Source organism: Arachis ipaensis, chromosome B9 (assembly GCF_059453495.1).
Source record: "Arachis ipaensis isolate K30076 ecotype BB chromosome B9, ASM5945349v1, whole genome shotgun sequence".
NCBI classification, from domain to species: Eukaryota; Viridiplantae; Streptophyta; class Magnoliopsida; order Fabales; family Fabaceae; genus Arachis; species Arachis ipaensis.
In genome coordinates, this window is record NC_142444.1 from 62,069,364 (window position 1) to 62,141,452 (window position 72,089).

The following is a 72,089-nucleotide window of genomic DNA, read 5'->3' on the forward strand; positions in this document are numbered from 1 at the left end:
CAAGGCGCGCACGCGCAAAAGTGGTTTCGCTGAGAGATGCGCACGCGTACATGCCACATCCGCGCGGATGAAGAATTTGCCAATCGATGCGCACGCGCACATAGCGCGCACGTGCCGATACTCTCACATGGCCCACTTAAAGGTAAAACGCTGGGGCTATTTCTGAGCTGCCCATGCCCAAATCCAACTTGTTTCTGAGTGTATTTCATGCAGAATTGAAGTCCAAGCAAAGCGGGGAGCAATTGTTTGGTAGCTTAGCATCATGTAGGTTAGTTTCTAGAGAGAGAAGCTCCCTCTTCTCTCTAGAATTAGGTTAGGATTAGGTTAGATTATCATAGCTCCATGGTCAATTACATGCTTTCATCTTGTTTCTTTTATGATTTCTTACTTCTACTCCTTCATTCTCATGATTTGTAGTGTTAATTTTCCCTTTTGCTCTCTTTTTGTGATGATAAACTCTTGATGGAATTGGATCTTTTCTTCAATGCAATTTAATGTTGATGTTTCTTTTTATTGATGGATTGAGTTGTGAATTTACTTTCCTTGCTATTGGTAGTAGGTAGATTTATCATTCTTGCACATTTACCATGCTTTCCATTTGTACCCACAAAGTATTTGATAAAATACTTGGTTGGGCTTTAGAGTAGATCTTGAGCATTCTTAGCTTGGAAAGAGTAATTAGGCAATCTTGAGTCATGAAAATCTAACTTATGTTGGTGATCTAGAGTTGTTAGCTAATATTGTTTCCATTGACTCTAATCTTTTGCTAATTTAATTAGTAAGTTGATTAGGACTTTTGGATTGAGATTAGCTAGTCTTATTAGACTTTCTCTCATGGAAGATAATATGATACCTTCTTCCAATGTTGGAGATGACGTAATGAGATAAATTCTTGTTTATAATTGTGACATGATTAATTATTCTTGTTTGACATTCTCCCTATGTGAAGATGACATAATACCTTCTTCTGTTTGTTGGAGTTGACTAAATAAGGCGAATTAATCATTGTATGACTAGGATAGAAAGCCTATGATCTCAATTCTTGCCATGAATGTCTCTCTTTATTATTTACTTTCTCTTATTTACTTGTCCTCTTTAATTACTTGCTTAATTTACTTTTCTTTTCATTTATTTTAGTGCCCTTCTTATCAACCCAAAACCCCCTTTTACCCCTTCATAGCCAATAATCATTCACTTCATTGCAATTCCTCGTGAGACGACCCGGAGTCCAAATACTTTGGTTAATTCTTATTTGGGGTTTGTACATGTGACAACCTAAATTTTTGTATGAAAGGACTATTGTTTGGTTTAGAAACTATACTTTACAACGAGAATTCATTAGTGGAATTCTAGACCACATAAAAGTTCGTTCATCAATTGGATCCAAATTGGGCCCAGGCCCAATATATATAAGTGTGTTAATGAATCCAAATAAGCTCATAACACACTTGAAACCAAATCCTAGCAGCTGAAAATAAGAGTGAAGGGAAGAGAGAAAATACTATTCATAATTACATTCAATTGATCATATCTTAAGCTATGGAGCTCCGATTCACGTGCTGTTAGTTGCTATGCAAAGCTCTCACCGAGTACGTTCATTTCATCTAAGTAAGATTTTCTAAAAGTTTTTCCCAGTTTTCATCTCTATGAAATTTGAAATTTTAGGTTTGATTTTTGAGTGATTTTTGTAATTTTAGGTGTTTAGGTACACTCTAACATTTAGTTGCTATTGGATTTTGTCCCAATCAATGTTGAGTAAGGTGAGCATATTCAAATATCTTGTGGTTTTGTGGATTTGATGAACTCTAGATTGATTTGTGATAAATTATGTATGTCTAGCTTAAATTGTAATTATTAGAGCATTGGTTCTTGAGTTGTTGGATTGTTGGTGAGTTGAGGCTTGTTGGAGTCCAAATTTGGTGTTTTGCACGAATTAGAAATCGGATAAGGTATGGTTTCGGTTTCTTCTATATAATATGTAATATTTCTGAACACTTAGGCTAGTATACCTTAGGATAGGATTGAATTAGTTGTTGATAATTGTGATGTATGATGATTTTGATGATTGTGATGATTTCGTTAAATGACGATGTTGATTTATGATGTGGGGTTGGATAATGATGATTATGAGGATTGGTAATGAATTATGAGGCTTGTTGATGTTGACAAATATTGAAGATGGTGAAATGATGTTTTGTGATGTTAATTATTGAAATTTTAGTTTTATAAGTGGAATTTGGTGTATGGAATGGATGATATTATATATTTCTAAGTTGTGGAATGATGAGAAGGTATATCAATATAATTTAGGTATATTGGGTCTGTTTTGGATGTGGAATAATTGGTTTTGAATTGAGAGTTTGGTAAATTTGAGGTTTAAAAGTTTTTGGTAAAAACAGATTTTTGGCCAAATTTGGCGGAACATATCTTAAGCCTCGATTTTTGAAATTGATTGGATTTTGTATCAAATTAAAGATAATTCAAAGAGCTTTAAAATGGTGTAGATTTCATGGAAATCAAAATTTTGTAGAAAAAGATGTAATCGTTGAAAATTGGTGTCAAATATCTGAATCCTATGATGTTGCAGAAAATTGTAAGTTCTGGTTTGTGTGCCCACATACACACTTGTGCCTATGTACTGAGCAGAACGGGAGTTATGACTCGTGCGTATGCACAACATCATGCGTACGCACAAGCTAGGAAGAACATTCTGTTGAGTGCGTCCGCACGTATTCATGCGTACACACAAGGTGGAGAATTTTACTTTGTGTGCATACACACACCTTTATGCATACGCACAAGTTGAGAAAACTCTTCTGGTGCGTGCGTACTTACAACCCTATGGTACGCACAAGCCCTGCTCTTCAAATAAAAACTTTGTTTTCAATCGTTTTACCTTCCCGGTAAGCTTGCAAACTTTTGTAACGCTTGCTTAAGGTCCCTTAGCTTGTTTTTGGTTTTTGAAACGTAGAGAAGACTCTAAGTGGGTTTAACTATATATTTTATGGTAAAAAATTTAGAAGACAGAGACTTAGGTTTCTGAAGTTTGTAAGTGGACTGTTGGAGTACTATATTGATGATGAATGTGATGAGCTGTTGAAATAAGAAAATTGATATGGTTTGTGACGAGTCTGGAACTCGAAGATAAATGAGAAAATATTGAATACTAGAAGTGATCACTGAGGGAATATGGATATATAAGTTGTTTTATACTGATATTGTTGAGACGCCATGCGCTTGGCAAGGATGGTAGGTTAATCCCGCCTGTCGAGGATGCGGCGGTGGCGTAAGGGCGGTGGTTAGTCCCGTTTATGTTGAGATGTGAGGTCTGTGGCTGAGTATCCCGCTTGCATCCTTTCAGAATCACAAGAGTGTGCCGAACACAATATCTCTGGACCGTGTGCTGGGCCCAATATCCCAGGGGGTTCCCATTTATATTTGTGACCAAAAGGTGACATTCTCATGGGGATGTATTGGGTTGGCAGTTAAATCGACAATGTGATATCACAGCCAATAGGACAGGCATTCATCATGTGCATTTTTGAAGTGGTTGCTTGCTTTGTTTACTTGCATACTATGCCTAATTGTATAACATACTTAATTACTTCTTGATTTACTTACTATACTTGATTATTTCTTGTGTATTACTTGTATGCAATTACTTGTGCTTTCTACTGGGATTGAGGAGGTTCGATAGGCGGTGGCGATGGAATCACATAGCGGTTAAGCTGGCGAAGCCTGTGGGATAGCGATGAAAATGTTTGATTAGAAATCCTCTAAGTTAGATAACTTGTTTAAGTATTTATTTATTGTTTTATAAGCTTGAATATTATGATTGATGTGAAGTTCTAGGATTGCCTCTGACATCCCAGAATCTTATATCTTATATTACTGGGCACCATTACCATTCTGAGAACCTCCGGTTCTCATACCATATTCTGTTATTATTTTTTAGATGCAGGTCGTAACTCACCTCAGTGAGTTGCGTGGTGGTGACAACAGAGAATCTTTATCGTCTTTTGGATTTCTTTTGAATATTTTGTTTTAGTACTCTTGCTTTTGTATCTATAATTGCCTTAGAGGCTAACTTTGAGAGAGATATTGTATATGATATTTTAACTTTCCGAATTCCTATGTCTGTATATAACTAGTCGGCCTAAACTCCGCAGGCTGTGGCTAGTATTTTATGACTATTATACTTATATATCTACCTATGCGTTTTTATCTTGTATCTATATCTCGTGCCTTTAGGCTTGTAGCTTCTTGTGAATGTTTCACGCTTTTGAAACTCTATTTTTGAGCTTATTTCTTCATCGGGCTTCTAGAATTACTATCTCTTTCTATATAGATATATATATATATAGAAAGAGACAGTAATGATGATAGAGTGGTTAGTGAGTGAGAGAAGATGTTTTATTAAAGGGAAAATCGTAATGTAATTAATATTTCACATGGAAAAGATAATTTTAAAATGACTTCTAACGTTGAGGATGATATTAATAAGAAAAAAGTTAGAGGCGATTTTAATTTTGACCAAAGACGTTACGGATAAAAAATGTACTTAACCCTAATCTAATCTAATGGGATATATAGATCTGGTCTTTTACACAACACACATACACACACCACTACTACCACGAGTTCTATAACTTCCTGAACTTGTTCTGGATTTGTACACGAACCACTACTACTATGAGTTTTATAACTTCCTGAACTTGTTCAGGATTTAAACCCTTGTGCAGCTCTTTGTGAGATAGCAGATTTTGCAACTGGTTCCAAGCCTTGGCTATAATCGGCCATTTAACTCAATCCATGTATCAGAGGTAAAATGGAACAAAAAAATAAAATTACAACAATTCTAAGCAAAATACAAATCTGATCAGAATAATAATGGTACCAAAAAAATATTTAGGCTACGTTTATTTTTGTAGGAAGGATAGAACATAACATTAAGACAAAGACAATAGAACGAAGACACTAAAAATTATCCTGTGTGTTGTATTTGGATACAATGTACAAAACACTAATGTAATATCCTATATTATGTTTGGATAGACATGGATAAGACTAAAATATTATGCAAAATGACTAAAATAACCATGTGATCCCAAATTTTATGCATTAAGTACAAACTAATTTAACATAAAAGTATGCACTATGCACTACCATAAACCAAATTCTGCATCAAACTTTTTGCACTAATTTGCATAAAAGATTCTGCACTAATTAAGCATAACACAAATATAATTTATAATTTTTTCAACATATTAAAATCCAAAATAATTTTTTCATTTATTCATTCACAGTATCATGGTAAAATTTAAGATTCTATCAATCAAAGAAAAGAATGTAGGTCTTCTTATATAATTTTCAGATTGAAAAATCATAAAACAATAAAAATGAAAACAAATGAAGACAAAGAGGAACAAAATTCTATTTAAAGGAAAAATAAAAATAAAAATAAAAATAAAAATAAAGAAACAAGAGGAGATGTAGAATAATACCTACTTTTTCCTACCTTTTTTTCCAACCGTTTCTCCCAATATTTCATTTGAAATTAAATGGCTGCTGTACCCACACACCAACCAACCCACTACATATTAAATAACAATATTTTTTATTTATTTTATTTCAAATAAATTAATATTTTTAAAAATAAAACAAAAAATCATTAATTTAATTAACTTAGCATAATCTATTTTATTTTATTTTAATTTACAACTTCAAATTTTTATAATTTCTGTAACACCCTACCACACAGAGCTTTACGCTTAAGCAGTAAAATAGAGGTGGTGTGACATTACGACCTCTAAAACACAATATATCTAATGATAAAAAGAGAAGGATATAGTATATTAGGAGCCTTGAAAAAAGGTAAAGCAAAAATCGCAAAATAAAAAGCGCAATGCTCAGAAAACGAGATAACTTGCCTACGAAGAAAACTAAAGATCATAGGTATAAATAAATAGAAAGTGAGAATAGAGGGCCGAAGAGTACAAAGTAACAAACTCCTAACTCAGCCTGCGAAGCTAAGGATGGCTGGAGAATATTTACATATATATATATACATATCCCAAAACCCAAATACATAGCCAAAATCCTAACTCTCCATAAACCTCTAAGAGAATCAAAATAAACAAGTTATTCGGAGAGGAAGCTAAGCACATATAAACATAACTATGCATAAAAATGAAACCCGAAACCACTCCGCTTCAGAAGTCCAAACGCCTAGCGAGGTGCCTTTCGACCTGCATCTGAAAAACAACAATATAGTATGGGGTGAGAATCGGAGGTTCTCAGCATGGTAAAGGTGCCATGCAAATAAGACATAAGGTCCTGGGAATGCCAGAGATAATCCTAGAACACCGACATTCATATTATAATGTTTAAAGTACTAAACAGATACCATAAAAAGGGTAGTTATCTAGGGGATTCTAAACCCAGCTTAAACTTAATCTTAACACTAAACCTGTGCACCTTTCCTCCGTTCCTCCATCTCCGGTGAGTTTGCAAAGACAGACAAATAAACAATTGCAAGCATAGGTAGGAGACAAGTAGTGCAAGTAGCAAATATAACAATTAACATAATATATTCAATTAGGCATTTCCAAGTAATTCATAGAAAACAAAAAAAAAAAATGCACATGATGTATGCCTGTCCTATGGCTAATGAGGCTCATATGTTGGTTATCAAGCCAACCCGACATGTCTGGTTTGCTAAACCCTTGGAATGTCTCTTGTCGCGCATCCCCATGAGTCTATGCATGGCTTTTTCTGTTTTTATTTATAATTCATATATTCATATATATAACTTTAGTCAATGGGGGCTACCATTCCCAGGATATTATACGTGCCCAGTCACCCTTACGACGTAGGATAAACAGAGTATCGAGTTTTGACCTGAAACACGTGGTGGCAAGCCACGGTACTTTATCCAGGCAAACTCGTATCTCAGATCATTTGAGTGCATAAGCTAAATAATATTCATAATCATTTAAAAACATTGCATATTCCTACCATCAAAGTTATACCACCAATTGCACTCCAAGTATACATATATCCAATGCTTAATTCTTCACTTTTTTTAGCTTTACTTTATTCCTAAGTTATCTTCATTTCCTAGCTTCAACTAATTACTAGGCTTTCTACTATGTTTTACGACTAAGAATGAAAATAGAGGTTTAGAAGTTTGAAATTTGCCTTAAAAACAAAAAATTCAGATTTGCTGAAACAGGGGCCACGCGTATGCGTGGGTGTTCTTAAAAAAGTGCTCGAGTACGCAAGCTACCTGTTCACGTATGCGAGAATCCCAACTTGGAAAAGTTGGTCGCGTCGCGTGCAGGTGGTCGCATACGCAAACCCTTAAAAATCATTGTTTGCATATGCAAACACACTGCTTGCGTATGCAAGTAGCCAAACCCGAAGAGTTTCGTCACGTCACGTGGAGTGATCGCGTACGCAAGCTGTGCTGAATCAGCAAAATGCTGAATGCTGCAGAATTTTCAATTTTGCCCTCCGAGCTTCCGACGCGCATAATGTTTTTGTTTTAAAATATTTTTCATCCGTTCTTCAAATGGCATAAACTTCACGGACCCAATTTTCATATGAAACAAGTTTGAAATTATTTGAGGGTCTGGAAGCCAAGTTATGGCTCACCGAATTTTGGCCAAACCCAATTTTCACAAAAGATCCAAACCTCAATATTCACTTCCTACACCTATGATCAGTAGAAAAACATGTCATAACATATCAAGATAATACTACTATCCACTCGTCAATCCACAATACATCATACTTCAATTGTTACCCAATTCACACCCTAAGCTTCTTGCTTCCATTAACACAATCATCAACATTCTACCATACATATATATACAATCAATATTATCAACTTGCCAACAATATATAAACAGCAAAGGAGTATTATATTCCCACTATAACCATAAACACCCACACATGCTTAACTTAGATCATCAATCAGTATCATAAATACTAAGCACCCAACATGCATAATCATTCCAACTTACGGTTCTCTAGCCTAAGTTTTCGCAGGACATTATATATTAAATACGAGAAACCTAAGCCATACTTGGCCGATTTCCACGTATTTCCCAAGGCTCCCACTTAAGTGGAGAGCAATCCCTCAATACCAAAATCCAACTCTAGCACCAACCATGTTCCAATCAAGCTTCCAATATCTCCAATAGCTAGGGTTAGTGATCTTCACCGTACCCACGGACCGAGAGAGGCAAGTCCAACAAGTTTCGCAAGCTAGATTGAACCTAGAGAACTAAAACCAACCAATTCTCAACTTGAATACTTTTAAATTTTGAAATTTGAGGGGTGGAGAGACTGCGGTGATAGAATGAATTACGTATGAAATTATTCCGATGGATTCGTAGAGCTCGACGCGATGAACACGTGGCCACAAACGGTGTGCAATCGAAACTCGGAGCAAGAAGTTGTGGTGGTTTGAATTTTTTATGAAGGGTTTGGAAGTTTTACATGTTTTTCCCCTTCCCCAAATGGTTGTAGCATGAAAATGGAAAGGAAGGAGGAAGGGAAAGCTGTGTCCTTTAAAGTCTAATGGGCTGAATTGGGCCTTGGGCTCGTTTTGAGCCCGGTTCGGCCCAATCTTGGGCCAAATTCTTTGAAATTAGTGTCAAAATTCTCATTTTAAATATCTCTATCCTAATTTAATATAATGTTCACATTTTTAATTTTCTTTTTTAAAATTTAATTTATTGACTAATTATTTACTAATTTAACGGGGTTTACATCCTACCTACCTAATTAAGAATTTTGCCCTCAAAATTCAGATTTAGTTACCTGAAAAGAGGTGTGGTTAGTCTTTCCGCACATCTAACTCGAGCTCCCAATTATGTTCTTCAATACCATCCCGACACCAAGCTACTTTCACTAATGATACTTCCTTCCCGCGCAAATGCTTGATGCTGGTGTCATCGATCCTAACTGGGATTATTGGAAGCATCAGATTTTCCCTTACTTGAACCGATTCTGGCTCCAGAACATGACTTGCATCGGAAGTGTATTTACGAGCTGCGACATATGAAACACGTCATGCATGTTCAAAAGATGCGACTGTAAAAGCTATCCTTTAAGCCACCGGTTCAATTCTCTTTAAAATCTCAAATGGTCCGATGTAACGGGAATTCAGCTTGTTCATTTTAATGTCTCTTCCCACTCTGGTGGTTGAAGTAACTTTCAGAAAGACATGCTCACCTTCTTCAAATTCTAAAGGCTTCTGCCTTTGATCAGCATAGCTCTTTTGACAGCTTTGAGTGACAAGCATTCGGTTTTGGATCTTTTTTATTTGTTCAGTGGTCTCAGCTATCATTTTAGGTCCTAACAAGCTCATTTCTTCTACTTCATACCAGCAAAGCAAATACTGACACCTTTTCCCATACAGAGCTTCATACGAAGCTATCCTGATGCTCGTATGGTAGCTATTGTTATAAGCAAACTCCACTAGAGGCATATATCGATCCCAGCTCATCGGTTGATCCAAAACACAAGCTCCCAACATATCCTCTAAAGTCTGGATTGTTCTTTCTGACAGACCATCTGTTTAGGGTGATAAGCAGTGCTTAAGCTCAACTGAGTCCCAAATGCTCGCTGAAAGGCTCCCCAGAACCTTAATGTGAATCGAGGATCTCTATTGGATATGATAATGGAAGGCACGTTGTGTAACCTTATAATCTCCATAATGTACATCCGAGCTAACTGCTCCATCGTGCAACTCATTCGAATGGGGAGAAAGTGAGCAACTTGGTCAGTCAATCCATAATCACCCAAACGGCGTCATAACCCATTCTTGTCCTAGCTAAGCCTGACACAAAGTCCATTGTAATACTTTTCCACTTCCATTACAGAATTTTGAGAGGCTAAAGGGTTTCTGATGGTCTCTGGTGCTCAATTTTCACTTTCTAACAAGTTAAACATTTGGAAACATGCAATGCCATGTCATTCTTCATTCTTGGCCACCAGAACATTGTCTTCAGATCTTGATACATCTTAGTGCTTCCCGAATGGATTAAAAACCCGCTCTTATGAGCTTCCTTCAAGACATCCTGCCGTAAGCTTCTGACGTCCGGCACAATAATTTGATCCTTGAACATCCATAGTCCATCCTTATCCTCTGACACTCTCCACCGCTTTCCCTGCTCAATTGCTGGTAAAACCTTATATAATTGTTTATCATCTTTATGTGCTTTCAGGAGTTCAGCTTTAAAATCGCTAAAAATCAGCAGCTGTCTCACAAAGTCCCGGATTCTTTTCTAACTCCCAGTTTCAAACCTTGGAATACTTTCGATAACTCTTCTTCTCGCAGCATCATCCAAGCAGCATATAGAGACTTCCAACTCAAGGCGTCCGCCACAACATTTGCTTTTCCAAGATGATAGTTCAACTCGAAGTCATAGTCTTTCAAAAGCTCTATCTACCTCCTCTGACGCATATTAAACTCTTTTTGCTCAAAGAGGTACTTCAAGCTCTTGTGGTCTGACAAAACTTGAAACTTAACGCCTTAGAGATAATGTCTCCAGATCTTCAGATCAAACACAACAGCAGCAAGTTCTAAGTCGTGAGTTGGATAATTTATCTCATGCGGCCTTAACTACCGTGAGGCATATGCCACGACCTTACGATGCTGCATCAGCACACATCCCAGACCCTTCAAGGATGCATCACAGTACACCTCAAACGATTCACTCGACTCTGGCGGCACCAACACAGGTGCAGTGGTCAACCTCTGCTTCAATGCTTGAAAACTCTCCCCGCACTCAGGAGTCTAGACAAAAGGCACATCCTTTCTAGTCAGCTTATTTAAAAGTAAGGCAAGCTGTGAGAACCCTTTAATGAACCTCCGATAATAACCTGCCAAACCTAAGAAACTCCTGATCTCTGTCACAGAAGTTGGTCGCTCCCAATTCATCACTGCCTCCACCTTAACAGGATCCACAGCTATTCCTTGCTTGCTCACCACGTGGCCAAGAAACTTCACCTCGCTCTTCCAGAACTCGCATTTAGATAATTTGGCGTATAACTTTCAATCCTTTAGGATTTGTAGCACAGTTCGTAAGTGATCCGCATGTTCTGCTTCACTCTTGGAGTAAATAAGAATGTCATCAATGAAGATGACAATAAACTTATCCAGGTACGGACGGAAAATTCTATTCATGTAGTCCATGAATATTGACGGAGCATTGGTCAACCCAAAATACATCACTGTGTACTCATAGTGACCATAACGTGTCCTGAAAGCAGTTTTCGGTATGTCCTCACCTCTAACCTATATCTGGTGATACCCAAATCGCAAATCAATCTTATAAAGTATACCAGCTCCTTGTAGTTGGTCCATTAGATCATCGATCCTTGGTAACGGATACTTATTCTTCACAGTAATCTTATTCAGTTGCCGATAATCGACACACAGGTGCATACTTCTGTCCTTCTTCTTTACCAGTAACACTGGCGCTCCCCACGGAGAAACGCTCAGTCGAAAAAAGTGTTTACCCAACAGATCTTCCAGCTTAGCCTTCAGCTCGGCCGTTTCTAACGATGACAAGCTACAAGGAGCATCATAAACCCCAAGTTTGTGCTTTATCTTGTGCTTAATTTAGGAGATTTTATCAACTTATCTCACATTTATTCAATGAAATAACATAATTTTGTAATTCTCCCTAAATTTGTGCTTAAGTGTGAAAACATGCTTTTTAGGCTTTAAAATAGCTAAATTTAATTCACTTTAATTCTATTCGATGCCTTGATATGTTTGTTGAGTAATTTCAGATTCATAAGGCAAGTATTGGATAGAAAAGGTCAAGAGAAAAGCATGCAAGGTGGAGAATTCACCAAGAAATGAGCATTTGCAGAATTCATGGCCACGCGCACGCGTCATCCACGCGTACGTATGAGTAAGAGATCTGCAAGCCACGTGCATGCGTCACCCACGCATACACGTGAGGAGGGAATCTGCCAGCGACGCGCACGCGTGACGCTGATCACGTGACCTCATTAAAGTGAATTTGCTGGGGGTGATTTCTGAGCTTTCCAGGCCCAAATCCAACTCATTTCTGAAGCTATTTGATGCAGAATTCAAGATGGGTCAAGGGGGGAGCAATTAGATGAGATTAAGACCATGCTTTAGGTAGTTTCTAGAGAGAGAAGCTCCCTCTTCTCTCTAGAATTAGGTTAGGATTAAGTTAATTTCTCTTAGATCTAGGTTTAATTTCTTGTTTCCATCTTATTTTCTTTACAATTTCTTGTTCTATTGTCTTGATTTTCCTATTTTTTCTTGTTAATTTCTTATTTTGGTTACTTTTATGTTCATGCACTCTTGTTAATTTTCATTCTCTTTAATGCAAATTTGAGGTATTTCATGTTTAATGTGCTTTCCTTAGTTGTTATTGTTAATTTCTTGCATTGGGTAGTTGTAGATTTTATTATTCTTGTAATTTAACATGCTTTCTTTTTATGCCTTCCAAGTGTTGGACAAAATGCTTGGTTGGATTTTAGAATAGCTTTTTGAGCATTCTTGGATTGGAAAGAGAAATTAGGCAATATTGAGTCATTAATACCCAATTTAGATTGGTGATCTTGAGTTGTTAGTTAATATTATTTCCATTGACTCTAATCTCTCGCTAATTCAATTAGTAAGTTGATTAGGACTTTTGGATTGAGATTAACTAGTCTTATTTGACTTTCTCTCATGTGAAGATAACATTATACCTTCTTCCAATGTTGGAGATGACTAAATAGGATTACCTCTTGATAATTATTGTAATATGATTAGTGACTAGGATAGAAAGCCTAGATTCTCAATCCTTGTCATGAATGCCACTTTTTAGCATTTGTTATATTTAGTTGTTTGATTTACTTTCTTATCATTTAATTTCTAGTCTTATTATATGCAAACAACTCATTGGACCTCATAACCAATAATACGCATACCTCACTGCAATTCCTTTGAGAGACGACCCGAGGTTTAAATACTCTCGATTTTTATTGGTTTGCACTCGTGACAAACAAAATTAAACTCTGATTGAGCATTACTTGTCTGTTTGGAACTATAGTTGCAACAAAATTATTTTTTTAACCAAGAAGAAAATTCTAAGCCGATGGTTTTTCTCTTTTCAGAGCACTTGAGATATGACCTGCTTCAGGAACCAACTCAATTGTGAATTCAACCTCTCGGTTAGGTAGAAATTCATCAATATCATCAGGAAATACCTCCGAAAACTCACAAATAACCGAAATTTGCTCCAGACTCTGGTCATCACCCGACACACTAGCAGTCAATAGCATAATACCCTGACAGTCACACCTATAACAATTCACTGTCATGGAGTTCAACTAATAGCTATTCACCACAACCAGCCCATCTGATCCTTCTGGCATAAAGTAAATCGATTTCTCAGAACAGTCAAGCAAGACATGATTCATGGACAACCAATCCAGTCCCAAAATGAGATCAAGACCATCCATCGGCAGATAGATCAAATCATGCACGAATTCATGCTGTTGTACTCGAAACGGAACTTGTGGACATCCTAACCTAGTTACCATAGCCTCATGGGTAGCATTATACACCTTTAAATCATACCCCAAGACCACTATTTTCAACCCTAATTCGTCAGCCTTCTCAAATGCAATGAATGAATGTGTTGCTCCCGAATCAAATAAGGCATTTAAAACTCTACCAGTTATTTCACAGTTACCTCTGATCAAAGCCTCTGATTCCTCAGCACCTACTGTAGAAGTAGTGTACACTCTCCTTGGCTACTGCACTCTACCAGTCTCTTATTTCTTCTTTTCTGGACGATTCCCAGCCAAATGCCCTGGTTGTCCACAAAAGTAACACACCCCTGTTCCAAATCTGCACGGGACTCCCTGATAAACCACTATTTTACGGTTTATTTTGTATTGAATTGAGTGGATTTGATCAATTATTCATACACTTATTCATATAAATTGCATGGTTTTACAAATCCTTCCTCATTTTGTGCTATGAATCAAAACATGCTTCTTTGGCCTTAAATTTGCTAACTTTTAATCATCTTTTATTACCATCGATGCCGTGATATGTTTGTTAAGTATTTTTAGGTTTTCTAGGACAGGAATGGCTTAGAGGATGGTAAAGAAGAATACAAAAGTGGAAGAAACACAAGAAATTAAGGATTTCAGATTCTGGTATCGACGCACACGCATGGATGACCGTACACGTGACTAGTTCAACAAACAAATGACGCGCACGCGTGGCTGACGCGTACCCGTGACAAGTGTCACATGCTGCATTAAACAGAATTTGCTGGGGGTGATTTCTAGGCTGCTTTTGACCCAGTATTAAGACCAAAAATACAGATTAAAGATTGCAGAGTGGAGCTGGAAGGGGGAATCATTCAAACACTGACATTCATTCACACAATTTTAGGTTTTAAATGTAGATTTCTAGAGAGGGAGGCTCTCTCTTCTCTCTAGATTTTAGGGTTTTTAGTCTTGTTCCTTATCAAATTCAGATTTCTACCTTACTCTAATTTAGTTTTCTTTTACTTTTATTTGTTCTAGTATTTTGGTTTATCTACTTCTCATGTTTATGGTTGTTTTCTTTAATTTGTTGTTATTGTTTCCTCTTGCAATTGTTAGTCTTAGATTTTACTATGTCTTGTTAGTTTTCTATGTTTTTATTATGTACCTTCCAAGTGTTTGATAAAATGTTTGGTTGGATTTTAATTTAGATTTTTATGCTATTGACTTAGATTGATTAATTAGAGACTCTTGAGTTGTCAAAGTCTCTTGTTGAATGGTAATTGAAGATTGCCGATTAGCTTGAACTTTATTAAATCTAGTTTCTCACTATGAGTTGACTAGGACTTATGAACTCAAGTTGATTGTATGCACTTGACCTTCCTCCATTGGTTAGAGGTTAATTAAGTGAAGGCAATTCATATTTACCATCACAATTGACAATGATAATGAGGATAGGACTTCTAATTCTCAGTCCTTGCTAAGAGCTTTCTTAGTTATTAGTTTATTTTTCTCGCAATCTATGTTTTCTTGTACCTTATTTCAAAAACCCCAAAAATAGACTTTTCCATAGCCAATAATAACCATACCTCCCTGTAATTCCTTGAGAGACGACCCAAGGTTTAAATACTTCGGTTAATTTTATTGGGTTTGCTTAAGTGACAAACAATTTAAACATTGATTGAGGTTTAATTGTCGGTTTAGAACTATACTTGCAACGCGATATTTTTGTGAAAATCTTTACCGACATTTTTTCTCCGTCAAGGTTTTGGCGCCGATGCCGGGGATCGAACCCGGGTCACCCGCGTGACAGGCGGGAATACTCACCACTACACTCTCCAATGGATGACACCCTTGGTGTTCTTCTTCAAGGGCAAAGAGAGATGCAGCAGACGATGCTAGAGTTCATAGCTACCTTGACCGAGGTAGTAGATAATTTAGCTTCATTGCACTCCAACACTTAAAGTACCCCCATGGCCGCATGTGGAGAATCTAATGAAGAACTCGACGTAAAGGAGAGATTCAGAACTCCAGTGGAAAGTGAGTAATGTGACTTTATATTGGAACAATTGGAGGAAGCCGTAATTGTTGAAGAGGAAGAAGTGGTTGAAGACTTAGGAGATGCTGAACCTCCATGGGAATCTAGAGTTGTAGAGTATTCTTCCAAGAAGCTTGAAATTAATGTTAAGGAGGCTAGTCCACAACCTCCAAGGCATGTTCCCTATGAAAAATTAGATGGGATAGATCAAGAAGCAAGTTCCCTTGGTGATGATGATCATGAATCAAGCCATCCTAGTCATGAATTTACATCCACAAGTGAACCCCTTGAGTTTGAAGAACCTTCTCCCGATGAAATTGAAAGAAACATTGAGGTAGATCTCTCTCAACCTCATATTAATGATTTGAGTGACAGAGAAGATTTGGATGAATTCGGCGAGGAAGAGCCTGAAGGTGAAGAATCCTTTCAAAAGGTGGAAGTCCTTCGGCAAGGTTGGACGGGAGTTGAATTTGCTTTGTCAAGATCGTTGGAGACTTCTCTACCTAGGCTACCATCTACTCTTTTATTTGAGTGGGTAAAACTTATCTCTATTAGCGTTATTGTCCCGCTTGAGTATGGTATGCTTGAAACAGATGGTCAACTTAGGAGGCTTTGTGGAATTAAGCGTAAGAGAAGGATGTTTAGTGGTTGGAGTTGCAAATCAAGACTCGTCAAGGTTACGATTTCAAGAGCTAGATACAAGGGTTGGAGTAGTGATCAATTGGTTGGATCTAAGAGAAGAGTTTGGTACTTCATTGAGAATTTGGATTGATTGCCACCCGGTTGGAACAATGATGATCCATTTAAACACGGGTGTAGAAACAAGATTTGGGATCCCGGCATACAAGAGGATCAACTTTGGGAGCTCAAAGCGTGTGAAGAACTTCATCAAGGCTTGGTGAATTTACTTGGATATGTTGGAGCTTATTGGAAGTCCAAGCGTTGGTGGAAGTTTCAAGATGAGTTCAAGCAAAAGCCACCATGACAAGGAGCTCACCAAATGTCCAACTTAAGGACTTTAACTAAAAGTGCTAGGTAGGAGACACCCCACCATGGTAAATTCTTCCTATTTTCTCTTTTATTTATATTGGAAATAAATTGAATTTTTATTTTTAGTTAGGATTATTTAATTTAAGTTGTGGTTTTACTTGTTTAATACTATTTTTGGCATTACTGTGGTAGCTTGTTTGCTTATTTTATATATATATATATATATAGGGCTGTCACGCATACACGTGACCAACGCGTATGCGTAGATGACAATTTTGCTCTCGATACAAAAACCCGAGAGTTGTGCTAGAACTATGCGGGTGGGGTGCTAGGTGCACAACCCAACCCACGCGTGCACCTCACAGACAGTACGCGTCACTTAAACTTTTGGCCATCCACGCGTAGGCGTGGACGACGCGTGCGCGTCGATGCAAAAATTTTGATGGTATAGTACTAAAACCCGAGACTTACGCGGGAACTGTGCGCGTGTTGTGCGAGGAGCACATTTCACACCCACGCGTACGCGTGACTGATGCGTACGCGTGACTGACGCGTACGCGTCACCTCCTCATCCTGCAACCCACGCGTGCGCGTGGGTGACGCTTATGCGTCGCTTCTTCTTTTCCTCTCTTCTTCTTTCTTCTCTCCTTTCTTATTCTTTCCTCTCTCCTTTCTTCTTCTTTCTTCTTCCTCTCTTACACATTTCTTCTCTCACTTTTCAAAATTTCTCTTCTCATTTTTCTTATCTTTCTTTTCTTTTACTTATTACATTTGCATACTTGCATTCATTGCAATTTAAATTTGTTGTTTATTTCCCTTTTCTTTTCTATAATTGTTGTTTTAACATTGGTGTTCAATTTTCTTACTCATCTGTCGAATATTTCTTCTATTATTTTGGTGCTTAGTGACTTGTTTTATATTGTTGGGTGATATTATTTATAGGTTAATGCTAATCTTTTATGACACTTGTATTCCTTTTGTATTGATATAAACTTATATTGTCTTTCATGACCCACACACACACTCTCTCTCATTGTTGCAATTCTTGCACTATTGATATGCCATTTTTCTATATTGTTTTCTCACTTGCATGTTGTAGCTACCATGTAGTAGAGAATCTCATTAATATTTGGCATTAGCTCACCCATATTTTATTTGTTTGCATATCTTTGTTTGTGGGTTCTTCTTCTTCCTTTTTCTCTTCTTTCAGGATGGCCACCAAGAAGGAAAACTGAGAACTTCTAAATGGGCAACAAACAAGTTCCGCCGTACAATCTTTGGAGAAAGCGCCTCAGTTGTAGCAGCCCGTCCAATTGCACATCTTTTCATGCACCGAGGACGGTGCAATCTTTAAGTGTGGGGAGGTCGAGACCGACTTCCATAGGTAACTGCTTCATGTTTCAACACCAATGTTTAATTTTCTTTATTAGTTAGTTGTTGCATTGCATAATATATTACATGTGTAGTTAGTTGCTTGCATTTATGTACTACTTGGTTGAAGTGATGAATTCTTTCCCAAGAAACTATTTTATAGCATTCCACTAATTTGAATAAAAATTTTTGTTGAACTTGCTTGAAAAAATTTATTTTGGAACATGGTTTAGAGCTCGTACACACAAAACCAGTGAGATTTTGAACCTATTTGATTGGTTGCATCCTATTAACCAATGTTTTATTTTGGTGTGTGTTGTTCTCTCTAAAATTGTGATCTTTGTCTTGCTTGATTCTATATTTCCATTGTTTGATGTATGCATGCACTTACGTGATTGAGGCCTTTGTTTTACTATAGCTCACATACCCATATGGCCTTACCCTTTTATTATCTTTTGCATACCAACGTTGAGCCTATTTTATCCCATTTGTTCTTTATTTTAGCACATCATTAACGCTAACCAGAAAATAATAAATATCCCTAATTTAAATCCTTGTTTAGCTTAGACTAGTGAGATTGTGCATGAATTAAGTGTGGGGAAATTGGGTATAGTAACATTTGGTTTGGGAATTGAGTATGTTAGACTTTCTTGTGAAAATGTGAAAAGAATGTTGAGGACATGTTCATGCATTCAATACCTTAATCATATGCATTGAGAAAAACAAAAGAAAAAGAAAAACCAAAAGTAAAAGAAAAATAAAAAGAAGAAAAAAAAAAGGGAAAAAATAAAATAAATCAAAAGGACAAAATACCCCAAGTAAATGGTGGTAGCAATGCATATGAGTTGTACTCAAATTCGGATGCATGAATAGGTGTTAAACATAGTTAATGGGTAGTTAGATTTTGTATTTTGATTACATGGATTGTCTTAGGTTAGGTGGGAACTTTAGGTTAATCAAGGGTTCAAATTTTTGTCCACATGACCAAATACAATCCTACTTTGACCCTAATCCCATTACAAGCCTTAAAAGACCTCTTGATATTTGTATTCGTGCATTAAATTTTTGTTGATTGGTAGAAGAAGAGCAAGTCTTAGAAAGCAAGATTAGTAGAGAATTGAGAGAATCGAACCTTAAACACTTGAGTGATTAGAGTGTATACACTTTTCGGTGAGGGTTCGATGCTCGATTCTTTGTTCTCGCCTTTCACGAGCTTTCTTCTTGCACGTCTACTTGTCTTTAATTTTGGAATTTGAATTAGTAGAATTCGGTTCATATTTGTTTTTGGAAGGTTGATTTACTTTTAACCAAGTATGTAAAAGCATTTTGCATTTAGTTGCATTCATATAGATAGGTTGCATTTCATAAATTCAACCATTCCTCTTCACCTCCTTTATAGCTTCTCTTGAGCTTAGCATGAGGACATGCTAATGTTTAAGTATGGAGATTGATAAACCACTATTTTACGGTTTATTTTGTATTGAATTGAGTGGATTTTATCAATTATTCATATACTTATTCATATAAATTGTATGGTTTTACAAATCCTTCCTAATTTTGTGCTATGATTGTAAACATGCTTCTTTAGCCTTAAATTTGCTAATTTTTAATCCTCTTTTAATACCATCAATGCCGTGATATATTTGTTAAGTGTTTTCATCTAGGGCAGGAATAGCTTAGAGGATGGAAAAGAAGCATACAAAAGTGGAAGGAACACAAGAAATTAAGGATTTCAGAGTCTGGTATTGACGCGCACGCGTGGATGACGCGTACGCGTGACTGGTGCAAGAGACAAATGACGCGCACGCGTGGCTGACGCGTACGCGTGATGAGCGTCACATGCTACATTAAACAGAATTTGCTGAGGGCGATTTATGGGCTGCTTTTGACCCAGTTTCAGGCCCCAAAATACAGATTAGATGCTGCAGAGTCGAGCTGGAAGGGGGGAGTCATTCAATCACTGACATTCATTCACACAATTTTAGGTTTTAGATGTAGAATTCTAGAGAGAGAAACTCTCTCCTCTCTCTAGGATTTAGGGATTTTAGTCTTGTTCCTTCTCAAATTCAAATTTCTACCTTACTTTAATTTAGTTTTCTTCTACTTTTATTTGTTCTAGTACGTTGGTTTATCTACTTCTCTTGTTGATTTCATTATGTTGCCAATTTAGTTTATGAATTCCTCTTGTTCCTTTAATCCATATTAATGCAATTTATGTTTTCATGTTTATGGTTGCTTTCTTTAATTTGTTGTTATTGTTTCCTCTTGCAATTGTTAGTCTTAGATTTTGCTATGTCTTGTTAGTTTTCTATGTTTTTATTTTGTGCCTTCTAAGTATTTGATAAAATGCTTGGTTAGATTTTAATTTAAATTTTTATGCTCTTGTCTTGGATTGATTAATTAGAGACTCTTGAGTTGTCAAAGTCTCTTGTTGAATGGTAATTGAAGATTGCTAGTTAGCTTGAACTTCACTGAATCTAGTCTCTCACTATGAGTTGACTTGGGCTTATGAACTCAAGTTGATTGTATGCCCTTTTCTCTATTGGTTAGAGGTTAACTAAGTGAAGGAAATTCACATTTACCATCACAATTGACAATGATAATAAGGATAGGACTTCTAATTCTCAATCAGAGCTTTCTTAGTTATTAGTTTATTTTTCTCATAATCTATATTTTCTTGTTCCTTATTTCAAAAACCCCAAAAATAGACTTTTCCATAGCCAATAATAACCATACTTTCCTGCAATTCCTTGAGAGACAACCCGAGGTTTAAATACTTCGGTTAATTTTATTGGGTTTGCTTAAGTGACAAACAATTTAAACATTGATTGAGGTTTAATTGTCGGTTTAGAACTATACTTGCAACATGACATTTTTGTGAAAATCTTTGCCAATATTTTTCCTCCGGGTGATACTTCCCGCATCTCTAACAGCTCAAGTCCTACTGTGGCTGCTTCCCATACCTTCTTTCTTGATTAGCATTAGCATTCTGCCTTCTGAAGTTGCCCTGCCACTTATTGTGAAAATCAACACTTGAAGTTAGTTCCTCTTGGTGCGAAATTCCTCCCTGGAGTCCTTTGGAAAGGCATCCTCATGCTTCCCTTTTCCACTGTGGTTTTCCTCACATATTCTTCTGCCACTCGGATCTTATTTACAAGCTCAGAAAAGATCTGATTTCCATTTGTGCAACGAAGCTCAGAATATTGCCCCGAAGGCCTCCCTCGTACTTGATTCCTTTCCACTCAGCAAAATCTTCAGGCACACCTTGACAGATTCGGGAAAATTGCCACAGCTCTTTGAACCTGTTAGTATATTTAGTTACAGTCATCTGGCCTTGTTTCAGCTAAAGCAGTTCAAGTTCCTTAATACTTCTGACTGAATTGGGAAAATACTTTTTGTAGAACTCTGTTCGGAACAATTTTCAAGAGATTACAACCCCATCAGGCTGCAGAATACGCCGCGTCCCCTGCCACCAATACTGAGCCTCGCCTTGCAGCTGATAAGTTCCAAATTCAACCCACTGCTCCTCAAGTACCTGTTGAGCCATCGTGGTCTCGGTTCTATCTCCTCGGCTCCATAATGAGGTGGGAGAACTCGACTAACTTTCCATCCCTGATCGCTTGCTCCAGTGCATCCTTCAAGTCGAAGCAATCCTATGTCTTGTGCCCGTAGCCCTTGTGGTAGTCACAATAAAGGCTCTTGTTCCTTCCTGTTCATTCCTTCAAAGGTCGGGGCTTCGACAAAATTCCCTTCTCGGCTATTTGTTGGTAGACTTCCATAATCGGCACGGTGAGGGGGTGTAATTAGTGAACTTCCCGACACGAGGAAACGGCCTGGGAGTCTTACTTGGACCGCCATCCCTGGTGTGTTCTTTTTGTCTTTCTCCACTCCCGTGATGCCGGTCCTGATTGTGAGAGGGTTGCCGTTTGTTGGCAGCCACGACCTGACCAATTCTTCATCGTTAATGTACTCCCTGGCTACACATTAGATCTCCTGCATTGTCCACACCGGCTTCGTGGTGAGGTACTTTCTGAAGTCCTCGTTTAGGAGTCCGTTCGTCAGGCACAAGCTTGCGACCGAATCCGTCAGCCTGTCGATCTCCAAGCACTCATCGTTGAATCGGTCTAGGTATTTTCTGGTCGGCTCACCGGATCTCTGGGTCACTCCAAGTAGATTGATTGGGTGCTTTGCCTTCGCTATTCTGGTTGTGAATTGGGCTAGGAAGGCGCAGCTGATGTCCGAGAACCTGGTCACTGAGCCCTGCGGGAGGTTATTGAACCACCGAATTGCAGGCCCCGCTAAGGTGACCGGGAAAGCGCGGCACCTTACCTCGTCTCCCACTCCCTCCAGGTTCATTCTGGCTTCGAAAGCTGTAAGGTGCTCCTGCGGGTCTTAGGTTCCGTCGTACCTCATGTCCGTTGGCTTGTCAACGTGTTTTGGCAGCTGGACCTCGAGGATGGAACGATGGTATGGGGTTGCGCCCATTATCACTGGTCCCTGCGTTCTGGTCGTTCTTCCCTCGTCGTTTTCTCGACGAGCGTCCTCATGGTCTCGCTCTGTGGTGCGCCTGCCGTTCCTGGCATATATGAGGGGGTCATGGCACCTCTTTGCACGTGCTCCCTCCCTGGCATTTTCGGGCTCGGATTGTGGGCTAGCTGTTCGTCGGGAGCGGCTTCTCGAGACGGATCGGGAGTAGCTCGATTCAAGAGATTGTTGACGAAGTTCTCGGTCGGCCAGCCGGCGTTCCAGGTCTTGTATCCTGTGGCGTAGTTCTTGTATTATTCTGGCGCTGTTGTCGCCAGTTCCTCCGAAAGGGCGTCTTTCGGGAGATCGTGTGGTTCGTCTTGGCAGGGACCTAGTGCGCTGCCGGGGAGAAGCCGCGGAGGCTTCCCCTCTGCGCTCGGTCTCGCGGCCTATTTCTCCTGGGCCCAGAACAACATCCATTCAGGCGATAATTTCCCACAGACGGCACCAATGTTCGGTAGGTCGGGTACCGGACGGTTCGGGTTGGTATCCCAGTTGAGGAGGGGAGATCTCACCTGGTCGTGCGTCACCGAGTCGGGGTAGGCGACGTTCCAAGTACTTCGCGTGAGGAGGGGGTGTCTCCTGCAAAGACATTCCGACGCTCTAGTCAGTGATATGTGCAGGCGAAAAAGGGTATGTGGCATGTAACGTACCTTGGGAGAAGGACAGGACCTTCCCCATATATACCATGTCAGAGGTGGGCCCATCAAGGACAGACCCACCTTCCTTGATGCCTCCTTCTCACAGCTGAAGTGTAGCTAGCAGGGACACATGTCCAGATCGGCGATTGAGCGTCTCGCTCCTGACCGTCCGGGTCGGGTGGTGCTCGGGTCAGGCCGGCCCGCTAGTGGTTTGGGCCAGGCCGTAACAAATTAATAGATCAAAAAGTCTAATACACCACTGACAAAATTAAATCAAATAAGCAATAATTTTCATTTCATCGTCACAAAAAATCTTGAATAACCAAAAAATGTAGAATATTATCATCTTTTAATTCCTTTTAGAAATATTTGCCCTCTATTTTCCACCATCAATTTAGCACAATAACTTGCTGCAGTCTCTCATTTCTACTGACTACACAAATTTCAACAAAAAATCATACATTCTATGGATAAAGCAATGCAAATTAATATATTTAATATATTACAATTTTTGTAACGGAGTCAGTTAAAAAAGAATTGAAAGAGAAGGTATACCCGATGGAGAATTTATAATGGCAGCCAAGTGGTGCATTTAGATCTTCTATCAAAGTAAGGTCATTTTTCCTGAAAATGAGCAACTGATGATGGATTACCAAATTTTTAAATTTTTATCTTATCTTATGTTAGTTTTTTAATTTTAAAATCAAATCTTTTAAAAAATTATATCTTTTTTAAAATTTTATCTTATCTTTTTATCTTTTTTTAAAAGTAAAAAATTTAATATTCAAAATTAAAAAATCTTATCTTATCTTATTTCAAATTTTAAAATTCAATTTCAAAATTTAAATTTCAAATTTTAAAAATTAAACCTTTTCAAATTCAAATCTTTTTCAAATCTTTATCTTATCTTGTTTGAATTTCAAAAATTCAAAATTTAAAATTTCAAAATTTAAAATTCAAAATTTAATTTTCAAATTTAAAATTCAAATTTAAAATCTTTTTAATTTTTAAAACTTATCTTTTCTTAACTTCCGTATCTTATCTTTCTTACCTAACTTATCTTATCTTTTCTATCTTATCTTCCTTTAAATTTTAAAATTAAATCTTTTTCAAATCTTTTCAATTCTTATCTTATCTTGTTGACTTTTTTTAAAAAATCAAATCTTTTCTAATCTTCTATCTTATCTTATTTTCAAATCTTTACTTAATTAGTTACTTTTTTTTCTCTCTCTTCTTTTTCAAAACTTCCTAACTAATTCTTCTCTCTCCTAATTTTCAAAATTCCTTCTTCTATTTCTCTCTTTTATTTTTAAAAATTTATAATTAAAAAAGATGCATCTTTCTTTGATCTGGAAGATCCGACCTTGTCTATGGCGTTTTGAGTAGATCGTTAAGGAGAATAGCCTGCAGGAACTTCACCCTCAAGTAGAGATGGATCCACACCAAACCTGGGTTTCAGATCCGGAGGAGTATTGACAGCTGCTCAAACCAGTGTCAATCACATACAGCCTGCCGTTGAAGAAAACACTCACAAGCAAAGAGAGCAGTAGTACCAGAGTTAATTCAGAAAGGCAAAGCAACTCCAACTCTCAACTCTATTCCCAGCATATAATTCCTATTATTCCTTTAATAGTTTCATGATACTTCATCCAACTCCATATACTTAATCCAACAACTTCTGATCCGCCTAACTAAGACCTGCAAGACAACCTTAGCTTGCTTCAAGCCACAATCCTTGTGAGATCGACCCTGACTCGCTCAAGTATTACTTAGACGACCCAGTGCACTTGTTGGTACTGCTGCTGTACGAAAAGTGTGGGATTTGTGTACATGCGTACCAAGTTTTTGGCGCCGTTGCCGGGGATTGTTGAGTTTGGACAAACTGCCGGATTGTTTTGCTCCTTAGATCATGTAAGTTTATTTTACATTATTTTAATTGAGTCTTTAAATTTTGTTTTCTTCTTCTTCAATTTTTTTCGAAAAATTCTAAAAACATTTTCAAAAATATTTTTCTTTTTTTTTTGTTTAATCTTTGTTCTTGTTTTGAGTCTTTTGTTTTTGTTCTTGTTGTGTTTTTTGATTTTTATGAGTCTTTCTTTCTAAAAATTTTTCAAAAATAATTTTTCTTTGTTTAAATCTTGTTTCAATTTTTAAGTTTGGTATTTTCTTGTTATTTTTCTTGTGTTTTTCGAAAATTTTGTTTTGGTTTTCTAAAAATTTTAAGTTTGGTGTTCTTAAGTCTTGTATGTGTCTTGATCTTAAAATTTTTAAGTTTGGTGTTCCTTGGTGTTTCTCTCCAAAATTTTTCGAAAAACAAGGGTGCTAGATCTAAAAATTTTAAGTCTTGTGTCTTTTGTGTGTTTTTTTCTTTCATCATAAAATTCAAAAATAAAAAAATATTATCTTTTCTTATCTTTTTAATATAATTTTTAAATTTTTAAAATAAAAATTCGGATTTCAATTTTAAATTTTTATCTTATCATATCTTAGTTGTCAAGTTTTTAAAAATCAAAATTTTCAAAAATTAAAAATCATACCTTTTTCAAAAATCTTATCTTTTCAAAACTTATCATATCTTTTTTTTCAAGATTTAAAAAAAAAAATTCTTATCCTATCTTTTTCAAATTTCAAATTTTTTTAAAATCATATCTTTTTCAAAATATTTTAATTTCTTATCTTATCTTATTTTTAAAATTGAAATCTTTTCTCATCTTATCTTTTATTTTTATCTTTTCTTAATTAATATCTTATCTTCTCTCTCATATTTTTCAAAATCACCGCACTAACTCTCTCTTCTTAATTTTCGAAAACCACTTCTCTTTTTCTCTCTCTTATTTTTCAAAACCTCCTAACTAACTCTTCCTTCCTTAATTTTCGAAAATAATATCTTCTTCTCTCTTATTTTTCAAAACTACCTAACTAACTCTCTTCTCTCTTAAATTTCAAAAATTTCTCTCTCTTCTCTTCTCTTCCTTCTATTTTTTGAAAATCAACATTTAAATTTTAAATTCTTTTTAAATTAATAACCTAATTTTTGAAAATAATTAAATAAATAAAAAACAAAACATATTTTAATTCTTTTTACTTTTTCTATTTATACTTCTTCTCTTCTCATCTCTATTTATTCGAACTCTACTTCCTTTCCTTGTTCTACTTCAACTTCTTTATCTTCTTTCCTTCTTCTTCACATCTAACTGGAAGCTCTTTGATCCAAGTGGCACAAAAAGCTTTCTTCTTTTCTATTCTCTTTTACTCTATCTTCTTTTATTTACTCTTATCTACTATTTCTAAGGTATTTTACTTCTACTTCTTTTATTTATTTTTATTGTTATTTTTTATCTTATTCTTCTTTCTCTACTTCTGACTTTAAGGAGGAGCTTATTTTCTATTGGAAGTCTCTTTCTTTTCTTTCTTCTTTTCTTCTTGTTTATGACCAGGAATAGGGATAAAGAACCCCTCTTGACTCCTGATCCTGAACTTGAGAAGACTCTGAGGAGGCATTTACAACTAGCTAAAGCACAACACTCCAGAAGAGACCTCTCATAAAGTTTTGAATAATCACTGGAGGACATGGCCGAACCACAAAAGGAGTCCAGAAAGGTCCTTGGGGACTTCACCATGCCTACCTCTGAATTTTATGGCAGAAGCATTGTTGTACCTGTCATTGGAGCTAACAATTTTGAGCTTAAGCCTCAGTTAATTTCTCTTCTACAGCAGAACTACAAATTCCATGGACTTCCACTAGAAGATCCACATTAGTTCTTAGTAGAATTTTTACAAATCCGTGATATTGTAAAGACTAATGGAGTTAATCCTGAAATCTATAATCTGATGCTCTTTCCCTTTGCCTTAAGAGACAGAGCTAAGTTCTGGTTGGATGCCCAACCTAAAGAGAGTCTTGACTCTTGGAAAAAGCTGGTTAATGCTTTTTTGGCTAAGTTCTTTCCTCCTCAAAAGATGAGAAAGATTAGAGTGAAAGTTCAAACCTTCAGACAAAGAGAAGGTGAATCCCTCTATAAAGCTTGGGAATGAAACAAGCAACTGATCAGGAGATGTCCTCCTGATATTCTCTCAGAGTGGTCCATCATAGGCATGTTCTATGATGGTTTGTCCGAGATGTCCAAAATTTCATTGGACAGCTCTGCAGGTGGATCTCTCCACTTGAAGAAAATGCCTGCAGAAGCCAGAGAACTCATTGAAATGGTTGCTAACAACTAGTTCATGTACACTTCTGAAAGGAATCCTGTAAATCATGGAATCCCTTAGAAGAAAGGAGTTCATGAAGTTGAGACACTAAATGCTATAACAACCCCAATTTTCGAGTACGTGAGATATTTTCTGAAAGTACGAATTTCTCCAGAAGATCAGTAAAGGAAACACCTCTTCTATATCAACAAGTATCTTGATCCTCATTGTCATTATGTCATCCTTAAGCTAGAACCTCTTCTGAGGCAAGCTCGATAACGCAATCACGAAGAACCTAGTTTTTGAACCGTATCGGTTAGGGGTTTTGATTCTAGTTTCTGTAAATAGTCTTAATTTGACAAACCGACTTGATTCATGAGAGATGAGAGATAATAGGATAATATCATCATTATATTAGTATTAGAAGCTTCTTGAATGATATTATAAGGTTATCTGGTCAGCTTTAGTTAAAAACAGAAAATCGGTTTAACCGGGTTCACAGTTTACTGGTACAGCTTAGCACCAGCACTCTCTGATGACTTTAGCAATGCTAAGGCCTCATTATACATGTTTTATTCTCATAATAAATATGTTACTAGTGTCATTTATTCTAGTATCTTAGAAAATAATTTTTAGAGATATTTTTACAAGTGTTCCGATACATCTAGTTTTAGTAGTTATACACCTGAGATATTTTAATATTATTTTAATCCACCTCCAAGCCAACTAATCACAACTCACCCTACACCCCCAAGACACTCCAAGGTTGTCTCATTTCTTCATTTTGGACGAAAATAACAAGAGAGAAAAGAGTGAAACTTTCATGAACACTTAATCTTCAAAGCTTGATTTCTTTTGAACTAAAACTCAAATCAAAACTCCAATTTCACCAAAATGATCCTCTCTTCTTTCTCTACATAACCATATAACATATCAAGGCTGGAAATAAGGTGAGATGGCTGTCTCCCTCCCTCTTCAATTCGGTTTTCAAGGAAACATGCTTAAACAAGTGTTTTCTTGATGTTCTTCCTTAGATCTCTTGCTTAGCTTGACTTGTGGGCCAAAGATCTTTGATTTCCTGCACATTTAAGGTCAGGATAACCTTCCTAAGATGCTGATGAATTTCGTTTAGTTGATGGTTTAGAGTTTTAAAGTTGTTCTTGATGTGTTTTAGGAGGAAAAAGTGCTTTAAGAACAATTCAAAGAGTAACCGGATTTGGAGTAGCAAATCAAGGTAGGGTTTAACGAATTTAATCTTGATTGATTGTGTTTGAGTTGTGTGATTATGATATGGTTTGGTTATTCTTGAAATTTATTGTTTATATGAGTGATTCTTGTTGAAATTTTGGTGAAAATTTGATGAAATTTGATGATATTCAACTTTGAATTTGTGTTCTTCATGGCTGCTGGAAAAACAAACCCTAGGACTTAAATTGGGGTTGAATTTGTGTTGAAATCAAGTAGGAAATAAGGGGCTTTAGTGAATGCAATTTTATTTTGAATTATGGTAAAAATCGGTTGCTGAAAAAATTGAAAAACGAGTAAAAACAGAGAAAGAATCTGAAGAATTTACGAAGAACATGAAGAACACTTTGAGTGTGATGAAGAACATTGAAGAACACCTTTTTGATCTTAAAAAGGGCAAGGAAGTAAATATTTTGGTGTTTGGGGGGTTATTCTGTAATTTCTGAAAGTTAGGGTGGTTAAAGTAGAAATATTAAAAGTTACGGGTGGTAAAAAGTGAATTTATAAAGTAAAAGGTTAAAGAAAGGTAATTTTCGAAAATATATTAATAAAATAATAAATAATAATAAAATATTAAATAATAATATTTAATTAAAATAATAAAATAATACGAAAAAGGCAGTTTTTTGTAAAAGCTTTAGAAAGACAACTTTAAGCTCAGAATCTCATAACTACCTTCATAAAACACTTAGGGAGTGGTAATAACATATTAGTGAGGCAAAGATAAAGGAAAGATAAAAATTTAAAGAAGAGATGAAATTCGGAGAAAAAGTCCGTAAAGTTTTAATGACAGAAAACAAACAGAGATTAGTGAACGAACTAGGGCAACATAGTTAGTCCTTGAGTTGCGGCTAGGGTCAGGTATTATATGAAAAGTTAAACTGTTTCAATATAGACTTAATGAACCTATACTTGGGACAGGCTAACTATTCATATCGAAATTTACATAAGCTTTAAATACATACGTTAAACAGAGAAATCAGAGCAGAATAAAGTAACACAAAAAATAGAGTAACCAGAGTAAAGTAAAGAGATAAAAAATAGAGTAATAGGGATATAGAGAAAAGAGTAATGAGAGCAGAGGAAACAGATACAGAGAAAAGGGTAATCAGAGCAGAGTAAACAGACAAAGAAAAAAGAGTAGTAAAACCCACGGACGGATAATTGGTTAAATACGGAAAGTACCCACGAACTGAATGATCATTGATCTCGGAGAAACCTACGAACTGTTAACTATTTTATATGCGGGAAAAACCCACGAACTGATAATCATTGATTACGGGAATAACCCACGAATTGTTGTATGTTGATCTCGGGTATAACCCACGAACTGAAGATTACTGTATGGTTGAGTATTGATCTCGGGTATAGCCCACAAACTGAGGATCGTGTTTGTTGTTGTATGTTGATCTCGGGGAAACCCACGAACTGAGGATCATTATTTTGTTTGTGAATTGATCTCGGGGACGCCCACAAACTGAGGATCACTGTTTCCCCTTGTGCGTATATTAAGGAGTCGAGCCTTGCGCCGACTGCCAGTAGTCACGAAGGAGTGGTATTCTTAACCACCGACACGTATGCACGAAGGACAGTCGGTTTTTCTATTTTCTCTATTTATCTGTATCTTCTGTTCACTACTTCTCGGTATTTTGCTATTCGTTTGCTAAACACGGAATTAATGAACTTAACTAATAACGCTGGCCCTACTAAGAATGCCCCAGTTCTTACCCCTTCTTTCTCCCTTCCTCCTCCAGATGGAAGCAAGAGCATCCTTCTGTAGTCCACTGATGATCGTTCTGCAAAAGGGTTCTGCTCTGCGTAGTCTTCCAAGTCTAGAGTGAACTCCGTTATCTGTTTATATGTATATACCGTGGGACCAGCCGACATCTATGCCTTTTTTATCTACGAACTTTATCCTAATTCCTTCGTACGATGTTGTTGTTATGCGGCCACTCAATAAAGTACCAGTGAAATATGCTCTAAGATGACATATGATCATGCACAGGAGTAGTAGAAGATGTTCCACCTTTCGATGACGTTCCACCTGACTTGAGTTTTGAAGACCTAGAACGTACTTTCCCTCGCTTTAGTAGTTTAGAGGGACTAGGTGAGTATAGAGTCTAGGCTAGCCTGGGTGCCAGCTTAGGGACTTCTTGAACAGGTCAGGGCCTGGGGTATTGTATTTATATATATGTATATAGTTATTATCTAGCTATATCTAGGGGTGTTCTAACTAAAAGTCTATACTTAAATAAAGGCTGGATCACTGAATATTGTTAACTTCTTGTGATGTATTTACGTGTGGTTGTTTATCACTGTTTTATCTGTTATCAGTTGTGGATTGATTATGAATGATTCTGCCTATTAATCCAAACGTTTACAAAAAGAAAATACCCCGCAAATTAACTGCGTTTTTAACAACGAATCAAGCTCATATGATAAATAATAGATAATAATTAGGAAGACAAGTTGGTAGCACTCAGTTTACGGTATGATCTAGACATACTGAAAATTGGGTCGTTACAAATGCCATCCTGACTCAGAATAAGATCTTGACCCAACAGGTCAACATGATCTCTCAACATCTCACTGGGATGCAAATTGCAGCTGGTAGTGCTCGGGAAGCTTCTCTTGAAGAAGAAGCTTATGATCCTGATCAACCCACCATGGAGGAGGTGAATTACATGGGAGAACCCTATGAAAACACTTACAACCTTTCATGGAGGAATCATCCTAACCTTTCATGGAAGGATCAACAGAAACCTCAGCAAGGTTTCAATAACAACCAAGGTGGTAGGAACCAGAATAGGTTCAACAACAGACCACTATTCCCATCTTCTCAAGGGAATATGGAGAGCTCTAAGTAGAGCCTTTCTGACTTAGCCACTCTAGTCTCCAGCCTAACTGATGAGGGAAAAATGATTCCACACAAACTCACCGGCAAGTGTACCGGGTTGCATCAAGTAGTAATAACTCACAAGAGTGAGGTCGATCCCACAGGGATTGTTGGATTGAGCAATTTTAGTATGGTGATGAATTTAGTTAAGTGGATATTTGATGATTTAAGTGAAATTTGATTAACAAAAGTAAAATTGCAAGGAAACTAAAGTGCAGAATTGAAATTGGACATAATCTTAAATTGCAGAAAAGTAAATTGCAGAAACATAAAGTGCAAGAAATTAAAAGAGCTGAAACTTAAATTGCAAGAAAGTTATATGACCAAAACTTAAAGTGCAAGTAATTTAAATTTCTAAATCTAAATTGCAAGGAAACTTAAATTGCATGAAGATTAAAGGGATTTGGGTACTGGGATTCAAAATAGAACTAGAAAATATAAAATGCAGTAGACTAGATGACTCTCAGATGACAGACTTCAAATTAGAACTTAAGTACCAAAACAGAAAAGTAAAATTTTAGAAGAATTGAAGCGAAAGAAATCCTAAAATTGAAATTGACAAGTGCAACAAAATAGAAAGAAGATTCAGATCTCAATTGCTCTCTTAACAAAATAGAAAAGAAATTGCAGAAGAAAGTAAAATAAGAAGATAAACTATTATCAGATCTTCAATTTATAAAACTATCAAAGGAAAATTAAAAAAGAACTCCAAGATGAAGAAATTTAGAAGAATTCTTCAATCCAAAGTAAAAAATCTAAAGCAGAAAAGTGAAGGTTGCAGAATAGAGAAAGTGAAACAGAAAAGAAAACTCAGATCTGATCTCAATTCTAAAAATGCTAAAAATGAAAACTAAAAGAGCCCCCTCTTGAAATCAAATTCTTATCTATTCATACACTTTCTAATCCTGGGTTCCCGTACTTGGAGTGGGTTTTTTTTTTGGCCTTTGAAGAAGTGGATCAAAATGGCAATTTCATGCAGCATCAGGTGAACGTAGCATTCTCAAACCAAACGTAGCGTTCTTTCACCGACGTGTATGCGTCCTTAGTGCGTGCGCGTCCCTTGCGCTTTTCCCCATCGACGCGTGTGCGTACCATCTGCGTGCGCGTCCCTTGGCAGCGTTCATTAACTGAACGCTACGTTCGCGGCATGAACGCTCCTCACGTGTACGCGCCCTTTGAGCGTGCGTGTGGATGATAAAACTTTACTTCTATTCCTTGGCATCACGTACACGTCTGCGCCAATCTCCCATAATATCACATCGACGCATGCGCGCCATGCACGCGTGCGCGTCGGTGACAAATCTCAAATTCAAATTCTGAAAGCATCGCAGGAGTTCACTCAAAATGAACGCAGCGATCGTTGTTGATGAACGCTGATCCTCAATCCGTGCGTGTGCGCCATGCATGCGTATGCGTGGATCTCCAACATGCCATCCCGCGCTTAAGCGCCTAGTGCGCATGCGCGTCACAGGTGAACGTGGCGTTCATGAAATGAACGTAGCGTTCACCTGCACCCTGCTTCTTTGCTTTTTCTGTTCATCATCTTTTTACCTGCCATTAATCAAACACACCATCAAAGTCTCACCAAAATCATAAGAATTTGCACCATTCATAATAATCACCTAATTCTTGCATAAATCTCATAATTTTGTACAAAATAAATGATGTTTGATTAAATCAACATAATCATGAAATTCCACCACATCCACTTACTTATTGTGCAAGAAAGTGCATAAAACCTAATGAAACAAATGAAAAATGCTTGTGAAACTAGCATAAGATGACTTGTCATCGCAAACTAAGACCACTCATAGTTTCATTAATGAAACAAGGTCCTCCATTAGGAATTTGGAGGTACAGGTTGGTCAACTGAGCAAGAGGATCACTGAGATTCCTCTTGAAACTCTTTCTAGTAATACTGAGGTTAATCCTAGAGAAGAGTGCAAGGCCATAACCATAGAGGTTGAGGCCAAAATGGAGGAGAATGGGAAGGCATTGAACGCCAGTGAAGAAGCCTTCACTGGGTGTTCAACGCTCACAATGGCAGCAAGCCTGGCATTAAACACCAGTGAGGAAGTCATCACTGGGCGTTTAATGCCAATCTTGGCAGAAAAGCTGGTGTTGAATGCCAGCCAGGGAGCACTGGCTGGGCATTCAATGCCCAAATAGGAAGGCTTTCTAGCATTGAACGCCAGTGAGGAACCCCTCACTGGGCATTGAACGCCCAACCAGGCAGCTATTTTGGCGCTAAACGCTAGTGAAGAATCCCTCACTGGGCGTTCAACGCCCACCAGCCTAGGGAAGCTGGCGTTGAATGCCAGCAAGGACATCCCTTCTGGGCGTTCAATACCCAGAATTTTAGAGAGAATGGCATTTAATGCTAGTGAGGGTGGACAGCAAGGACGTTCAATGCCCAACAAGCTGATAGAGCTGGCGTTGAAAACCAGTCAAAGCACACCCCCTGAGTGCTTAAAGCCCACTCAAGAACCCTCTAGCCCAGAACCAAAGGAAACCATAAAGACAATAGAGGTTCCTTTGAATGTACTTCTGCAGTGCATAAGTTCTGATGATTACTCATCCTCAGCTGAGGATGAGGACACCAGGGAAGAACAAGTTGCTCGGTACCTAGGAGCTCTTATGAAGCTGAATACCAAGATATTTGGTACAAAGCCTCTGGAGGAAGAACCTCCACTGCTCACCAAAGAACTCCATGCTTTGGTTCAGCAAGAGCTATCTCAGAAGCTTCCAGATCCTGGACATTTTCTGATTCCTTGCACCATAGGCACTATGACCTTTGAAAAGGCTCTGTGTGACCTAGGGTCAAGCATAAACCTTATGCCACTCTCTGTAATGGAGAAGCTAGAAATTCTTGAGATACAAGCTGCACACATCTCATTAGAGATGGCAGACAAGACTATGAAGAAGCCATATGGCTTAGTGGAGCATGTCTTGGTTAAGGTTGAAGACCACTACATCCCTGCAAACTTCATTGTCTTGGACATAGGAGAGGATGAAGATGACTGTGTCATCCTTGGAAGACCTTTCCTAGGCACAACTAATGCTATCATTAATGTGGCTAAAGGAGAACTAACCCTAAAGATAGGGGAGGATCACATCTTATTCAAGATGCCTCATCCCAATTCTCCTTCTAAAAGAGAGATAACTGTGCAACACTTAGTGTGCCAACCCTCCCTTTTTGTACGGAGCTCTACAGAGCCCCTATACATCAATTCTAAGTTTGGTGTTTGGCAACCATCAATAAGCTCTATACACAAAGGTACTAAAAATAAAGTACCTAAAGGCTGGAAGGACAAGAAAGCTCCTACTGAAGGCCTCTCACCTGGCATGAGAGTTATCTTCACAAAGAATCCAGTCCTACCACATACAGTGAGCCGTGTCCTATCTCTAGAGCATGTAGAGCTCATTCATGAGAGGATAGGCAGAAAATTCACTGTCAATGGCAAAAATCTGAGCCTATACTCACCTCCGTAAGGAGATAAAGGTCAAGCTAGTGACTTTAAAGGAGAACTTGTTGGGAGGCAACCCAACTTTTCTCAACCAATTTTATTTTCATTTTGTTTTTCTTTCAGTTTTAGAGTCATGATCATGTGCATCAGTCAAGAGACAGAATTCACAACAGTGAAAATAGAACACTCCAGAAAGAGTGTTAAAGTTGAACGTCAGTGAGGAAGCCCTTACTGGGCATTCAACGCCCCAAGGGGGAAGCATTTCTGGTGTTGAACGCCAGCCATGGAGCAGCCCATGGGCGTTCAAACACCAGTCCAGAGAAGCAAGGATTTCGAAATTCCCTAGCCTCTCAAGACCAAGAGGTCCCACAGAAGCTCTACCTACCCCACCTTTTTCTTCCCCATTGATTATATTTTCTCGAGGACGAGCAAAACTCTTAAGTTTGGTGTTGCAAAAGCTTTGTTTTGTGACTTATACCACTCTTAAGTATAGAAGAAGAGGGTGGAGCAAACCAGAAAGCATGCGCATGAGCCTGTGCAGCAGTCTTAACAAAGACAAAGGAGTGACATAGAAGAGATCAAGCACTACATTAGATCCTCAAGGAGGAGCACTGGCCACCATCATTCAGGTGAATTCATTCTCTTTACACCCCTTTCCTGTTATTTTTTTGTTTTCTGTCTGTTTATTTATTTTCTTGCTCTATTTGCATGATCATTTGCATTGATGTCTTTGAGCTGTAAAATGTTTCATATATCTCTCACCTTACTTAAATAAAAATTTTTATTGAAAAAAATTGAGAGATGCATGAATTTCAAGTTTAAAATAAGATTAGTTTAATTAGTTTGATGTCGTGTCATCTGCTTTTATTTTCTGAAGGTATGATTAAACAATGCATATTTGAAGTTAAAATTTATGAATGTTGGCTCTTGAAAGAATAATAAAAAAAGGAAAAGTATTATTGGTGATCTGAAAAATCCATAAATTGATTCTTGAAGTAAGAAAAAGCAGCAAAAAGAAAAAGAAAAAGCTTGCATGCGAAAAAAAAGCATGAAAAAAATAAAAAATAAAAAGAAAGAAAAAAATAAAAAACAATTAGAAAAAGCCAATAGCCCTTAAACCTAAAAGGCAAGGGTAAAAGGGCCCAAGGCTTTGAGCATCAGTGGTTAGGAGGGCCCAAAGGAATAAAATCCTGGCCTAAGCGGCTAAATCAAGCTGTCCCTAACCATGTGCTTGTGGCGTGAAGGTGTCAAGTGAAAAGCTTGAGACTGAACAGTTAAAGTCATGGTCCAAAGCAAAAAGAGTGTGCTTAAGAGCTCTGGACACCTATATCTGGGCACTCTAGCAAAGCTGAGTCACAATCTGAAAAGGTTCACCCAATTAAAGTGTCTGTGGCATGAATGTATCTGGTGGTAACATTGGAAAATAGAGTGCTTAGGGTCACAGCCAAGACTCAGAAATCTGTGTTCAAGAATCAAAATAAGCTTAACTAGGAAAGTCAATGATATCATCTGGATTCTAAGTTCCTAAGGATGCCTACATCTCTAAGTTTCAATGGATAGTGAGATGCCAAAATTATTTGGAAGAAAAAAGCTACTAAGTCCCGCTCATCTGGTTTTAACTAAGCTTCATTTAAAACATAGAAATTTATTGTATCTTAATTTTCTTTTTATCCTACTGTGTTTTTAGTTGCTTGGGGACAAGCAACGGTTTAAGTTTGGTGTTGTGATGAGCGGATATTTTATATGATTTTTGACATCATTTTCATATAGTTTTTAGTGTGTTTTATTTAGTTTTTATTAAGTTTTTATAGGTTTTAGTGTTAAAATCACATTTTTGGATTCTATGATGAGCGGATATTTTATACCCTTTTTGGCATTGTTTTTACATAGTTTTTAGTATGTTTTAGTTACTTTTTATTATATTTTTATTAGTTTTTATGAAAAAATTACATTTCTGGACTTTACTATGAGTTTGTGTGTTTTTTTGTAATTTCAGGTATTTTCTGGCTGAAATTGAGGGACCTGAGCAAAAATCTTATTCAGAGGCTGAGAAAGGACTACAGATGCTGTTGGATTCTGACCCTCCTGCACTTAAAGTGGATTTTCTGGAGCTACAGAAGCCCAATTGGTGCGATCTCAATTATGTGGGAAAGTAGACATCTTGGGATTTCCAGAAATATATAATAGTCTATACTTTGCCACAGCTTTGATGGCCCAAACTGGCGTCTAAACGCCCACCATAAACCCTTTTCTAGAGTAAAACGCCAGAACTGGCACCAGTACTAGAGTTAAACGCCCAAACTGGCACCCAAGCTGGCGTTTAACTCCAAGAATGGCATATGCACGTGTAAAACTCAATGCTCAGCCCAAGCACACACCAAATGGGCCTTGGAAGTGGATTTCTGCACTATCTGCACTTAGTTACTTATTTTCTGTAATCTCTAGTAACTAGTTTAGTATAAATAGCACTTTTTACTATTGTATTCGTATCTATCTCTGGACGTTTAGTCCTTAGACTTTGGACTTAGAGGTTGGCCATTCGGCCATGCCTAGACCTTTTTCTCTTATGTATTTTCTACGGTGGAATTTCTACACCCCATAGATTAAGGTGTGGAGCTCTGCTGTTCTTCATGAATTAATGCAAGTACTATTGTTTTTCTTTCAATTCACACTTACTTCTTCTCCAAGATATACTCTCGTACTTAATTCAGTTAAGTCAGAATGAAGGGGTGACCCATGACAATCACCCACTATCTTCGTTACTCGCTTAGCCAAGATCCGCGTGCCTGACAACCACAAAGCGGTCTACATGATGTTCAACATAGTAATTGGACGACAGGTGGAGTATATTCTCTTGGGTCTCTAATACACGGATAGAGTCCGTGAGATTAGGATCTTCGTGGTATAGGCTAGAACCGTTGGCAGTATTCCTGAGATCCAGAAAGTCTAAACATTGTCTGTGGTATTCTGAGTAGGATCTGGGAAGGGATGACTGTGACGAGCTTCAAACTTGCGAATGGTGGGCACATGAAATTGTGATCCTTTTGCACATTGTCACTGCACCCAACATTCGCAGGTTTGAAGCTCGTTACAGTCATCCCTTCCTAGATCCTACTCGGAATACCACAGACAAGGTTTAGACTTTCCGTATCTCAAGAATGGCTGCCAATGGTTTTAGCCTATACCACGAAGATACTAATCTCACGGACTCGGTCTGTGTATTAGATACCCAAGAGATACGCACTCAAGCTGTCGCCCAATGACTACGTCGAGCTCAGATAGAACGAGAGTGGTTGTCAGGCACGCGTTCATAGAATTGAGAATAATGATGAGTGTCACGAATCATATCATTCTCCAGACTGAAGTACGAGTGAGTATCTTAGAATAGAATCAAGTGTGATTGAATAGAAAAAAAGTAGTAATTGCATTAATTCATGAAGAACAGCAGAGCTCCACACCTTAATCTATGGTGTGTAGAAACTCCACCGTAGAAAATACATAAGTGAAAATAGTCTAGGCATGGCCGAATGGCTAGCCTCCATGCCAAAGGTCTAAGGACTAAATGCCCAAAGTTAGATAGATCTGAATACAGTAGTAAAAAGTGCTATTTATACTAAACTAGTAACTAAGGTTTACAGAAAATGAGTAACTAAGTGCAGATAGTGCAGAAATTCACTTCTGGGGCCCACTTGGTGTGTGCTTGGACTGAGCATTGAAGCTTTTTCGTGCATAGGCTGTCCTTGGAGTTGAACGCCAGCTTGGGTGCCAGTTTCGGCGTTTAACTCCAATTCTGGTGCCAGTTTGGGCGTTTTACGCCAGAAAGTTTTAGGCTGGCTTTGGACGCTAGTTTGGGCCATCAAATCTCGAGAAAAGTATGGACTATTTTATATTTCTGGAAAGCCCAGGATGTGTACTTTTTGACACAATTAAGAGTGCGCCAATTGGGCTTCTGTAGCTCCAGAAAATTCACTTCGAGTGCAGGAGTGTCAGAATCCAACAACATCTGCAGTCCTTTTTCAGCCTCTGAATCAGATTTTTGCTCAGGTCTCTCAATTTCAACTAGAAAATACCTGAAATCATAGAAAAACACACAAACTCATAGTAAAGTCCAGAAATATGATTTTTGCATAAAAACTAATAAAAATATAATAAAAAGCAACTAAAATATACTAAAAACTATGTAAAAATAATGACAAAAAGGGTATAAATTATCCGCTCATCACAACACCAAACTTAAATTGTTGCTTGTCCCCAAGCAACTAAAAACAAAACAGGATAAAAAGAAGAGAAAATACAATAAATCTCAAAAATATCAATGAAGATTAGTTTTGATTAGATGAGTGGGACTTGTAGCGTTTTTGCTTCTGAACAGTTTTGGCATCTCACTTTATCCTTTAAAGTTCAGAATGATTGGCATCCATAGGAACTTAGAATTCAGATAGTGTTATCAGTATGTTGATTCTTGAACACAGCTACTTTATGAGTCTTTGCCGTGACCCTAAGCATTTTGTTTTTCAGTATTACCACCGGATACATAAATGCCACAGACACATAACTGGGTGAATTTTTCAGATTGTGTCTCAGCTTTGCTGGAGTCCCCAGTTAGAGGTGCCCAGAGCTCTTAAGCACACTCTTTTTGCTTTGGACCATGACTTTAACCGCTCAGTCTCAAGCTTTTCACTTGATACCTTCACGCCACAAGCACATGGTTAGGGACAGCTTGATTTAGCCGCTTAGACCAGGATTTTATTCCTTTGGGCCCTCCTATCCATTAATGCTCAAAGCCTTGGATCCTTTTTACCCTTGCCTTTTGGTTTAAAGGGTTATTGGCTTTTTCTGCTTGCTTTTTCTTTTTCTTTCTTTTTCTTTTATTTTTCGCCCTTTTTCTCTTTTTTTTCGCAAGCTTTGCTTTTCACTGCTTTTTCTTGCTTCAAGAATCAATTTTATGATTTTTCAGATTATCAATAACATTTCTCTTTTTTCATTATTCTTTCAAGAGCCAACAATTTTAACATTCATGAACAACAAATTCCAAAATATGCACTGTTCAAGCATTCATTCAGAAAATAAAAAGTATTGCCACCACATCAAAATAATTAAACTAATTTCAAGATAAATTTTGAAATCCATGTAGCTCTTGTTCTTTTGCAATTAAAAACATTTTTCATTTAAGAAAGGTGAAGGATTCACATGACATTCATAGCTTTAAGACATAGACACTAAACACTAATGATCATGTAATAAAGACAAAAACATAGACAAAACATAGAGCATAAAAACAGAAAAACAGAAGAATAAGAACAAGGAAATTAAAGAACGGGTCCACCTTAGTGATGGCGGCTAGTTTTTCCTCTTGAAGATCCTATGGAGTGCTTGAGCTCCTCTGTGTCTTTTCCTTGCTTTTGTTGCTCCTCTCTCATGGCCTTTTGGTCCTTTCTGATTTCATGGAGGATGATGGAGTGCTCTTGGTGCTCCATTCTTAGTTGCTCCATGTTAGAACTCAAATCTCCTAAAGAGGTGTTGAGTTGCTCCCAATAGTTTTGTGGAGGAAAGTGCATCCCTTGAGGCATCTCAGGGATTTCTTGATGAGGAATTTCCTCATGCTCTTGTTGAGGTCCATGAGTGGGCTCTCTTGTTTGCTCCATCCTTTTCTTAGTGATGGGCTTGTCTCCTTCAATGAGGATGTCTTCCTCTATGATAATTCCAGTTGAATTGCATAGGTTACAGATGAGATGAGGGAAGGCTAACCTTGCCAAAGTGGAGGGCTTGTCCGCCACCTTGTAGAGTTCTAGAGGTATGATCTCATGAACTTCTACTTCCTCTCCAATCATGATACTATGGATCATGATAGCCCAGTATATTGTAACTTCAGACCGGTTGCTAGTAGGAATGATAGAGCGTTGGATGAACTCCAACCATCCCCTAACCACGGGTTTGAGGTCAAGCCTTCTTAATTGAACCGGCTTGCCTGTTGAGTCTCTCTTCCATTGAGCTCCTTCCACACAAATTTCCCTAAGGGCTTGGTCAAACCTTTGATCAAAGTTGACCCTTCTAGTGAAAGGATCAAGATCTCCTCTCATCATTGGCAAGTTAAATGCCAACCTTACATTTTCCGTTCTGAAATCCAAGTAATTCCCTCGTACCATTGTGAGCCAATTCTTTGGGTTTGGGTTCATACTTTGATCATGGTTCTTAGTGATCCATGCATTGGCATAGAACTCTTGAACCATTAAGATTCCGACTTGTTGGATTGGGTTAGTGAGAGCTTCCCAACCTCTTCTTCGAATCTCACGTCGGATCTCCGGATATTCACTCTTTTTTAGCATGAAGGGGACCTTGGGGATCACCTTTTTTCTTGGCCACAACTTCATAGAAGTGGTCTTGATGGACCTTTGAGATGAATCTCTCCATCTCCCATGACTCAGAGGTGGAAGCAATTGCCTTCCCTTTCCTCTTTGTAGAGGTTTCTCCGGTCTTAGGTGCCATTAGTGGTTATGGAAAAACAAAAAAGCAAAGGTTTTCCCACACCAAACTTAGAAGTTTTGCTCATCCTCGAGCAAAAGAAGAAAGAAACGAGTAGAAGAAGAAGAAATGGAGGAGATGGAGGGGAGTAGTGGTTTCGGCCAATGGGGTTAAGTGTGTATGAGGTGTGAAATTGAAGGTTGTAAGGAGGGGTATTTATAGGGTAAGAGAGAGAGAGGGAATTCGGTTATGAAGGGGTGAGTTTGGGAGGGAAATGGTTTGAATTTGAATGGTGAGGTAGGTGGGGTTTATGATGGATGGATGTGAGTGGTGAAGAGAATATGGGGAAGAGGGTAGGATTTGATAGGTTAATGGTGTTTGGGGAAGAGGTATTGATGTAATTAGTCAAGGGTATTTGGGGAAGAGTGTTATAGAAAGGTGTGAAGAGGAAAGAAGAAGAGGTGGGGTAGGTGGAGATCCTGTGGGTTTCACAGATCCTGAGGTGTCAAGAAATTCTGGTCCCTGCACCATTCTGGCGTTCAAACGCCCTCAGTGTGCCAATTCTGGCGTTAAACGCCAGCACTGCAACCTTTCCTGACGTTAAACGCCAGTCTGCTGCCCCTTTCTGGCATTTAACGCCAGCCAGACACCCTTTTCTGGCGTTAAACGCCAGTCTGTCTGCCATTTCTGGCGTTAAACACCCAGAGTGCTGCCCATTCTAGCGTTTAACACCCAGAATGCTACCAGGCTGGGCGTTAAACGCCCATTCTGCTATCTTTACTGGCGTTTAAACGCCAGTAAGCCTGTCCTCCAGGGTGTGCTATTTTTTTATGCTGTTTTTGATTTTGCTTTAATTCTGCAACTATTTTTATGACTTCACATGATCATCAACCTAAAGAAAACATAGAATAACAATGGAAAAAAATGTCTGTAACATTAAATATTATTAAATAACATTAGGTTGCCTTCCAACAAGCGCTTCTTTAATGTCAATAGCTTGACAGTGAGCTCTTAGAGAGCTTCACAGAGATTCAGAGCTTGATAATGGCCTCCCAACACCTAACTTAGAAGTTGAGTGTAGGGGCTCTATTTGACTCTGTACTGAGATAAGCTTTTCATGCTTCCTCTCCATGGTTACAGAAGAAGATCCTTGAGCCTTAAACACAAGGTAGTCCTCATTCAATTGAAGGACTAACTCTCCTATGTTCACATCAATCACAGCTCTTGTTGTGGTTAGGAAGGGTCTTCCAAGGATAATGGATTCATCCTCATCCTTCCCAGTGTCTAGGATTATGAAATCAGCATGGATGTACAGGCCTTCAACCTTCACTAAGACATCCTCTACAAGTCCATAAGCCTATTTCATTGATTTGTCTGCCATCTCTAATGAGATTCTTGCAGCTTGTACCTAAGAGATCCCTAGTTTCTCCATTACAGAGACTGGCATGAGGTTTATACTTGAACCAAGGTCACACAGAGCCTTCTTAAAGGTCATGGTGCCTATGATGCAAGGTATTAAGAACTTTTCGGGATCTGGTTTCTTCTGAGGTAACTTTAGTTGCCCCAAAGCATTCAGTTCATTGATGAGCAATAGACGTTCATCCTCCCAAGTCTCATTACCAAATAACTTGGCATTCAGCTTTATGATTGCTCCTAAATACTGAGCAACTTACTCTTCAATAATATCTTCATCCTCTTCAGAGGAAGAATACTCATCAAAGTTCATGAATGGCAACAGTAAGTTCAGTAGAATCTCTATGGTCTCTATACGAGCCTCAGATTCCTTTGGTTCCTCAATGGGGAACTCCTTAGTGGCCAATGGACGTCCATTGAGGTCTTCCTCACAAGAAATCATTGCCTCCTCCTCCTCTATAGGTTCGGCCATGTTGGTTATATTGATGGCCTTGCACTCTCTTTTTGGATTCTCTTCTGTATTGCTTGGGAGAGTACTAGGAGGGATTTCAGTAACACTTTTACTTAGTTGACCCACTTGTGCTTCCAAATTTCTAATGGAGGACCTTGTTTCAGTCATGAAACTGAGAGTGGTCTTAGATAGATCAGAGACTATGGTTGCTAAGTCAGAGAGGCTCTGCTTAGAATTCTCTGTCTATTGTTTAAAAGATGATGGAAAAGGCTTGCTATTGTCAAACCTATTTCTCCCACCATTATTATTATTGAAGCCTTGTTGAGGCTTCTGTTGATCCTTCCATGAGAAATTTGGATGATTTCTCCATGAAGGACTATATGTGTTTCCATAGGATTCTCCCATGTAATGCACCTCTTCCATTACAGGATTCTCAGGGTCATAAGCTTCTTCTTCAAAGGAAGCTTCCTTAGTACTGCCGAATGCAGCTTGCATTCCAGTCAGATTCTAAGAAATCATATTGACTTGCTGAGTCAATATTTTATTCTGAGCCAATATGACATTCAGAGTATCAATCTCAAGAACTCCTTTCTTCTGAGTTGTCCCATTATTCACAGGATTTCTTTCAGAAGTATACATGAACTGGTTATTTGCAACCATTTCAATGAGTTCTTGGGCTTCTGTAGGCGTCTTCTTCAGATGAAGATATCCACCAGCAGAGTGATCCAATGACATCTTGGACAATTCAGACAGACCATCATAGAATATACATAAGATGCTCCATTCTGAAAGCATGTTAGAAGGACACCTTCTGATCAATTGCTTGTATCTTTCCTAATCTTCATAGAGGGATTCACCTTCCTTCTGTCTGAAAGTTTGGACTTCCACTCTAAGCTTGCTCAACTTTTAAGGTGGAAAGAATTTGGCCAAGAAAGCATTGATCAACTTTTCCCAAGAGTTCAGGCTTTCTTTAGGTTGTGAGTCCAACCATATCTTAGCTCCGTCTCTTACAGCAAAAGGGAAAAGCATTAGTCTGTAGACCTCAGGATTAACCCCATTGGTCTTAACAGTGTCACAGATTTGCAAGAATTCAGCTAAGAACTGATGAGGATCTTCCAATGGAAGTCCATGAAACTTGCAATTCTGTTGCATTAGAGAAACTAATTGAGGCTTAAGCTCAAAGTTGTTTGCTCCAATTGCAAGAATTGAGATGCTTCTTCCATAGAAGTCAGAAGTTGGTGCAGTAAAGTCACCAAGCATCTTCCTTGCATCTCCACCATTGTTATTATTTTTGGCTGCCATCTCTACTTCTTTTTCAAAAATTTCTGTAAGGTCCTCTCCAGAGTTTTGTGCTTTAGCTTCTCTTAGCTTCCTCTTTAGAGTTCTTTCAGATTCAGGATCAGCTTCAACAAGAATATTCTTATCTTTGTTCCTGCTCATATGAAAAAGAAGAGAACAGAAAAGAAGAGGAATCCTCTATGTCACAGTATAGAAATTCCTTTATGTGAGTAGAAGAATGGAAGAATAGAAGAAAGAAGGGAGAAGAAGATGAAGTCGAACACAAAGGGAGGGAGAGGGTTCGAATTTTAAGAAGATAAGTGTTAGTAATTAAATAAAATAAATAGAGAGAGATGAGAGAGAGAAAGTATTCAAATTTTATTTAAAAGAAAAGAAAAATATTTCTGTTTTTCTTTTAATTATGAGTTAGAATTCGAATTTATTAAAAGAAAGAAAATAAAATTAGAATTTAAAATAATTAGTTAATTAAAAAGAATTTTGAAAAAGTGGTGAGGGATTTTCGAAAATTAGGGAGAGAGAAAAGTAGTTAAGTGGTTTTGAAAAAGGTAAGAAATAGTAAATTTTTTAAAATTAAAACAAACAAATCAAGTGGTTAATTGAAAAAGATTTGAAAATCAATTTTGAAAAGATAAGAAGTTAGAAAAAGATTTTGAAATTAAATTTTGAAAAAGATATGATTGAAATTTATTTTGAAAAAGATTTGAAGAAGAAATTAAAAAGATTTGATTTTTAAAATTAAAGTTGATGACTAGGCTAACAAGAAACTAGAAGATATGATTCTAGAATTTAAAGATTGAACATTTCTTAATAGGAAAGTAACAAACTTGAAATTTTTTAATCAAGACATTAAATGTTAGCAATAAATTCGAAAATTATGAAATAAAAACAAGAAAAATATTTTGAAGATTTATTTAAGAAATTCGAAAATGTATGAAAAAGATTTGATTTTACAAAAGATTTAAAAAGATAGAATTTTTAAATTGAAATTTTGACTTGACTAATAAGAAACAACTAAATTTCAAAAATTTTTGACTAAGTCAACCCAAAATTTCGAAATTTATGAGTGAAATAAGGGAAAGATATTATTTTTTATTTTTTTGAATTGAAAGAGGAGAGAGAAAAAATGACACAAGACATAAAAATCTAAGATCAAAACAAATAATGCATGCAAGAACACTTTGAATGTCAAGATGAACACCAAGAACATTGCGAAGATCATGATGAACATCAAGAACATATTTTTGAAAATTTTTAAGAAAAAAAAGACATGCAAGACACCAAACTTAGAAATTTTTAAACCTTAGACATTAATAATTTGAAAATACATATGAAAAACAAGAAAAGACACAAAACAAGAAAAATTAAAGATCAAACAAGGAAAATCATCAAGAACAACTTGAAGATCAAGAAAGAACATAATGCATGAGTTTTCAAAAATTAAAGAAAAATTAAAACATGCAATTGATACCAAACTTAAAATTTGACACTAAACTCAAACAAGAAACACAAAATTTTTGGATTTTATGATTTTATTAATTTTTTTGTATTTTTGTATATTTTTTTCGAAAATTATTTTGGAAAGGGAAATAAAGAAATTCAAAATTTTTAATAAGAATTCCAAGATTCATGTAATGTTAGTCTAGAGCTCCAGTCCAAAAGAATTAGACATGGCCAATGGCCAGCCAAGCTTTAGCATAGAATTATAATTGAGAATCCCAAAGCTGATGCAATGTTATTCTAAAGCTCCGGTCCAACAGAGTTAGACATGGCCAGATGGCCAGCCAAGCTTTAGCATAACAAATACATACAACAATCCAATAAACACGATAAGTTAAAGCTTCGATCCAAAATATTAGACATGGCTTAATAGCCAGCCAAGCTTTAACATACCATCATGAAGCTCGAAGATGGAATTCATTCTTAAAATTTTTGATGAATTTTTCAAAAATTAAATAATTTTTGTTTTTTTTTTTGTATTTTTTCAAAATTAAAAATAGAAAAGCTTAAACATAAAATAAAATTACCTAATCTAAGCAACAAGATGAACCATCAGTTGTCCAAACTCGAACAATCCCTGGCAACGGCGCCAAAAACTTGGTGTGGGAAATCGTGATTCACACTTTTCACATCTCCGCACAACTAACCAGCAAGTGCACTGGGTCGTCCAAGTAATAAACCTTACGTGAGTAAGGGTCGATCCCACGGAGATTGTCGGCTTGAAACAAGCTATGGTCATCTTGTAAATCTCAGTCAGGCAGATTCAAATGGTTATGAAGTTTGATAATTAAAAGATAAATAAAACAGACAATAAGATAAAGACACTTATGTAATTCATTGGTGGGAATTTCAAATAAGTATTTGGAGATGCTTTGTTGCTTCTGAACCTCTGCTTTCCTATTGCCTTCTTCCAATCATGCGTGCTCCCTTCCATGGCAAGCTGTAGGATCCTCTCAGTGAAAATGGTCCTCTATGGTTTTTGCACTGCTAATCAACTGTCGAATTTCTCGTCTCGGATAAAAAATACCAGGCACAGCTACCGCATGGCTAATCATCTGTCGGTTCCTACTAGCGTCGGAATAGGATCCATTGATCCTTTTGCACATTATCACTGCGCCCAACATTCGCAGGTTTGAAGCTCGTCACAGTCATCCCTTCCCAGATCCTACTCGGAATACCACAAACAAGGTTTAGACTTTTCGGATCTCAGGAATGGCTGCCAATGGTTCTAGCCTATACCACAAAGATACTAATCTCACAGACTTGGTCCGTGTATTAGATACCCAAGAGATACGCACTCAAGCTGTCGCCCAATGACTACGTTGAGCTCAGATAGAACAGGAGTGGTTGTCAGGCACACGTTCATAGAATTAAGAATAATAATGAGTGTCACGGATCATATCATTCTCTAGATTGAAGTACGAGTGAGTATCTTAGAATAGAATCAAGCGTGATTGAATAGAAAAATAGTAGTAATTGCATTAATTCATGAAGAACAGCAGAGCTCCACGCCTTAATCTATGCGGTGTAGAAACTCCACCGTAGAAAATACATCAGTGAAAATAGTCTAGGCATGGCCAAATGGCCAGCCTCCATGCCAAATGTCTAAGGACTAAACGTCCAAAGATAGATAGATCCGAATACAATAGTAAAAAGTGCTATTTATACTAAACTAGTAACTTAGGTTTACAGAAAATGAGTAATTAAGTACAAATAGTGCAAAAATCCACTTCCGGGGCCACTTGGTATGTGCTTGGGCTGAGCACTGAAGCTTTTTCGTGCATAGGCTGTCCTTGGAGTTGAACGCCAACTTGGGTGCCAGTTTGGGCGTTTAACTCCAATTCTGGTGCCAGTTTGGGCGTTTTACGCCAGAAAGTTTTAGGCTGGATTTGGACCCCAGTTTGGGCCATCAAATCTCAGAAAAAGTATGGACTATTATATATTGCTGAAAAGCCTAGGATGGCTACTTTCCAACGCAAGTAAGAGCGCGCCAATTGGGCTTCTGTAGCTCCAGAAAATCTACTTTGAGTGCAGAAGGGTCAAAATCCAACAGCATTTGCAGTCCTTTTTCAGCCTCTGAATCAGATTTTTGCTCAGGTCCCTCAATTTCAGCCAGAAATTACCTTAAATCACAAAAAGATACACAAACTCATAGTAAAGTCCAGAAATGTGATTTTTGCATAAAAACTAATAAATATATAATAAAAAGTAACTAAAACATACTAAAAACTATGTAAAAACAATGCCAAAAAGGGTATAAATTATCTGCTCATCACATCACAACACCATACTTAAACTTTGCTTGTCCTCAAGCAAACAAAGAATCATGCAATAGAGTTTGGCAAACCAAGGTGAGAAGAGTAGCAATTTTTATGTTCATGGTTGGCTAGTTTCTTATGCATGCTACAATCATAAAAGACATTCAAATGATTGATGCTTCTATCTAGCTCATTTTATGAAATCTTTTTCTTTATATTCCTTCCTTAAAACAAGCTTTTTATTCTTTTCTTAGCTTACTTTTTGGATGCTTTGCACCATTTGTTCCTACGACTCTAAATGCTTTGTTTTCAAGTATTATCACTTGATACATAAGCACCACAAGCATTTAATTAGAGGACTCTTTAAGCTCATTTGTTTCTTTTCTTTACTCTCTAATCATTGATGCTCAGAGCCTTGAGCTTCGAGGGTGTGCTTTTGCACTTGAGCCTAGCCTTGACTTTAAGTGTTTTGATTTCAAGATTTTTGCTTGATACATAAACACCACAAGTACTTAACAAATGAATTGTCATTGGTACTCAGAGCCTTTAGCTTTCTCATTCTTTCCCTTTTCTTTTTCTTGCCTTACTTGCATTTGCTTCTTCAAGGTTTTCGTGATTTCAAAAAAAATTTCATAAAATGTCCTAGATGAAAACTTCAATTAAACAAATTCAAATGCAATTGAGCAACAATAGTCATGCTAGCTTCCCAATACTTATAAGCTCATGCTAGGTTCTTCTTTAATTCCCTTGTTTGTTTATGATCATGAAACAAAATTACTTTTGAACTCACAAAACTCAAGATGGTAGTCATCATATCACAACAACATGTTATAATTCAGCAATCAAGCTATGCTTATTCACAGCACACATGCATACAGAGAAAATAAGAGACAATCATGCAATTTAAAGTGCTTGAAACAAATAAGAGGAAAAGAAACTTTACCACCTTGTAGTTCATCTTCACAGTTGTTGTCATTTTCCTCTTATTCTTCCCCTTACCACACCAAACTTAGAATGATTTCTTGTCCTCAAGCACCAAATAAAATAGTGGTGATGGGGTCTATGATGGGTCATGAATGTCTTAAACAATGGAGCGTTAGTAGTACATTTGTTTTAGGGAAGCAAAATTAAGAATCACAATAAAGGCACAAGAAAGAAATAGAGGCAATATGATTGCATTGATAAGTGGTGTGTGCATGGTACTTTGCATGAAAGGTAAGTGGCAACACCAAACTTAGAATGACATTTTCATTTTAGAATGATGCAAGTACCCAGTGAAAATTGAAAATCAAATTGTTGCATGGCAACACTAAACTTAGAATGCAATCATATGCCAAATTATTGAAAATAAACAAAGCAAAGAAAGGAAATGTTACCTACGATTGGGTTGCCTCCCAACAAGCGCTCTTTTAATGTTATTAGCTTGACATGTTGTTCATGACTTTCTTCCTCTTCTTCCAGTTTGTTAGGAGGAACCTCAAGAGAAAAGAGGAGCCAGTTGATATCCCCTATTTTGGCCTCTTCCTAACAAGCTTTCTTTTTGTTATTTACTTGATTTGCTTTGCTTGATGGGGCAGGGGTTGGATTGTTTGTAGTTGACCTTTTCTCCTTCATGCATGTTGTCCTTCGTATCTTGGTCACAATCCTTTTTTTGGTGCTTTTGTTGATTGCCTTCACTTTTTTATTCTCAAAACTTGGGTGTTGTGTGCTGGTTGGAGTGTCTTTTCCATCAAGAGCTTCTTGAATTGGTGATTCAATGAACTCACCCTTTATGCAACTTTCTGTTTCATTGTTGTGTGGACTCCCTTGATTGACTTCCTCCCTTTCTTCTGCATGATTTTGTATTGCTTCCTTTGGGAGTGAGTTTGCATGTTCAGTTGTCACTTTCAGAAGCCTCTATGGGTATGGAACCCTTGACTTATATACTCTCACAACCTCCTCCTTCTTCATTTGAATCTCACTTGGTATAGGGTCCTCTTTTTCTTGTTTTTCCAATTCCTCCCTTGTACCCACCATTTGATCTTCATCCTCCTTGCTTAGCACTACTCCATCCATGGCCTTGCATTCTTTCTTAATGTCACTTGGAAAGGTATTGGTGGGTTTTGCTATGTATTTAGCAAGTTGGTCTGTATGCACTTCAATGTTCTTGAAAGTGATATCTTGTTCCTCTCTAAATTTTCTAGACCGTTGGATGAAATCCTCCATACTACTATCCATCTTCTCTTCCTCTTCTCTAATGATTTTTACTTTCTGTCCAAGGCTTTCAAGGAGGGCTTCAATCCTAGAGAATCTTTGGGTGTCTAAGGAAGGTTGTGTAGGTTGGTTAGAGTTGGCTTGTGGATGGTATTGGTTGTTTTGTGGTTTCATGTTCTGGTAGTGGTATGAATTTTGTGGATAATAACATGAATTGTATGGACTTGGGAAGGATTTTGTGTTGAGGCATGCTCAAGTGATGAAGAATTTTGATATAAAAAACTAGGAGGTGAGGTTGCATAATTAAGATGTGATGGCTCTTGATGAATAGGGTATGAATGAGTGAACTCTCTTTGATTTTGATCTTCCCAGCCACAACACGAGTAGTGATTACACTCATCAAAATATGGACCATTTTGTGGCCCTGGGAATCACCCCATTTCATGTTCCGGATACTCCCACCCACCATGAGTATAATATCGTGAATCAATTTGTGGTGGTAGAAAGTTTCCGATGAAATTTGATTGACCCAAATATAATGGATACTCCATTCTTTCTTGCAAAATCTCTGTCTCAAACAACAATCACCAAAAGAAATTGGAATCCTCCTTGTCACAAATGAGGGATTCTTAGTGAGGCAATAACACAAACAGTTAGTTAGCAAAAGAAAATAGAGAAACAAAAGAGATCAAATGAACAAAAACAAAAGAAAAATATCTAATCCAGGTAATCAACCAATCGGCAGTTTGTTAATCACAATTAATCCCCAGCAATGGTGTCATAAAACTTGATGACCGGAATTCACTCCCCATATAAACTGAATCCGTTCTTTGGCAAGCGCACCAAATATTGTCAAGTAATAACCCACTAGGAGTGGGGTCGAATGCCACGGAGATTAACGGATTAAGCAAGCAATAGTTTATTGATTATCTAGTTAGACTATCATAATTAGATGATAAACAACAAGGAAATGTAAAAGACATGAAAGTAAAGGAAAGCAATAAAGTGTAAGAAAGTAAATGGCATAAATGTAAAGTACAATAAAGTAAAGTGCTGGAAAATAAATGACCATAAAGTAAATATAAGAACTAAAGATAAAATAAACATTGGGATCAAGAGATATTGCATTCTTCAGATTAATTGATTTCATCTCATCTTCAATTATGCAACTCATTGACCTCTTGGCAAACACGATTGATTGAACCCCAATTCCTTGGTGATTCAATATCTCAAATCTTGATCAATAGCCAATTCCTTGGTCTAGTTGCTCATGAGAAGAGATGAAGCTTGTTCCTGGATTATACCACACATCCTCATAAATCCAAGTAATGGGTAGATTAAATGTCACAATATCCAACCAAAAACCCAAATCTATACAAGTGTGAGAGAATATTTCAAGCATGGTTTTATGATTCCTCTTCCAAGGTTCACATAAAACCCAAATACATTCAATCTCTTTTCCAAGATAATTGAATGCTAACATGAAGAACGAAATCCATACAAGTAAATCAAAGTGAGATGAAGACAAGAAGAAGAATAAAAATAATCAATCCATCAAATAGCAATAGAGCTCTCTTTCCCAATAGAAAGAGTTAGTAATTCATAACTAAAATATTTACAAGTAAGGAAGTGGAGGAGGAGAGAAGTGTGGGTGAGAAGAGGGAGTCCGAAGACCTACTCTCAGTGGAGTGTCCAGATTTATTCCCCATCAAATAGCAATAGAGCTCTCTTTCCCAATAGAAAGAGTTAGTAATTCATAACTAAAATACTTACAAGTAAGGAAGTGTAGGAGGAGAGAAGTGTGGGTGAGAAGAGGGAGTCCGAAGACCCATTCTCAGTGGAGTGTCCAGAATTATTCCCCTCAATGTGTGTGTGGTGGTCCTATTTATAGCTATCCTAAATTACAAACTCAAATGAAATTGAAAGCAAATTACAATAAAGTGAAAATGATCTATTCTAGATGTTTCTTGTGGCCTTGATTGATTGATAAGTGTGGCTTGAATGAGAGTTGGAGTGGGCTTGGTTGAAGGTTGGGGGCTGCAGGAAGAAGTGGGCGTGTGGTTTCAAGTGCCACGCCCAATAGAATTTACATATTGGAGTATGACCCACTTTGCAATGTTGAAAGATGGATTTTTTGGGCCTCAAATTGAATGTCTACTATGAAGTAATATATATTTTTGGAAGGTCCTGGACATCAGCTTTCTAACACCACTGGAATCACCTCATTTGGAGTTGTGTAGCTCAAGATATCTTCATTTGAATAGAAGGAGGTCAGGCTGGCATATGCCCCGGCATGCCACGCCAATGCTTGGTGTGCCCCTCCCATAGTGGGGCTTAAAATCACTCCTCTGAAACTTAAGCCTGGCGTGCCACGCCCAAAACACCAAGTGGCACGCCCTCTATGAGCTCTTGTCTTCACAAACTTGGCGTGCCACGCCCATAGCACCAAGTGGCACGCCCATGTTGGAACTGCATTCTTTCAAACTTGGCGTGCCACGCCTAGAACCCAAGTGGCACGCCCAAGTCACAATTAAGGTTAGCGTGCCATGCCTTCGACATCAAGTGGCACGCCTATGTTGAACTCTTCAATCTCCCTTGCTGGAATGTTGGCCTGGCGTGCCATGCCCAGAGCACCAAGTGGCATGCCCATTGATGAGAATCGGCTTCAAAAGCTTGGTGTGCCATGCCTAGAGCTCCAAGTAGCACGCCCATTATGTTGTTTTAAGCAACCCTTCTCTGATTCATTGGCCTGGCGTGCCACGTCCAGAGCACCAAGTGGCACGCTAGCTTCCTTTGCTTCTTTTGTGCTTTTTGCTTCTTTTTCCACCATTTTCTACAAAGTTAAACAATTCAAAGAAATCAAAACAATATACAACTTAAGCAAAAAAAATACTCAATAATTAAGCAAAATAAACTAATTTTTCGTATGAAAAAGCATAGAAAAACATAACATGATGCACAATCATCACAACACCAAACTTAAACTTTGCTTGTCCTCAAGCAAACAAAGAATCATGCAATAGAGTTTGGCAAAGCAAGGTGAGAAGAGTAGCAATTTTTATGTTCATGGTTGGCTAGTTTCTTATGCATGCTACAATCACAAAAGACATTCAAATGATTGATGCTTCTATCTAGCTTATTTTATGAAATCCTTTTCTTTATGTTCCTTCCTTGAAACAAGCTTTTCATTCTTTCTTAGCTTACTTTTTGGGTGCTTTGCACCATGTGTTGAAAGCTACAACTCTAAATGCTTTGTTTTCAAGTATTACCACTTGATACATAAGCACCACAAGCATTTAATTAGAGGACTCTTTAAGCTCATTTGTTTCTTTTCTTTACTCTCTAATCATTGATGCTCAGAGCCTTGAGCTTCGAGGGAGTGCTTTTGCACTTGAGCCTAGCCTTGACTCTAAGTGTTCTGTTTTCAAGCTTTTTGCTTGATACATAAACAACACAAGTACTTAACAAATGAATTGTCATTGGTACTCAGAGCCTTTAGCTTTCTCATTCTTTCCCTTTTCTTTTTCTTGCCTTACTTGCATTTGCTTCTTCAAGGTTTTCGTGATTTAAAAAAAAATTTCATAAAATCTCCTAGATGAAAACTTCAATTAAAAAAATTCAAATGCAATTGAGCAACAATAGTCATGCTAGCTTCCCAATACTTATAAGCTCATTCTAGGTTCTTCTTTAATTCCCTTTTTTGTTTATGATCATGAAACTAAATTACTTTTGAACTCACAAAACTCAAGATAGTAGTCATAATATCACAACAACATGTTACAATTCAGCAATCAAGCTATGCTTATTCATAACACACATGCATACAGAGAAAATAAGAGACAATCATGTAATTTAAAGTGCTGGAAACAAATAAGAGGAAAAGAAACTTTACCACCTTGTAGTTCATCTTCACAGTTGTTGTCATTTTCCTCTTATTCTTCCCCTTCCCACACCAAACTTAGAATGATTGCTTGTCGTCAAGCAACAAATAAAATAGTGGTGATGGGGTATATGATGGGTCATGAATGTCTCAAATAATGGAGTGTTAGTAGTACATGTATTTTAGGCAAGCAAAATTAAGAATCACAATAAAGGCACAAGAAAGAAACAGAGGCAATGTGATTGCATTGATAAGTAGTGTGTGCATGGTACTTTGCATGAAAGGTAAGTGGCAACACCAAACTTAGAATGACACTTTCATTTTAGAATGATGCAAGTACCCAGTGAAAATTGAAAATCAAATTGTTGCATGGCAACACTAAACTTAGAATGCAATCATATGCTAAATTATTGAAAATAAACAAAGCAAAGAAAGGAAATGTTACCTACGGTTGGGTTGCCTCTCAATAGGCACTCTTTTAATGTTATTAGCTTGACATGTTGTTCATGACTTTCTTCCTCTTCTTCCAGTTTGTTAAGAGGAATGACCTCAAGAGGAAAGAGGAGCCAGTTGGTATCCCCTGTTTTGGCTTCTTCCCAACAAGCTTTCTTTTTGTTATTTACTTGATTTGCTTTGCTTGATGGGGCAGGGGCTAGATTGTTTGTAGTTGACCTTTTCTTCTTCATGCATGTTGTCCTTCGTATTTTGGCCACAATCCTCTTTTTGGTGCTTTTGTTGATTGCCTTCACTTCTTTGTTTTCAAAACTTGGGTGTTGTGTGCTGGTTGGAGTGTCTTTTTCATCAAGAGCTTCTTGAATTGGTGGTTCAATGAACTCACCCTTTATGCAACTTTCTGTTTCATTGGAGTGTGGACTCCCTTGATTGACTTCCTCCCTTTCTTCTATATGATTTTGTATTGCTTCCTTTGGGAGTGAGTTTGCATGTTCATTTGTCACTTTCAGAAGCCTCTATGGGTATGGAACCCTTGGCTTATATACTCTCATAATCTCCTCCTTCTTCATTGGAATCTCACTTGGTATAAGGTCCTCTTTTTCATGTTTTTCCAATTCCTCCCTTGTACCCACCATTTGATCTTCATCCTCCTTGCCTAGCACTACTCCATCCATGGCCTTGCATTCTTTCTTAATGCCACTTGGAAAGGTATTGGTAGGTTTTGCTAAGTATTTAGCAAGTTGGTCTGTATGAACTTCAATGTACTTAAAAGTGATATATTGTTCCTCTCTAAATTTTCTAGACCATTGCATGAAATCCTCCATACTACTATCCATCTTCTCTTCCTCCTCTCTAATGATTTTTATTTTCTCTCCAAGGCTTTCAAGGAGGGCTTCAATCCTAGGGAATCTTTGGGTGTCTAAGGAAGGTTGTGTAGGTGGGTTAGAGTTGGCTTGTGGATGGAATTGGTTGTTTTGTGGTTGCATGTTCTAGTAGTGGTATGAATTTTGTGGATAATAACATGAATTGTATGGACTTGGGAAGGAATTTTGTGTTGAGGCATGCTCAAGTGATGAAGAATTTTGATATGAAAAACTAGGAGGTGAGGTTGCATAATTAAGATGTGATGGCTCTTGATGAATAGGGTATGAATGAGTGAAATCTCTTTGATTTTGATCTTCCCAGCCACAACACGAGTAGTGATTACACTCATCAAAATATGGACCATTTTGTGGCCCTGGGAAGCACCCCATTTCATGTTCTCGATACTCCCACCCACCATGAGTATAATATCGTGAATCATTTTGTGGTGGTAGAAAGTTTCCGATGAAATTTGATTGACCCAAATATAATGGATACTCCATTCTTTCTTGCAAAATCTCTGTCTCAAACAACAATCACAAAAAGAAATTGGAATCCTCCTTGTCTCAAATGAGGGATTCTTAGTGAGGCAATAACACAAACAGTTAGTTAGCAAAAGAAAATAGAGAAACAAAAGAGATCAAATGAACAAAAACAAAAGAAAAATATCTAATCTAGGTAATCAACAAATCGGCAGTTTGTTAATCACAATTAATCCCCAGCAATGGTGTCATAAAACTTGATGACCGGAATTCACTCCCCATATAAACTGAATCCGTTCTTTGGCAAGCGCACCAAATATTGTCAAGTAATAACCCACTAGGAGTGGGGTCGAATGCCACGGAGATTAACGGATTAAGCAAGCAATAGTTTATTGATTATCTAGTTAGACTATCATAATTAGATGATAAACAACAAGGAAATGTAAAAGACATGAAAGTAAAGGAAAGCAATAAAGTGTAAGAAAGTAAATGGCATAAATGTAAAGTACAATAAAGTAAAGTGCTGGAAAATAAATGACCATAAAGTAAATATAAGAACTAAAGATAAAATAAACATTGGGATCAAGAGATATTGCATTCTTCAGATTAATTGATTTCATCTCATCTTCAATTATGCAACTCATTGACCTATTGGCAAACATGATTGATTAAACCCCAATTCCTTGGTGATTCAATATCTCAAATCTTGATCAATAGCCAATTCCTTGGTCTAGTTGCTCATGAGAGGAGATGAAGCTTGTTCCCGGATTATACCACACATCCTCATAAATCCAAGTAATGGGTAGATTAAATGTCACAATATCCAACCCAAAACCCAAATCTATACAAGTGTGAGAAAATATTTCAAGCATGGTTTTATGATTCCTCTTCCAAGGTTCACATAAAACCCAAATACATTCAATCTCTTTTCCAAGATAATTGAATGCTAACATGAAGAACGAAATCCATACAAGTAAATCAAAGAGAGATGAAGACAAGAAGAAGAATAAAAATAATCAATCCATCAAATAGCAATAGAGCTCTCTTTCCCAATAGAAAGAGTTAGTAATTCATAACTAAAATATTTACAAGTTAGGAAGTGGAGGAGGAGAGAAGTGTGGGTGAGAAGAGGGAGTCCGAAGACCTACTCTCAATGGAGTGTCCAGATTTATTCCCCATCAAATAGCAATAGAGCTCTCTTTCCCAATAGAAAGAGTTAGTAATTCATAACTAAAATATTTACAAGTAAGGAAGTGTAGGAGGAGAGAAGTGTGGGTGAGAAGAGGGAGTCCGAAGACCCATTCTCAGTGGAGTGTCCAGAATTATTCCCCTCAATGTGTGTGTGGTGGTCCTATTTATAGCTATCCTAAATTACAAACTCAAATGAAATTGAAAGCAAATTACAATGAAGTGAAAATGATCTATTCTAGATGTTTCTTGTGGCCTTGATTGATTGATAAGTGTGGCTTGAATGAGAGTTGGAGTGGGCTTGGTTGAAGGTTGGGGGCTGCAGGAAGAAGTGGGCGTGTGGTTTCAAGTGCCACGCCCAATAGAATTTACACATTGGAGTATAACCCACTTTGCAATGTTGAAAGATGGATTTTTTGGGCCTCAAATTGAATGTCTACTATGAAGTAATATATATTTTTGGAAGGTCCTGGACGTCAGCTTTCTAACACCACTGGAATCACCTCATTTGGAGTTGTGTAGCTCAAGATATCTTCATTTGAATAGAAGGAGGTCAGGCTGGCATATGCCCTGGCATGCCACGCCAATGCTTGGTGTGCCCCTCCCATAGTGGGGCTTAAAATCACTCCTCTGAAACTTAAGCCTGGCATGCCACGCCCAAAACACCAAGTGGCACGCCCTCTATGAGCTCTTGGCTTCACAAACTAGGCGTGCCATGCCCATAGCACCAAGTGGCACGCCCATGTTGGAACTGCATTCTTTCAAACTTGGCGTGCCATGCCTAGAACCCAAGTGGCACGCCCAAGTCACAATTAAGGTTAGCGTGCCATGCCTTCGACATCAAGTGGCATGCCTATGTTGAACTCTTCAATCTCCCTTGCTGGAATGTTGGCCTGGCGTGCCATGCCCAGAGCACCAAGTGGCATGCCCATTGATGAGAATCGGCTTCAAAAGCTTGGCGTGCCATGCCCAGAGCTCCAAGTAGCACGCCCATTATGTTGTGTTAAGCAACCCTTCTCTGATTCATTGGCCTGGCGTGCCACGTCCAGAGCACCAAGTGGCACGCTAGCTTCCTTTGCTTCTTTTGTGCTTTTTGCTTCTTTTTCCACCATTTTCTACAAAGTTAAACATTTCAAAGAAATCAAAACAATATACAACTTAAGCAAAAAAAATACTCAATAATTAAGCAAAATAAACTAATTTTTCGTATGAAAAAGCATAGAAAAACATAACATGATGCACAATCATCACAACACCAAACTTAAACTTTGCTTGTCCTCAAGCAAACAAAGAATCATGCAATAGAGTTTGGCAAAGCAAGGTGAGAAGAGTAGCAATTTTTATGTTCATGGTTGGCTAGTTTCTTATGCATGCTACAATCACAAAAGACATTCAAATGATTGATGCTTCTATCTAGCTTATTTTATGAAATCCTTTTCTTTATGTTCCTTCCTTGAAACAAGCTTTTCATTCTTTCTTAGCTTACTTTTTGGGTGCTTTGCACCATGTGTTGAAAGCTACAACTCTAAATGCTTTGTTTTCAAGTATTACCACTTGATACATAAGCACCACAAGCATTTAATTAGAGGACTCTTTAAGCTCATTTGTTTCTTTTCTTTACTCTCTAATCATTGATGCTCAGAGCCTTGAGCTTCAAGGGAGTGCTTTTGCACTTGAGCCTAGCCTTGACTCTAAGTGTTCTATTTTCAAGCTTTTTGCTTGATACATAAACACCACAAGTACTTAACAAATGAATTGTCATTGGTACTCAGAGCCTTTAGCTTTCTCATTCTTTCCCTTTTCTTTTTCTTGCCTTACTTGCATTTGCTTCTTCAAGGTTTTCGTGATTTAAAAAAAAATTTCATAAAATCTCCTAGATGAAAACTTCAATTAAAAAATTCAAATGCAATTGAGCAACAATAGTCATGCTAGCTTCCCAATACTTATAAGCTCATTCTAGGTTCTTCTTTAATTCCCTTGTTTGTTTATGATCATGAAACTAAATTACTTTTGAACTCACAAAACTCAAGATAGTAGTCATAATATCACAACAACATGTTACAATTCAGCAATCAAGCTATGCTTATTCATAACACACATGCATACAGAGAAAATAAGAGACAATCATGTAATTTAAAGTGCTGGAAACAAATAAGAGGAAAAGAAACTTTACCACCTTGTAGTTCATCTTCACAGTTGTTGTCATTTTCCTCTTATTCTTCCCCTTCCCACACAAAACTTAGAATGATTGCTTGTCCTCAAGCAACAAATAAAATAGTGGTGATGGGGTATATGATGGGTCATGAATGTCTCAAATAATGGAGTGTTAGTAGTACATGTATTTTAGGCAAGCAAAATTAAGAATCACAATAAAGGCACAAGAAAGAAACAGAGGCAATGTGATTACATTGATAAGTAGTGTGTGCATGGTACTTTGCATGAAAGGTAAGTGGCAACACCAAACTTAGAATGACACTTTCATTTTAGAATGATGCAAGTACCCAGTGAAAATTGAAAATCAAATTGTTGCATGGCAACACTAAACATAGAATGCAATCATATGCTAAATTATTGAAAATAAACAAAGCAAAGAAAGGAAATGTTACCTACGGTCGGGTTGCCTCTCAATAAGCACTCTTTTAATGTTATTAGCTTGACATGTTGTTCATGACTTTCTTCCTCTTCTTCCAGTTTGTTAAGAGGAATGACCTCAAGAGGAAAGAGGAGCCAGTTGGTATCCCCTGTTTTGGCTTCTTCCCAACAAGCTTTCTTTTTGTTATTTACTTGATTTGCTTTGCTTGATGGGGCAGGGGCTAGATTGTTTGTAGTTGACCTTTTCTTCTTCATGCATGTTGTCCTTCGTATCTTGGCCACAATCCTCTTTTTGGTGCTTTTGTTGATTGCCTTCACTTCTTTGTTTTCAAAACTTGGGTGTTGTGTGCTGGTTGGAGTGTCTTTTTCATCAAGAGCTTCTTGAATTGGTGGTTCAATGAACTCACCCTTTATGCAACTTTCTGTTTCATTGGAGTGTGGACTCCCTTGATTGACTTCCTCCCTTTCTTCTATATGATTTTGTATTGCTTCCTTTGGGAGTGAGTTTGCATGTTCATGTGTCACTTTCAGAAGCCTCTATGGGTATGGAACCCTTGGCTTATATACTCTCACAATCTCCTCCTTCTTCATTGGAATCTCACTTGGTATAAGGTCCTCTTTTTCATGTTTTTCCAATTCCTCCCTTGTACCCACCATTTGATCTTCATCCTCCTTGCCTAGCACTACTCCATCCATGGCCTTGCATTCTTTCTTAATGTTACTTGGAAAGGTATTGGTGGGTTTTGCTAAGTATTTAGCAAGTTGGTCTATATGAACTTCAATGTTCTTAAAAGTGATATATTGTTCCTCTCTAAATTTTCTAGACCATTGCATGAAATCCTCCATACTACTATCCATCTTCTCTTCCTCCTCTCTAATGATTTTTATTTTCTCTCCAAGGCTTTCAAGGAGGGCTTCAATCCTAGGGAATCTTTGGGTGTCTAAGGAAGGTTCTGTAGGTGGGTTAGAGTTGGCTTGTGGATGGAATTGGTTGTTTTGTGGTTGCATGTTCTAGTAGTGGTATGAATTTTGTGGATGATAACATGAATTGTATGGATTTGGGAAGGAATTTTGTGCTGAGGCATGTTCAAGTGATGAAGAATTTTGATATAAAAAACTAGGAGGTGAGGTTGGATAATTAAGATATGATGGCTCTTGATGAATAGGGTATGAATGAGTGAAATCTCTTTGATTTTGATCTTCCCAGCCACGACATGAGTAGTGATTACACTCATCAAAATATGGACCATTTTGTGGCCCTGGGAAGCACCCCATTTCATGTTCTCGATACTACCAGCCACCATGAGTATAATATCGTGAATTATTTTGTGGTGGTGGAAAGTTTCTGATGAAATTTGATTGACCAAAATATGATGGATACTCCATTCTTTCTTGCAAAATCTCTGTCTGAAACAACAATCACCAAAAGAAATTGGAATCCTCCTTGTTGCAAATGAGGGATTCTTAGTGAGGCAATAACACAAACAGTTAGTTAGAAAAAGAAAATAAAGAAACAAAAGAGATGAAATGAACAAAAACAAAAGAAAAATATCTAATCTAGGTAATCAACCAACCGGTAGTTTGTTAATCACAATTAATCCCCAGCAACGGCACCATAAAATTTGATGACCAGAATTCACTCCCCATATAAAATGAATCCGTTCTTTGGCAAGCGCACCAAATATCGTTAAGTAATAACCCACTAGGAATGGGGTCGAATCCCACAGAGATTAACGGATTAAGCAAGCAATGGTTGATTGATTATTCTAGTTAGACTATCATAGTTGGATGATAAGCAACAAGGAAATGTAAAAGACATGAAAGTAAAGGAAAGCAATAAAGTGCAAGAAAGTAAATGGCATAAATGTAAAGTACAATAAAGTAAAGTGCTAAAAAATAAATTACGATAAAGTAAATATAAGAACTAAAGATAAAATAAATATTGGGATAAAGAGATATTGCATTCTCTGAGTTAATTGATTTCATCTCATCTTCAATCATGCAACTCATTGACCTCTTGGCAATCATGATTGATTGAACCCCAATTTCTTGGTGATTCAATCTCTCAAATCTTGATCAATAGCCAATTCCTTGGTCTAGTTGCTCATGAGAAGAGATGAAGCTTGTTCTCTTATTATACCATACATCCTCATAAGTCCAAGTAGTGGGTAGATTAAATGTCACAATATCCAACCCAAAACCCAAATCAATTCAAGTGTGAGAAAGGATTTTAAGCTTGGTTTTATGATTCCTCTTCCAAGGTTCACATAAAACCCAAATACACTCAATCTCTTTTCCAAGATAATTGAATGCTAACATGAAGAACGAAATCCCTACTAGTAAATCAAAGAGAGATGAAGACAAGAAGAAGAATAAAAATAATCAATCTATCAAATAGCAATAGAGCTCTCTTTCCCAATAGAAAGAGTTAGTAATTCATAAATAAAATATTTACAAGTAAGGAAGTGCAGGAGGAGAGAAGTGTGGGTGAGAAGAGGGAGTCCGAAGACCTACTCTGAGTGGAGTGTCCAGATTTATTCCCCTCAATGTGTGTATGGTGGTCCTATTTATAGCTATCTTAATTTACAAACTCAAATGAAATTGAAAGCAAATTACAATGAAGTGAAAATGATCTATTCTAGATGTTTCTTATGGCCTTGATTGATTGATAAGTGTGGCTTGAATGAGAGTTGGAGTGGGCTTGGTTGAAGGTTGGGGACTGCAGGAAGAAGTGGGCGTGTGGTTTCAAGTGCCACGCCCAATAGAATTTTCACATTGGAGTATGACACACTTTACAACGTTGAAAGATGGAGTGTTTTGGGCCTTAAATTGAATGTCCACTATGAAGTATTATATATTGTTGGAAAGCCCTGGATATCAGCTTTCTAACACCAATGGAATCACCTTATTTGGAGTTGTGTAGCTCAAGATATCTTCATTTGAATAGAAGAAGGTCAGGCTGGCATATGCCTCTGCGTGCCACGCCAATGCTTGGCATGCCACGCCCATAGTGGGGCTCAAAATCACTCCTCTTGAACTTAAGCCTGGCGTGCCACGCCCAAACACCAAGTGGCACGCCCATGTTGGAACTGCATTCTTTCAAACTTGGCGTGCCACGCCTAGAAGCTAAGTGGCATGCCCAAGTCACAATTATGGTTAGCGTGCCATGCCTTCGACATCAAGTGGCACGCCCATGTTGAACTCTTCAGTCTCCCTTGCTGGAATGTTGGCCTGGTGTGCCACATCCAGAGCACTAAGTGGCACACCCATTGATGAGAATTGGCTTTAAAAGCTTGGCGTGCCATGCCCATAGCTACAAGTGGCATGCTCATTGTGTTGTGTTAAGCAACCCTTCTCTGTTTCATTGGCCTGGCGTGCCACGTCCAGAGCACCAAGTGGCACGCCAGCTTCCTTTGCTTCTTTTGTGCTTTTTGCTTCTTTTTCCATCGTTTTCTACAAAGTTAAACAATTCAAAGAAATCAAAATAATATACAACTTAAGCAAAAAAATATTCAATAATTAAGCAAAATAAACTAATTTTTCGTATGAAAAAGCATAGAAAAACATAATATAATTCACAATCATCATTTATACATCTCTCAGACGGTTAATCCACGACTTCGTTAGGGATTTCTCGAGACACCAGTTCAGCCGATTTTCAGGGATATTAGGGTCTCTGTGGTAGAGGATAGAACCCAAAGATGCATCATTCTCTGATTCGGAAGATCTGACCTTGTCTATGGCATTTTGAGTAGGATTATTAAGGAGAATAGCCTATAGGAACTTCCCCCTCAAGTAGAGATGGATCCACACTAAACCTGGAGTTCTGATCCGGAGGAGTATTAGCAGCTGTTCAAACCAGTTTCAATCACATACAGCCTGCCATTGAAGAAATCACTCACAAGCAAAGAGAGCAGTAGTACCAGAGTTAATTCAGAAAGGCAAAGCAACTTAGCAATGACCAAAAGCATGGTTTTGGATTTTCGCACTAAAAATATGATTGACATTGCAAGTATAGTCCAAGCCCAACCATTGATCATCAATCAAATTATAATCCTAAAGATGTCACAATCAACACAAAATAACCGGGAGTTTTAAATCTCGGGTTGTCTTCCCTAGGAACTAATGCCAATAAGTGCACAATTTTGGTTGTGAGAATCAAAGGGGTTTTCAATGATAAGGAAGCAATAAATAAATAAAAGAACAAGACAAAATTTGCAATTAATAAACTAATGGATGAACAAAAGAACTATGTATGTAATATAAACAAGTAATGCTATAAAGTGATGGAAAAGTGGTTCAAAACATAAATGAAACCTTGACTTGGGATGAGTCATGGAATCCCTTCCTTGCCATAACCACAACTATGATAATTGTGATGGATTAATCTCACTAAGTCAACCCTTAACATCGGAGGATAAGTCAAGTGAGCATAATTGTTATTAATCCACAAGTCCTAGCTAACTTACTAATTACCTTAGTAAAAAGCTAGCGTTAGTGGAAACAATAACAACTAACAACCCAAGAATTATCACTAAATGTTGGACATTATGGCTCTAGTAATCCATAGACTCATTTTCCCCAAGCCAAGGGGTGAAAATTTACCCTATAGCTAGGGTTGACATTTCATCAAACACCTAGTATGCATATTCACAAAACATGGCAAAATTGGTAAATTAATGAAAGCTATGAACCATAAATGATCAAAATCAATAAAGAAAACTCAAACAAACATATAAAAACCATCAAACATCAAATTTATCAACTAGAAATCCAAAATTGCAAGACTCTGTAAATGTTGACAAGAGACATGAAAATATATGAACGTGTAGAACAAGCAATGTAATAAAAGAGACAATTAAAGGAATACTTACAATGAGATAGCAAAATCCAAGACCAAAATTGAACATAAAAATGCTACAAACCCTAATCAAACCTAAGAGAGAATTTCCTAATCTACACTATTCCTACTCCTACTATGTGTTTTTCCTATTCTAAGATGGCTCTCCAAGCTAATTCCTTCATATGAGATGTTGCCCCCTTGATATAGCTTTTGATTTCAGCCTTAAGCCTTCAGAAAGGGGCTAAAAAGAGCCCCAAAATGTGAGTGCACATGCATTTTTAATGAAGGCACGCACTGGTACCTGTGCGTACGCACAAAGGTGTGCGTGCGCACAGATCCCTGAATCTGCACTTGTGTGTATGCACAGGTAGTTGTGCGTATGCATGCATGGCTGTGTGCTTCTCCTTTGTTTTCTTTATATTTTCTCCCTTTGTACATGCTTCCTTCCACTTTTGCCAAACCATTCTTACTTCTAGGACCTGAAATCACTCAACAAACAAATCACGGCATCGAATGGAATAAAAGTGTGATTAAATTGCTCAATTTAAGCACAAAACCCATGTTTATCACATTTAGGTTCAATTTAGGGATCAAACACAAAAGTATGCTATTTTAGTGAATAAGTGTGAGTTTATATGATGAAATCCATCCAATTCAAGCTAAAATATATCGTCAAATATGGACTCATCAATTCCCCCACACTTAAACAATAGCATGTCCTCATGCTAAACCAAGCAAGGAGAATGATCCAAGGGAAACAACTTATTGAATGCAACTATCTATATGCATGCATGTATGTATATACTATATATACCTATATATACTATAGTATCCTATTGAATTGGTGAAAACAAACAATCAAATTCCCAAGCAAGTATATAGACATATAGGGCTAAGCAAAGAAGTAGCTCAATGCAATCAAAATCTAAAGAATTGATTTAACTCATAAAAAAAATCAACTTGCAAGAATGCATGATAAGAAGTATAGAAGCATAGAGTTGAGTGATCGAACCCTCACTAGGTGTGTATGTAGTCTCAACGCTCCGTGTTTAGGGCTTAATCACTCAAGTATCCTCTAATCATGCTTTCAAGGAATTGCTTTTCATCTAACAAACAACAAGTATTTGATGCATGTATGCAAGTATTATGAGGTCTTTAGGAGGTTGTAATGGGGTTGGAGTAAGGGTAAGATGAATATATGGCTAAGTGGACTAAAGGATTGAATCTTTGATTAGCTCAAGTATCCGACTCAACCTATATCAATCTAATCACAAAAATGTATTCTAGCCACCCATTACTTCTTTTCTCACACATTCATGCCTTAGTTTCTATTCAAAACACATATGCATTTCTTTTTTTTTCTTTGGGGCAACCTTTGTCCCCTCTTATTATTATTTATTTTTTTCATTTTTTTTTCTTTTTCTTTTTCTAGGACAAATGCATATGGTTAAAGCAAATTGATACATGAATGTGCACCCGTTTTCCAAAATTTTCTTTTTCAATGCATACCCAATACAAACTTTTTCATTCATTACCAATGTTTCCCAAAATTTCCCCCCACACTTAAATGAAACACACTCATCAACCTAAGCTAATCAAAGATACAATTCAAGGTAATTTATGATTTTTCGCTTAGTGTTGTGATGTGCTAACAATTAGAACAAAGGGGATTAAGAGACTCAAAATGATTAACAAAGGTAGATGCAAGGATAGGTCCATATGGGTGAGTGAGTCTAATTCAAAAATGGCCTCAATCATGCTAAATACATTCAAAACATCAAACATCGGAAATAAAGAATCAAGCAAAACCAAGATCTCAATCATAGAAGAGATATAGCACACAATGAACAAAATAGTGGTTAAAATATGAAACCACTCATTAAGGCTCAAATCTCACAAGGTGTTTTGTTCTATCTCTCTTCTACATTCCATAAAAATCATTCAAGCATGTTTTAAAAACAATTTTCTTCAATTCAATTTAATAGAATGCCCTTGAAACAAAATTCTTGAAAATCCTTGTTGTTTTTCACCAAAATTATTTCCTATATGTGTGTATGTTGTGATGGATGCAATTTTTTTCAAAATTCCCTAGTTCTATTCCTAATTTCCAACAAGCAAAAATTAACATGAACAACTAGGACAAAATTGAACTAGGTGCTATACTATTCACATCATCCAATCACAACTTCTATCTATAAAATATATACTAAGAAAAAGGATGCAAAAGTGCAACATGTAATAACCATGGATGAACTAAGATGTATAGGTATACTAGAAGAAAGTGCAATGCAACAATCAAAAACACTCCAAATATATACAAGAACCTAATAAAAAGAAATAAAAATAAAGTGCAAAGTGTTCGGAAAAGAAAGTTTACGCCCCAAAATGACAAATCCTCCCCCACACTTAAGTGTTGCACGGTACTCCATGCACGAACACGATCTGGAGGTGTGTCTCTAAGTTCCTCCACCTTCGGTTGGCGGATGCAGGGGCTTGGGTTGTGTGGAAATCACCAAGTCCACTACATGCTCGGCATCTCCCTCTTTGGTGTCCTTTTCCTCTCCCGGCTCCTTGCCTTCATGTCTCATCCTCAAAAGAATGAATAAAGTATAATTAGGAATTATAGGGCAAGTAGCACAAAAAGATAAATGAGGGAGCAAATAAGCATCTAATTGAGGAATTTTGCGTAGTCGTGTGGTACGATGAGAATAATGAGCCATGTGTGTATTCCAATTATGCGCGCAGTTGGAAGACACACAATGGCTAGTTAAAAACGGCTTCCACACAATCAAAAAGTAAGCATGGGTTCCTCAACTAAATGGCCTATGATGCGAGTAATGGATGAGCATCATTTAAGCCCATGCAAACTTAGGCAACTACAACAAGAGTGAATTGAATTTAGAAAATATTGGATATTTAAGGTTTGCAAGTGGAAGAGCAAAATTATTATAAAATAGCACAACAAGTAATAATCAATGCAATGATGAGAAGAAAATTACTTTTCATCCTTAGGAAAAATCAAATAATCTCATGGTTAAGGTGTTTGTTACAAAAAGTTACAAGTCATGATAGGAATCAAGTCAAGTCAACTCAAACAAATGCAAGGCATTAACAAGAAACAAGGACCTTGTGATGTGATGATTATATTGACTTAAAATCCATGGTGAACAAGCAATTCAATTCAATTCACTAAATTCCATGTGCACTCATAAAAGTTTCACCTAATATGCAACAAAATTTAATGTGCAAATCCAAGTAAGTGCAAGTAATTAAAGGTAAAGTACAAGTGCATCGATGAAATTCAATCAACAAGCAACCCAATCAAACAACAAGAAAACACTTACAATTTATTTACCTAACAAATAACTTAAAGAAAAACAAATATAATTACTAAAATAAAAATAAGATGCAATGAAAACAAAGTAAAACAAGTAGAAAACATGGAAAAAGCAAGGTAGGGGAGGGATGGAGGGGGTGGGAGTGCGTTAGGGCTTTAGGAAAAATGCAAACAAAATTTTGCCCAAAACAGCACTTGTGCGTACGCACAAAAAGGTAAAACAGACGGTGTGTGCGCTCGCACAAGGCGTGCGAGTGCTCCGAACAGAGAGGGAAATAAGACGTGTGCGTGCGCACCTAAGTGTACAGATGCACAAAACAATTCTTTTTTTTTTAAAGTAAGCAGGATCATGTGTGCGTGCGCACACGTATCCGTGCACACGCACAAGGTCGAAAAAGGATGGGGGTTCAGGCGCACATGCTGTGCTAACGCTCCCACCAGAAGGGATGTAAGTTGGTGTGCAGACGCACAAGGCTGTGCGTTCGCACAGAGAGTGCGGAAAAAGGGCAAGTGTGCGTACGCACGGTAGGTGCGCACATAGGACGCTAAAAAACAGGGAATGCCCTCGCACAAGCTGTGCTGGTGCTGCGAACAGAGGGCAATACAAAGAGTGTGCGGGTGCACAGGCTTGTGTGCTCGCACAGGTCACAAAACTCACAATTGTGTGCATACGCACAGCAGCGTGCGTACGCACAGATGCCCTGTTTTGCAAAAATTTTCTTTTATTTCTAAGGTGTTATGCCTTAGATCAATCAACATTTCAACCCCAAAACATTCAAAACATCACAAAATCATGATCCATTTGCAATTCAACCTACCTAAAATCAAATTTAAACTAATCCTAAGCTAGCTAGGATAAGAAAAAATGAAAGAAATCAAGAATATAAACAAAGAGAAAGGGTAAGAAAGATGTTACCATGGTGGGGTGTCCCCCACCTAGCACTTTTGTTTATAGTCCTTAAGTTGGACTTATTGAGGAGACTCTAGCTAGGGTGGCTTGTGTTTCCACTCCTCTTTAAACCTCCATCCAAGCTTGCACTTCATAGGTCCTCCGAGATCCCATATTCTACGTATCCGGTCACCTTCTTGTTAATCTTTATGCTTCAAGCCGGATGAACAAGCTCTCATTCTACCCTTGAAGTACCCCAACACTCTCTAAAAATCACCCAATTGTGCTTCACACCATGCTTGAATCCTACTTTTTGAATTGGCCTTCTTGTTGAACCTTGGATTCTCTTGGCAACTAATACCCCTTCCTCCACCATGTACCAACCCAAGAAGGACCTTGAGTTGATAATCCGTCTCCAAGATAGCATATTGATGGGGGCCAATGAAGTTTATAGGTGAAATTGCCACCCACTCAATATGTTCTTGGTTGTCAACTCCTTCCTCACCAACCTCTTCCTCCTCTTCCCCATCACTCACATCATAACATGGAGGTTGTGAAAAGTCTACCTCCATGTCGCTCTCAAATTTAGTGGGAAGAGGCTCATTAGGATCCTCAAGAGAATTGATCAAGGAGGACAAAAAATCATCAATGATGGAATCCTCATCTAGATCAATCTCCCTTAACTCCTCTTTTCTCTTCTCCGGTTCATATACTGCACTTTTTCTCTTATGTTGCACTTCAAGCTCCAACCCTTCTTCTTTCCCTTGTGGCTCCATGCTCTCCTATTCACTACAAGCCTTAGTTGATCCTTTACATTCCTCAAGAGGAATGCCTTGATCGGATGAGCGAAGTAGAGTCAAGCGGTTTACCACTTCGACTATGGTAGCCATGAGTTGCCCTTGAGTTCTTCGGAATCCTTCTTGCTCTTGGAGAAAGGCTTGAAGGTCTTGATCTTCTTGGGACAAGGGTTGGAAAGTTTCACATTGTGATAAAAAAGGGGTTTCATTGTTTGGGAGGAAGGTTGTATATATAGGAGGTGATTCATGTTGGTAGGTATCTTGAAGTGGTGTGTAAGGAGGTGGATGATAGTATTGATGTAGTGTTTTAAAATATGGTGATTGAGGGTTATGTTGGGAGTATGGGTCATATGCATATGGTGGTAGAGGTGTATAATCAAGATGAAATCCACCATATCCTTGGTTTGGCAATGCATTTTGGGGAGGGTTTTGCTCATTGTAGTATAGAGGAGGTTTCTCCTCCCAAAATAGATGCTCCAATCCCATGATGCAATCCAAAATTGAAGTTATCAAGCCCTACAAAATGATAACAACCAAACTCCAAACCAAGAGGGTGATAACTCATAGAGGAAATAGAAAATAAAAACTAAAGACATCAAGTAACAAAAAAAACAAAAATTCTAATTAATAGCAAAAACAAGCAAACAACCCAAAAAGTATCTATTCATACTATTCACATATTAACAACAACCAAAATTATAATACTCATGATGCTAGCTCCCCGGCAACGGCGCCAAAATTTGACAATGACCAAAAGCATAGGTTTGTATTTTTGCACTAAAAATAGAATTGATGTTGCAAGTATAGTCCAAGCCCAACGGTGTAGGAAATCGTGATTCACACTTTTCACATCTCTGCACAACTAACCAGCAAGTGCACTGGGTCGTCCAAGTAATAAACCTTACGTGAGTAAGGGTCGATCCCACAGAGATTGTCGGCTTTAAGCAAGTTATGGTCATCTTGTAAATCTCAGTCAGGCGGATTCAATTGTTTATGAGGTTTTGATAATTAAAATATAAATAAAACATAAAATAAAATAAAGGTACTTATGTGATTCAATGGTGGAAATTTCAGATAAGTGTTTGGAGATGCTTTGTTACTTCTGAATCTCTGCTTTTCTATTGTCTTCTTCCAATCATGCGTGCTCCTTTCCATGGCAAGCTGTAAGATCCTCTCAGTAAAAATGGTCCTCTACGGTTTCTGCACGGCTAATCAACTGTCGGATTTCTCGTCTCGGATGAAAAATACCAGGCACAGCTACCGCATGGCTAATCATCTGTCGGTTCCCTCTATCGTTGGAATAGAATCCATTGATCCTTTTGCACACTGTCACTGCGCCCAACATTCGCAGGTTTGAAGCTTGTCACAGTCATCCCTTTCCGAATCCTACTCGGAATACCACATACAAGGTTTAGACTTTCCAGATCCCAGGAATGCTGCCAATGATTCTAGCCTATACCACGAAGATACTAATCTCACGGACTCGGTCCATGTATTAGATATCCAAGAGAATATACTCCGGCTGTCGTCCAATGACTACGTTGAACATCATGTAGACCGCTTTGTGGTTGTCAGGCACACAGATCTTGGCTAAGCGAGTAACAAAGATAGAGGGTGATTGTCACGGGTCACCCCTTCATTATAACTTAACTAAATTAAGTACGAGAGTATATCTTGGAGAAGAAGTAGGCGTGAATTGAATAGAAAATAGTAGTAATTGTATTAATTCATGAAGAACAGCAGAGCTCCACACCTTAATCTATGGGGTGTAGAAACTCCACCGTAGAAAACACATAAGTGAAAATAGTTTAGGCATGGCCATGTGGCCAGCCTCTAAGTCCAAGTATTAGATCTAAAAATGATCAAAGGTTATTAAAAGTCTCTAAAATAAGTCTCTAAAAGTAGTTTTTATACTAAACTAGTAACCTAGGTTTACAGAAAATGAGTAACTAAGTGCAGATAGTGCAGAAATCCACTTTTGGGGCTCACTTGGTGTGTGCTTAGGCTGAGCATTGAAGCTTTCACGTGCATAGGCTGTTCTTCGAGTTAAACGCTAGCTTGGGTGCTAGTTTGGGCGTTTAATTCCAATTCTTGTGCCAGTTTGGGCATTTTACGCCAGGAAGTTTTAGGCTGGCTTTGGACACCAGTTTGGGCCATCAAATCTCAAGAAAGGTATGAACTATTATATATTTCTGGAAAGCCCAGGATGTCTACTTTCCAACACGATTGAGAGCGCGTCAATTGGGCTTTTGTAGCTCCAGAAAATCCACTTTGAGTGCAAGAGGGTCAGAA

At 37.6% G+C, this 72,089-nt stretch overlaps 2 protein-coding genes across 2 annotated transcripts; both read right to left on the bottom strand.

The window, feature by feature from the left end:
• Window positions 1-13,131: 13,131 nt before the first annotated feature.
• On the bottom strand, window positions 13,132-13,587 carry LOC148544864 (uncharacterized). Its single transcript, XM_088499002.1, has 2 exons — window positions 13,390-13,587; window positions 13,132-13,332 (listed from the first exon to the last, which is right to left on the bottom strand). Exons 1-2 carry the CDS (start codon window positions 13,585-13,587, stop codon window positions 13,132-13,134), a joined length of 399 nt encoding a protein of 132 aa, XP_088355128.1.
• Window positions 13,588-21,928: 8,341 nt separating this feature from the next.
• LOC107615632 (uncharacterized) lies at window positions 21,929-22,300 on the bottom strand. The gene has a single exon (XM_016317680.1). The coding sequence runs from the start codon at window positions 22,298-22,300 to the stop codon at window positions 21,929-21,931; it is 372 nt and encodes a 123-aa protein (XP_016173166.1).
• Window positions 22,301-72,089: the final 49,789 nt, after the last annotated feature.

Coding starts and splice junctions, on each gene's coding strand:
- LOC107615632 (XM_016317680.1), bottom strand. CDS start 22,300: ATGAACCTGGAGGGAGTGGGAGACGAGGTAAGGTGCCGCGCTTTCCCG.
- LOC148544864 (XM_088499002.1), bottom strand. CDS start 13,587: ATGGTAACTAGGTTAGGATGTCCACAAGTTCCGTTTCGAGTACAACAG. Junction 13,333..13,389: donor GATCAGATGGGCTGGTTGTG/GTGAATAGCTAT, acceptor TGTGACTGTCAG/GGTATTATGCTATTGACTGC.